Source organism: Peromyscus eremicus, chromosome 16_21, assembly GCF_949786415.1.
Source record: "Peromyscus eremicus chromosome 16_21, PerEre_H2_v1, whole genome shotgun sequence".
NCBI classification, from domain to species: domain Eukaryota; kingdom Metazoa; phylum Chordata; class Mammalia; order Rodentia; family Cricetidae; genus Peromyscus; species Peromyscus eremicus.
In genome coordinates, this window is record NC_081432.1 from 9,452,070 (window position 1) to 9,522,236 (window position 70,167).

General features: G+C 50.8%; 3 protein-coding genes across 3 annotated transcripts in view; 2 read left to right on the forward strand and 1 right to left on the reverse strand.

The window, feature by feature from the left end:
- Positions 1–6,947: 6,947 nt before the first annotated feature.
- On the reverse strand, positions 6,948–38,204 carry Itgb2 (integrin subunit beta 2). The gene is made up of 16 exons (XM_059281791.1): positions 38,030–38,204; positions 29,711–29,774; positions 29,303–29,391; positions 25,949–26,129; positions 23,857–24,027; positions 22,699–22,940; positions 21,560–21,715; positions 20,570–20,665; positions 16,406–16,495; positions 15,066–15,206; positions 14,400–14,587; positions 12,621–12,865; positions 11,936–12,155; positions 11,091–11,293; positions 7,978–8,144; positions 6,948–7,612 (listed from the first exon to the last, which is right to left on the reverse strand). The coding sequence occupies exons 2-16, from the start codon at positions 29,769–29,771 to the stop codon at positions 7,550–7,552; spliced, it is 2,313 nt and encodes a 770-aa protein (XP_059137774.1). The 5' UTR covers positions 29,772–29,774; positions 38,030–38,204; the 3' UTR covers positions 6,948–7,549.
- A 12,757-nt stretch (positions 38,205–50,961) lies between these two features.
- Positions 50,962–51,328, forward strand: LOC131926072 (protein BEX4-like). The gene has a single exon (XM_059281324.1). The coding sequence runs from the start codon at positions 50,969–50,971 to the stop codon at positions 51,326–51,328; it is 360 nt and encodes a 119-aa protein (XP_059137307.1). The 5' UTR covers positions 50,962–50,968.
- Positions 51,329–52,341: 1,013 nt separating this feature from the next.
- The window catches only part of Slx9 (SLX9 ribosome biogenesis factor), a 32,213-nt gene continuing 14,387 nt past the window's right edge, over positions 52,342–70,167 (forward strand). Inside the window, exons 1-3 of the mRNA XM_059282312.1 lie at positions 52,342–52,588; positions 56,193–56,301; positions 67,979–68,047. Of these exons, the coding sequence (XP_059138295.1) occupies positions 52,451–52,588; positions 56,193–56,301; positions 67,979–68,047 (316 nt within the window). The 5' untranslated portion in view covers positions 52,342–52,450. The remainder of the gene's footprint in view (positions 52,589–56,192; positions 56,302–67,978; positions 68,048–70,167) is intronic.

Genomic DNA, 70,167 nt, shown 5'->3' on the forward strand with positions numbered 1-70,167 from the left:
CTCTACTGTATCAAAAACTCAGGCTCAGGCTGGTGAGATGGCTCAGCGGTTAAAGAGCACTGGCTGCTCTTCCAGTGGTCCTGAGTTCAATTCCCAGCAACCACATGGTGGCTCACAACCATCTATAATAGACTCCGATGCCCTCTCCTGGCGTGCACATGTACATGCAGAGCACTCATGCATACAAATAAATAAATAGAATTAAAAACAAAACCTCAGGCTCTAGTGGGGTCATCCTGTCATGACCTGTGGAAGGTCTGCATCCTCAGGCGGTCCTGGCTCGTTACAGTGGCATTGACATTGTACTTTTCATCACTTTCCCCCACCTTGTGGGCTTTTTAACAGAAGGATCATGGGGAAAATACCCTAAAAGGAAGATCTGATCTGCCTTCATTTGAGAGGGAAAACAGCATCATCCACCCTATGAATATGCTACCACCCTCCTGAATATACAGAAACCTCCTGAGGAGTGACAAACCCAAGGTCCTTCACTGCTGCCGTTTCCCAGGTTAGCCAGCTCTGGCCATCTTTGAAGTATACTATTCAATTATTTGGCTAAAGACATCTGACTTTCCATGGTCCCATCTGCATTTGTTGATGAATTATTTCTTCACTGGATCAAGAACCTCCTGGATCCCTGAGTCTAGTAATAGCCCTTATCAGAGTAGTAATGGAAAACCAGACCCAAGGAGTATGGATTGCCCGTAGTCGTAAGTCCAGGAGGGCTCACAGGGGACTGGTATGAACTAAAATTCCTAGAAAAGAAACATAGCTATGCTGAAAGTTCTACAAGGTTACTTGATTGATTGGAATTCACAATCTTGGAGAATTGTAATGTTGCAGACTCAGAGCCAAATTTTCTTTGGCCTTTCTTTTAGTTTCCTTAATAGCCAACCATTGCCCACCTCTGTCTAATATCTTTTTGTTTTCTTTTGATTTTTTGAGATAGAGTTTCTCTGTGTAATAGCCCTGGATGTCCTGGAACTTACTTTATAGACCAGGCTGGCCTCGAACTCACAGAGATCCTGCCACCTCTGCCTCCCAAGTGCTGGGATTAAAGGTATGAGCCATCACTGCTTGGCTCTGACCTAATACCTTTTTTACTATCATATGCAATCTCTGGAATGCATTCTTAGCAGACCACTATCTTCCACCAAACCCAAATCTAGGAATGCCATAAACAGCATCTGGGACCTATAGCAGAGAACTTCTGCTTTGTCATAACCTACCTATCTGAAATTTCCTCTAATATTATATATTTGAAAAGTGCCTTGATTTGTGACTTTGTTTTGTTCTGTAACTATAAGAACTTTATTGAACTCTTTGCACATTTGGAGCATGTTATTCAGACAACCTGAGTCTATGTTCCTAAGCTATGGACACTCATATTGGGCTCAAGAAGAAACTGTCTTATTCCCTTTTGAGGTCTGCATTTTGAGTCACCCTGAAGCCAAGAGGAGTTCAATTCCCGGCCCCTCCCATTCCCACTGCCATGACCTCTACCAAAGTTTCAAAGCCCCAGTGAGCTTCAGTGGCCACAGCAAACACCAGAACAGGATCAGGTGCTCTGGGTCAGATGATTAGAGCCTCAGGTCAGTGTCCCAAACCTGAGCTCACTCAGTGTGCCTGGCACAGCATTGACAAGAAGTCTGTGCTTGACACATTTGCTCAAGGACAAGGTCATTGGTGTCTTGGCATGCTAGGGAACCTTTTAACAAAGCAGGTCTCACTTCCGTCTGGTGCAGCATAAAATCCCTTCAGTTGTATGCATCTGCAAGTGGGGCATCTACATGTTCCCAGGCAAGCAGCCCTCAGGGGATCTTCTTTATACACGCAGATGCTTGAAAACTCACTTGCAGAAACGGTAGTCGTGAGCTGGTATAAAATGCCTAGAGCAAGCATGCTCTTGTCCTCCCACCAAAGCATACAGCACTAATTCAACGTTTTGTTTTAATTTAAATTGTGTGTGTGTGTGTGTGTGTGTGTGTGTGTGTGTGATTTTTAGAGAGAATTTTTCTATATAGCCCTGGCTATCCTGAAATTCACTCTGAAGATCAGACTAGCCTCAAACTCAGAGATCTGCCTGCCTCTGCCTCCTGAGTGCTAGGATTAAAGACGTGCACCGCCATGCCCAGCTTAAAAATACTTGTTTTTTAAGAAGCCCAGCCTGAGGGCTAGGGAGATGGCTGAATGGGTGAGACTGCTTGCTGGGCAAGCATGGAGATCTGAGTTCAAATCCCCAGACCCATGCTTATCAAGCCAGCTGTGCAAAGTGCCAGCACCTGGGGGAGGGTGGGCAGAAACACAAAGCACATACCACACACACACACACACACACACACACACACACACACACACACACGTACAGCCCATATCCCTGCTTTTGCCACCTGGCAGTCAAGAGGGAGAAGGGCACCTGATATAACCACACATCTGACCTACCTACCTCTTCAGCTGTTCAAGAGCTTCTGTCTCAGGAGTGACTCACACAGCACGTGGTCCAGAAGGCACAAGCCGTAAGGGTGGTTGAGAGAAACAATGATCCTGGGAGTCACGGGGCACTTGCTTTTCCAAGGAAATGGTTAGAGAATTCAGCGGACACAGAATGGCATCAGTCCGAGCAGGTGTGTCCGTTACACCCAAGAGTCACAGAAAAGCCACTCACAACCCAGACCAGCCCCACGGTGTGGTGCCACAGCCCAGTAGTTACGGGAGTTCCAGAGCCACACTTCAGAATTTCTGATACCTGAGTCACCTGCTGGGGATTTTCAGTTTTATTTGGTAGTATCTGTGTGACCGGTTTTTCATCCATGTGAGGGCATTCCTCAGTTAGCCACAGAATTCCACCCAGACAGTGTGAAAAGTGTGGAAGCTTCCTCCTGGGTCACAGCACATTTTGTCTCCAGGTGCTTCACAGGGAGAGGACAAATCTGCATGCTTGGAGGGTTGGGACTTTGAACTCCTGGAGGGGAGATGGCAAAAGGGTGGGCCTGGGGTCTGTGGGAGATAGAGGTCAGCAGAGCTCTGGGCCAAGGGAAGGGCAGTGCCTGGGGACAAAGCCCGTTTTCCATGGTTGGATTAAGCAAGGATGAAGAACCTGTTACTCTGGAATGCGGGAAGGCCCTGATGGGACTATGAGAGGTTGTGTGCTCCACTGGTTTGAGACCTGGTTCGTGCTATGTGGGGCCTGTCAGGCTCCAGAATTCAGAAAAGCAGTCTTCCAGCCCGGATGAACAGCCAATCTCTCCCAGTCCTTCAGTGATCCCCACACCCATGTATTTTTAAATATTGACTTTGACTTTATTTTTTTATATGTGTGTGAGCTTTGTGAATGTGTGCAGAGTGTGGGGATGATGGCAGGGGTCAGGAGAGGGGGATAGATTCCTTCCCGACTGCAGCTGGAGTGTTGGGAGCCTCCTGATGTGAGTGCTGGTCCTCTGGAAGAGCAAGAGGTACCCTCAGCCACTGAACCATCTATCTGGCCCTCTGTACCTCTATTTTCAACAAGATGGCAGATGCCACTTGTTCAAGGTAACATAGTAAAGACACACTGCTGGACAGTGTCCTAAACAGAAGGACTTTGGCTGGGTAAACAGAAGCCTAGATGTGGGTGTCTGTTTACCAGACACCTCCTTTAATCCAGCTCCCAAAGATTAACTAAATTGGGCAAGTTCATCTAGTTCCTGATCAGTTCTACAGCCTGTATCAGCTCGAGAATCCCCACCCTGTGGTTATATAAAATATGCTTGTTTTTCTGCCGTTTTGCTTTTCTCTGCCCTGTTGCGGGATATTTGAGGGCACTGTGAAACTCTGACACTGTGTTAATAAATTTAACCTTGGGGGCTGGAGAGATGGCTCAGAGGTTAAGAGCACTGGCTGCTCTTCCGGAGGTCCTGAGTTCAATTCCCAGCAACCACATGGTGGCTCACAACCATCTGTAATGAGATCTGGCGCCCTCTTCTGGCCTGCAGGGATACATGCAGGCAGAACACTGTATACATAATAAATAAATCTTTAAAAAATAAATAAATAAATAAATAAATAAATAAATAAATAAATAAATAAATAAATAAATTTAACCTTGGATCAGGGGCAGGGGCCATAGAAAGGACAGAGGAGCCAAGAATATGGATAGAGAGACATACAGGAAGGAGTAAGGAGGAACTTAGAGATTTGTGGTCTTTTTGGTTTGGGATGAGTGGAAAGATGCTCCTCTTGCCAAGTCTCTGGCCAAAAAGGAAGGTCAGCTGGTTGCTTCTCAGCTTCTTTGATCTAGCAGGTTTTCACCCCAACATCTGACTCCCAGTTCTTTATTGGTAACTAGAACAATAGAGACTTAGTTAAAAACCTACATTTTGTGGCTATGGGCCAAGCCAGTGCCTATGGGACTGGAAATCTGGCCAAGCCATGGTCTGAGCAGTGGGGTGCTGACTGTGGGCCAGAAGGTAGTTAAAATGTCAGTCGATTCAGGTGTGGCCACTAAGCCAACAGAAAAAACAACACTGCCCCATCCTCCAAGACACCCTTGGTGATTTGGTCCCCAATAAACCTTTCTTTCTACTCATGGAGTGGTCCGGTTTGGTAGTTTCACTGCACCCTTGCTTATAACCTCCTCCCCATGACTTAGCCTACTACTATTATGCTGTGTACATGCTGGGAACCTAACCCAGTCCTCTGCAAGGGCAACAGGCATTCTTAACTACTGAGCCATCTCTCCAGACCCTATTTAATTTCCTCTTAATAGTTCACATAAATAAGATAAAGCCAGATTCTTTTCCTGATCGTGGAAGGCCATGGCTTCATGAATGAGGGTAAAAAGTTAATCTTAGCTGGTCGGCAGTAGTGCACACCTTTAATCCCAGCACTTGGAAGGCAAAGCCAGGTAGATTTCTGTGAGTTCAAGGCCAGCCTGGTCTACAGAGCGAGATCCAGGACAGGCAACAAAACTACACAGAGAAACCCTATCTCGAAAAAACAACAACAACAGTAACAATAATAATAATAATAATAATAATAATAAATCTTTAGTGACTATTTCAAATACACTTACTTATATGTAAAGCATATCTCAGTCTACTTCTTTTGCTCTAACAAAATACCTGAGGTTGGGCAATTTATATGTGATACAAACCCATTGCTCACAATTCTAGAGGTTGAGAAACAAGGCACCAGCAGATTTGATGACTGCTAAGGATTAGCTCTGCTTGCAAGACAGCTCTTTGTCTCTCACAAGCTCCCTCATGTCTGATTCCCTGCTGAGGTCCTTCTACCTCTCAAAGGCCCTACTTCCCTACCGATACTGTCTTTGGAATAAGTTCCAACACATGAAGTAGGGCGAGACATCAACATTCGCACAGAACCATAGGGTGAGTCTCAAGCAAGAAGTGATGCTCAAAGGTGGCCAGAATGGTGGGGTCCTCCAGGGAGAATGGAGGAGGCAAAGACTGGCCACCCACCCAGGCACACTCACAACATGGTGGGAAACAAGAAGGCATCAGGCCCCAAAGAGGAGGATTGGTGCCTCGGCTGAGGTTGAACTCACGAAGGAGTGGTCATTGCCCAGGAAATGTTCCAAGGCCTCTTGGAGCAAATGCCCAGGCTGACTGCTGCTGCCAGGAAAGCTCCCACGGGACTGGCAAGGGACAGACGTCCTCCGGCCATGGCACAAACGTTTCCACGGGACAGTAGACAGTAGAAAGCACCGCCAGCAGGTGGCGCTAGAACAGGGGGCCCAGCAGCTGTGCCTTGATGCTGGCTCTAATAATCTGCAACTCAGGCTTCTCCAGGCTGAGTTGGAGGAATCTCCTTCAGGTCAGAGGAGAGCCACTGTGTCACCCATTCTGCCTGAAATGCAGCATTTGCTTTTTGACTGAATGGGATGTTTCATCAACAGTTTCTGGACTTTGAACAATTATATTCTTGTGAAAAGATAAGGGCAAAGTATCATTTGAAAATACATTTCGCTGGGCTGGAGGGATGACTCAGCCATTAAAGACTAGGCTCACAACCAAAAATATAAGAAAATGCATACATACCTGACACTCAGTCCTGCACACTTCACTCATGTGTGAATAACCAGAATTGAACAAGAATGAGTACTTCTGTCTAAAGATGAGAACTCTTGAGGGGTTCTCTGGCCACACCTAGCCCTTCCTATTCTAAGACTTGGGCACACAACACAAGGGTCCAACATTTACATGGCTGGGTGAAATGCTTTGGATATGAAGTGTCCCTACAAAAGCTCCTGTGTCGGGGTCTTGGTGCTTAGCTAGCGGCACTATTTTGGAAGGTTCTGGGAACTTTAGAAGGTAGAGCTTTAGCTGGAAGAAATAGGTCCTTGGTAGTCAGTCCTTGGGGTAGCTTGTCACTGGCCACGTCCTGTCTTTCTGCTTCCTGGTTGCCTTGTGAGCAGTGTGGACAGCATACTCCCATGACAGGATGCTCTGCTGAGCAGGTGGGGCTAAGCAAGGGAACCACCTGAGACCACAAGGCAAAACAAATATTTCCAGAAAAACTGCCTAGTACGTTGCCTCATCACTCTCAGAGACCCAAGAACACGATAATCACTGACGACAACATGGCTTCATTCACTCATTTAGAACATGAGTCAGCAGTGATTTCCAGGTTGCCCCCAAAAACAGCTCACGAGAAAGGAACTTCTTAGCCAAGCCCTGGTTTGTGTTCTGGCCACCCCCCTATCCTCCTGTACCAAACTTGACGGAAGTTGGGAGCTGGAGAGGGGAGGGTGCAGCCACACAAGATTTAGCACTGGATCTCCATATATACAGGTTCGCAGGCAGGGAAAAAGAGACTAGATCTCCCACTCCAAGGCCCAGAGCCCACCTGAACCCTCAGGATGTGAATGAACAATTGGCAGGTGGGACAAAACACCCTGGGGCTCAGCCACCTTGCCCCAGAGGACCCCACAAAGCCCACCTTCTGTGGACAGCATGGATGGAAGCTTTATTATTTTTACATACATGATTACAATATAATACGTGGGATATAGTTTTATGCCCATATATAATACAATGGATGGGATGTTAACAATATAATAAATGGGTTATAGGCCAGGCGGTGGTGGCGCACGCCTTTAATCCCAGCACTTGGGAGGCAGAGGCAAGTGAATCTTGATGAGTTTGAGGCCAGTTTGGTCTACAGAGTGAGTTCCAGGACAGGCTCCAAAACTACACAGAGAAACCCTGTCTTGAAAAACAAAAAAACAAAAAAAGAAATGGGATGTAGTTTTGTACCCTGGCAAGTTTAAATATAAATAAGTCGGTGCCACCTTTACTGAGACTGCTGTCTTCCTATTTACAAGAAAATGTGTGCGGAACCTTGGGACATTCTTAAGGCTCTGTGACAAGATGGGGCAGGTCAGAAGATGAGTCCGTGGAAAACCTGGCAGCCTTGACATAAAGGCAGGAAGAAACAGAGTGGGCCTTTGGGTCCTTAGCAGTACTGTGGTGAGATGTAAGCCACATCATGGTTGCAGAGGGAAGGAGGCGTGGTCTCGGGGTCTCATCTGGTTGATCCTGAGAACTGTGCCCTAGCTTTCAGCGAACTTAGGGTTCATGACCGTTGTGGTGGCACTCTTGAAGAGGGGGTTGTCCTAGGGAGGAACCAAACATGCTCTTGTCAGTTCGGGGAGTGGGTCAAGACTCTAAGAAGCCACCAGATCAGTAGAGGTCACTCTGAGGAACCCACCAAGACAGAAAGCCCCCCCCAGGGCCTGAGGCTCAGGCTAAGCCTGCACACCACAGCACACTCCGGGAGCTCGCAGGCTAAGCTGCTGGGGTAAGGGATGTGTCCTTACTCCAGGACAGCCGTTGTGAGAAGTAACAGGGGTGGGGAAGACACTCTGTGTGGGTCTCCCAAGCACGGCTGGGATAGAGTGTACCAGTTGCTCCCTGTGAGAGGCCAAGGAGGAAAGGAAGCATGCATGTGCTGTGTGGGTCCCCAAGAGAGGCCACTCACATTATTCCACTGAGACTTGAGCTTCTCCTTCTCAAAGCGCCTGTACTCCCTGAGGTCAGTCAGGTGGGTCAGGGCCTTCCAGATGACCAGGAGGAGGACACCGATCAGCACAACACTTACCACTGTGCCCCCTACGATAGCAGCCACGTTGGGGCCTTCCACACACTCTGAGGAGGAAACACACAACCACACGTCAGCCCCTCCCTACAGTAGCCAACGTTCCCCAGCTACACCTGCCACAGGAAGCCGGTTCACTCTGTGTCACATCTCACAAGTAGATGATGGAATCTGGCCTCATCCCTACCAGGACTGAGACCAGGCCCTGTGCTTCCAAATGACACATTAAGGCCGCTTGGCCTGGCCCTTGTTCACAGAGAAGGGGAGGCCAGGTCAGTGGCCAACCTGAGGTAAGCCTGGATGAAGTGTCAGCATCCCTGGTCACCACCTGCTGGTGTATTCAGACCAGGGTTGTGTTCGAGCCATCCCTGGCTATCTCATTGTGCAGGATGGGGGTGGGATCAGGTAGTAAGGTCTGAGTTGGCATATCCAGATGAAGGGATTCTATGGTGACCAATGCCAGGAACCAGAGGCCTGTGTTCGGCAGCTGAGGTAGCCATGTGATGAACAGGACAGTATCCCAAGGTTCAGTGCTGAGCTGGCCTCTCCTGGGTGTGGGCCCTGGGATGCAGTAGGCTACACAGCAGACCCTGACTGTGGGACGGAGGTACTATCAGTATGGACCTCTCTCTGCTGGGTCCCCAACAACATTGTCATAGACTCTCGCCTGTCATCGTGGCCTTTTCAGGGAGGCCAGTTGTCTTCACATAGGTTGAATAACTTAGCCAAGGGTGCACAAAACCAGACACAATCCCAAACATGCCCATCAGAGTAACCTGGAAGAGCTCTTGCCCTGGCAGGCTGGAGCCAGCAGCCCCCAACCAGGAGGATAGGTCCTGAGCTCCAGGTACTTTATGGAGTCTGCATCCTACCTGCCTTTTTTGGGGTCCTGACTTGAAGAGAGGCTTGGGCTCAGGGGCTCCAGGGCTCAGTCCTTATGAGCCTGGTACGCTACTGGCCTGAGCTTCCAATGGTCACCTGAGTAGCCTCCTCAGCAGCCCCCTCAGCTCTCCGAATCTGTGTGAGGTGGGTAGCTGGAATCCCAAGGCTCCTTGTTTAAGACTATAAGGTACCCTGTCATATCTTTTTGTCCAAATCTATCATGCCCACCATTTTTCCTCATTGTTGTTCAATATACTTCCAAGTTGTTCAACCTCCGACTTCCTACTTCCTCTATTGGGTATCCCAGGACCCCAGGACCTATTTCTCTCAGCTCTACTCCTCTGCACTTCATTCAAAGAGAGACTCTCTCAATAATCCGGCCCACCCTTCCCACTCATATCCACTCTGTTAGGTCCAAGCAGCATTTTTGTTAGTGTCTACTGCAGCCCAGATATGATGCGTCTACTTGGCCAATGACAGGACAGCAGCCATCTTTTTTTTTTTTTTTTTTTTTTTTTTTTTTTTTTTTTGGAGACAGGGTTTCTCTGTGTAGCTTTAGAGCCTGATCTGGATCTCACTTTGTAGACCAGGCTGGACTCGAACTCACAGAGATTTGCCTGGCTCTGCCTCCCGAGTGCTGGGATTAAAGGCGTGCGCCAACACCGCCCGGCGACAGCAGCCATCTTATACAATAACAAGACCATATATACCCTGTCTTTTGATAAAACTAATTTTACCTGGCTCCTGACAAGATCGTGTTCATTAGTTCCTAAAGGGACTGGGTTTACCTGGCCCCTCATAAGACCATGTCCACCTTGTTCCCAGGCAGGACTGTGACCACTTGGTTCCTGACAGGACAGTGTCCACACTATCCAACAACAGGGCAATACCCACCTTACACCCCGCCAAGAGAGCTGTTAGTTGGACTTTTAAAAACACAGTTTGGCTCCGGGCAGTGGTGGCGCACGCCTTTAATCCCAGCACTCGGGAGGCAGAGCCAGGCGGATCTCTGTGAGTTCGAGGCCAGCCTGGGCTACCAAGTGAGTTCCAGGAGAGGCGCAAAGCTACACGGAGAAACCCTGTCTCGAAAAACCAAAAAAAAAAAAACAAACAAACAAACAAACAAACAAACAAAACACAGTTTGGGGGCCAGTGGGATGGATCAGCTGGTAAAGGTGTTTGCTGTGCGGACTTGGTGACCTGAGTTTGATTCTATGATTAAAAAGGGTGAACAAACTCCCGAGGGCTGTCCTCTGATCTGCACACACGCACTCATGTATGTGCACACTAATAATAATAAAGAGCTAGCAATTACAGGAAAAAAACAAACCATAGCTGAGTATGGCCACTTTCTTTATGAAAACTTCTCATGGTTTCTGGGATGTTCAGGAACAGGCCTGGATGCCTCCAGGACTCCATGAGGCATCATGGGGTGCTGACTGCTCCAACCACAGACACTCTGCTTCCCCTTGTCCCATGGTCTCATCTTCCTCTCTAGGTGAACCTCTCACTGACGGCTGCAGCCTCACACTGTGTTGGGTATATCTGGAGTCTAGCCAGGTGCCTCCCTTCCCTTAAATGTGGACCTAGAGACCAGGTCAGAATCTTCTAAGCTCACAGGTGTTACTGGGCCTGGCAAAGACCAGTAGACAGTGCTTGGGGGTGGAATCACCCCCACTTTCCTGAAGCTTTCCATGGGGGCTTCTGGGGAAGCAAGAGACACCATCACTCAGGATCCCCCATCAAATGGGAGATGCTCTGGCTGGACAGTGTGGCACCAAAATGGCATCATACTCAGTACGGAGTTACCATCAGGAAATGCCATCTGCTGTTCATCTCCTCATGCAGGGCCAGGTAAAGAGAGCAGAGTGAAAGAGAGAGCCATGGGACAGGGAAAGCGGATGGCTGCCAGCCTGTCCTGCAATGCTGCCCTGCCCAGGTATCCTGGATGGCTCTCGTCCTGCTGATGGGTCTGTCTTGCCCCATAGAAGAGAGATGTTCTCCTCTGCAGTCCTCTACTGAAAAGGTCTGCAAAGACCTCATGGTCAGAGTGCTTGTCACCATGTTCAACCTATGCCAGATCATGTTACGTCCCAGGCACCACTCAGCCTCACCTCGGCTGTCCTCCACATGCATGTAGTAAGTGTCTCTCCCGTCCTTCTGCTGCAGGGTGTAGGTCATCCAGCAGCCCTCTGAGTCCCGCTCCTTGCAGGGTGTTCTCTTCAAAGGGGTGAGCTGCAGCGTCACGTGGGCGCATGCCACACTACAGTTCTTCTCAAAAAGGCCCTTATTGAATTTCAGGCACTCGGCACAATGGCTGCAGAGGAGTGGGGTGGAGTGGGTGTTGAGAGGGTGTTAGGGCATGAGGTGTGAAATGGCATGAGGATGTACAAGGGCGCACAGGTCTGTCAGGGTGCACAGGTGTGTAGAGATACATGGATGTGGAAGGGTGCACTAGTGTGTCAAGGTCTGTGAATTCGAAAATACACGGGTGTGTCAGGATGTCCAGGTGTGTGGGGGTACACTGGTATGTGAGGAAGCCTGGCTGGACCAGGCTGTAGAGCTATGCAAGGTGGCATGGATGATTCAGGAAATGCAGGTGTGTCTGGTGCATGGTATGAAAGGAGTATGGGCATCTGCATACCAGGTAGTCCCAGGTATCGGGTCTGGGGAGCTCCTAGGACTTAGCGCAATGATGGGAGTGATGGGGCATGCAAATTGTGTTCCTAAGAGGATCTGGAAGGCAGAATCAGTGTTAATGGAAACCCGGTTCAAGGGCTGAAGGGTCATAGGTCCAGACCCCCTGTGAAACCAGGACTCCTGCAGGCATGCAAGGAGGTAGATGGCGGCAGGGACACAGCACCTGCTGCATCCTGCTGAGAACTATGGTGCAGTTGTGTCCCTGGGGGCTCCCGGGTTGTCCAGCAGTGAGACCAGTATGGGCAGTGGGAACACTCACATGTACTGGGTGCAGGGCACGGGGCAGCCAGGACATTCCTCACACAGCGGTGGCTGGTAGCCTCTGTCACACTTGCATCTGTTGCAGTGACACCGGCCCCGGCCACTGCACTCCACCAGCCGGGTATTCAGACAGCCCTCGGTGGACCTCAGGCACTGGCAGGCGGAGCCCTCGAAGCCCTCCTTACAATTGCATTGGCCGCAGGAGCAGGAGCCCCTCACTGGAAAACAACAGAGATCACCAGGACTCGCTTCCCTGCAGGCGGCTAGGGACAGGGAGCACTCCTCCGGCCATCCTGTTCCCTAGCCTGATATTGCCTTGCAAGGAGGACTGTTCTTACAGCCTCCTCTGCTTCTACTTATCCTTCCTCATACGGCTTCAGAACACCATGGAAAAGACAGCTGGGCAAAAACACGGGGACCAGGAATGCCTTCCTGCCCTGCACCTCTAGCAACATGGCTACCATTTAGCCAGATGGGGACCTCCATGTGGTATCTGAAAAGCTCTTGGATCAGGACAAGACCGTCACCTCCATTGCCTTCCCAGGACAAGGCTGACCCTCACGCTGAAACAGATTGGGCAGGGAAGCCTTGCTAGTCTGTCCGTCTGTCTGTGCCCAATGTCCCACTTAATGGTACAAACGGACAAGAAGGTTCCCCGGCTACCCATGGCCCCTGACACTTACTTAGACCACCGCAGACTTGGCCATTGTATCTTTCGCAGTTGAAGTTGTCACACTCGCAGTACTGCCCGAAGATCACTTTGTTGGGGCTGTCACTGGTGTGGCACACACACTGCCCACAGATGCAGTCCCCCAGCCCTGAACACACGATGGAGCTGTTGTCCTTCCGGCAGCGCCCTTCCAGTTCCTGGCTGCTCCGGCCCTGTGTCTGGCACTCACAGTTCTTCCCGATGTAGCCAGGGTCACACCTGGTGTGATGGGAGAGGGGTTTGTGCGATTAGGTCCTCCCTTGGGATGGAGACACCTCCTGTCCTTCCTGGCCCCGAACTCATCCAAACACCTGCTTCCAAAGGTCTCCTGAGCATGTGCCATGTACCAGTCAAGGATGTCCCTGGGAGCATACAGGTGACTGTCCTATAAGCATGGCACCTGTGGTGGTCTGAAAGAAAATGGCCCCCCAAAGGGAGTGGCACTCTTAGGAGGTATGGCCTTGTTGGAGGAAGTGTGTCACTGTGGAGGCGGGCTTTGAGGTCTCCTATATGCTCGAGCCACACCCAGTGAGACATACCCCTTCCTGTTGCCTGTGGGTCAAGAGGTAGAACTCTCAGCTCCTTCTCCAGCACCATGTCTGCCTGCGCGCCACCATATCCCACCACAGTGATAATGGACCAAACCTCGGAAACCATAAGCCACCCTGATTAAATGTGTTCCTTTGTAAGAGTTGCCGTGGTCATGGTGTCTCCTCACAGCAACAGAAACCCTAACTAGGAGAACATCTCTGGCAGGCTCATCTGGGAGCTTCCTGAGAGTTGTGTTAATGGACAGTCCTAAGAAGCCAGTATCTGACCTTGCTGACCTAGTCCTGGAAGGAGGTCTGGTGGGGATACGGCAGCACGACCTCATCACGGAACAGAAGGATGTGAGGACGCCATCCATAGCTTAGTGAGACAAGAAGGTCAGTAGCCAACCCTGACACATCCTGCAGCTTCCTCCTGCAGGAGGAAGCTGAAGAATTCACTGACCGGTGGTCCAATCCTCCAGCCAAGTTAGCTCAGCTTTTTTTTTTTTTTTTTTTTTTTTTTTTTTTGGTTTTTCAAGACAGAGTTTCTCTGTGTAGCTTTGCGCCTTTCCTGGAACTTACTTAGTAGCCCAGGCTGGCCTCGAACTCACAGAGATCCACCTGCCTCTGCCTCCCGAGTGCTGGGATTAAAGGCGTGCGCCACCACCTCCCAGCTAGCTCAGCTTTGTAGAGAGGCCACCTAGGACACGCTGAGGACCAGAGCAAGGTACTACTGACCAGGGAGCAGCTACCAAAACCACCACTGTTTATAGAGTGTCTGGGAGGAGGAGTACAGTCCGTGTGAAACTGGGGAAGCAGTTGAGAGAGGATATCTGGCATCCAGGCTACCAACTACAGCCTCTCTGCTGGGCGTACTTCACCTTTCCTTCTCCTCGGAATATCCCAGCCCAATTGCATCCTGAACTGAGGACTGTGCACATATGTTCACAGGGTGGCTTTAGGGTCCAGGCTGCCAGGAGTGGTCACCTGTCCCAGTGGTACTCTAGCGGCATGCTGCCAGCCTTATTGCTCAGAGTCTCTGAGGTCAGAGAACTAGGATATGGGAGTACTTGCAGCCCATCTACCTCCCGAATGAGCTGGCCATACCCACCTGCAGACACCTGCTTCACGGGCTGGCATGCTGTGGGATGGCCACGCCCATCTCATCTACAGACACCTTCCCTAGGGACTGATGTGCCATGGGCTACTTGTACCCTCCTCACCTGCAGATGCCACACTCCATGGCACCCTTGCCTCCGCAGAGACCCTGCTCCTGACTCTGGTCCCGGCACCGGCATTCGCACTGGGGGAGGACCCGCACAGTCACTGTGTCAGTGAAGCCCAGGGCCCGGATGACAAAGGACTGCTCCTGGATGCACTCTGAAGCTGTGACCTTTACTTGGAAGGTGACCTATAAGAGAATGGTGGGGTTCAGTTTAGGACTGTGGGTGGCCAGGGTAACAGCCCTGCTCTTGTCCCCTTGCTGAACCTCTCAGGTATCCCAACCAGACACTTGTCCAGCTGTGCATGTCCAGCAGTTGCCCCCAGAGGGTGCTACCATTCCATGCCCATCAGTCTACCAAGGGCCACTCTAGAGATTTGCAGGTATTCATTGTGTTGATAGGTGTGAACCTGCAACTGAGACCACATCTGGCACCCTCCCTGTACCCTTTCCCTTTTCCCTGATGTCTCATCTGGCCTCTTCACAGATGTTTAAAGGGAAAAGATGTCTCATCTGGCTGCTGGTCACTAGTGGGTTCTTCCCTTGCTTATCCCTGTCATCTTCCTTTTTCTCCTAGCTGTGACCGGGAGTGGGTCACCAAGATTTCCCCAGGTCCCTCCAACATGCTGATGTGGGTACCCCGGGTCTCTCAGCAGGCCAGGCTCACCGGGTTGTTGATCTGCACACCATCACAGTCCCCTCGAGATTTGCCTATACTTGATGCTCCGTTACTGCAGAAGGAGTCGTAGGTGACTTTCAGGGTTTCGGGGAGAGTGCTGTGGTCCAGAAAGACCCTAGAGGAGAGTTTCTGCGGGTAGAGAGCAGCCATGTTCAGGGGTGACAGGTCCGGCCATCCCTGCCCCCTTCTGGCCATCTCACTTCTCATACCCCTCTTGCACACCAGTCGATGACACAAACATCGACCGGGAGCTCAGTGATGGTTACAGAATGGGACAGCAGGCTGACACCACAGGCGTGCTCTGAGACAGGCTACTGGCAAGTGACCAGCATAGACGCAGGCCATGAGCCCTGTGAGGACTATCTCCTCACTGTTGAACCCCAGGGTTAGCAGAGGAGGGATGATCATAGGTTGCTGAAGTGATGTGAGAGATGAGAAAGATGGAAGAAGGCGAACAGGTGGCATCCAGTGAGTGGGCAATGATGGCGTCACCCGAGTCATCACTGTAAAGACAGAGCTAGACATGACTGGGCAGTGGTCAGGCATGGAGCCTGCTTGGGGCACCTAGGGCTCACAAGGCTAGAGAAGAAAACAGGATTTCCCACCCTGGCCCCAGGCTTTCACTCTGGTCGGCAACAGTGGTGTTGAAGGGTCTTGCACACAGTGTGTGCTGCCAGCCTTCAAGACGTTCAGCAACCGGGATGCAGGCCAGAACGTTTGGGATACCCGTCACTGGGAGTAGATATCTGTTATTGGTTGGAGTCTGGATGGTGTCTGAGCCCTGATCAGTGTTTGGTGCACATTGGTGTTCACCAGGACACTGAGCCTCTGAGGGAAGCGAATCTGGTGTACTTGGACAGAATGTCCATCATGAAGGAGGATGATGGCTGAGGGGTCTTGGAGGGTTCACCCAGAATAAGGTTGGGGGCTGGCATACAAGAGGCGCTCTACCTTAGGGAGTCTTCACAAGGCCCAAGGCCACTGTGATGATTTCTGGGGTCTCCCCATCATCAGAGGCATCCTTCTGCCTTCGCCAGCCATCCATTCCCCACTATTCCATGTCGGCCAGCAGGGAAGAGCCTCAGTAACAAGGGCCTGCCATTGGTGTTTCAGGGTCTGGTACAGGTGAGCCATGCCACAAAGGACACAAAGACGTGGGAAGGGGCTGGCACATCTGTCCTTACCCTCCTTCTTTCTCCCTGCCATGCCTGTCCAGAAGCTAGGACGATCCCAGCAGAAACCCCAACCTGACAAGGTGTTCTACCCTGCCACTCATCTGTTGATCCTTGGGGGCTTTGCCAGCCCACCCAGCTCTGCTGGAGACTCACGTAATAGGCGTTCTTGATGAGCTGCACCACGTTGCTGGAATCATCAGACAGTTCCCCCACTGCTGACTTGGGGATGATCTCTGTGAGTTTCTGTTGATGAGAAGATCAAGCTGGCATGAGATGCTACAGGCCCCTCCACAGCCACGAGGCTTGTGATGGATGCCCAGGGCTTCCCATTCTCATGAGATGGCTCACATGGCATTGTTATCAAGTCAGTGATACACTGTTGAATGCCAATAACAGATCCTTGGAGCAAACAGATCCTGAGGAGCCAGGCCTGGTGCGGCAGCCGGCTGTCACAATCTCTCATCCTAGCTGAAGAGCAGCAAGCCCTTAGGAGCTGGGTCTGGTGTCCCAGGCCTCTTATCCCAGATGTTTGGGAGTCTGAGGCAGGGGGAATGACAAGTTCAGGGCCTGCCTGGGTTACGCAGCCAGACTATCTCAGGAAAAAGTGAAAAGAGGACTGAGGGTGTGGGCCAGTGGCAGAGCACTTGCCTAGCACAGATTCAGTCTCAAATTCTGATTAAGAAGGGGAGGGAAGCCAGGCCGTGGTGGCGCGCACCTTTAATCCCAGCACTCAGGCAGAGGCAGGTGGATGTCTGTGAGTTCAATGATAGCCTGGTCTACAGAGTGAGTTCCAGAATAGCCAGGGCTACACAGAGAAACCCTGTCTCAGAGAGAGAGAGAGAGAGAGAGAGAGAGAGAGAGAGAGAGAGAGAGAGAGAGAGAGAGAGAGAGAGAAGGGAGAGAGAGAGAAGGGCAACAAGGAAGGAGAGAGGGAGGGAGGGAGGGAGGGAGGGAGGGAGGGAGGGAGGGAGGGAGGGAGAGAGGGAGACCAGCTCTAAAGCCCTGAGTGGAGGTTACACTCCTGGGTGTGAATGTCCCCAGCGAACATTTCAATCTGGTAGCATCTCCGATTGGGAACACATGCCTGGCTCACCATGGCACGGTGTTCCTACCACATCAGCATGATACACAGATAACAGTGAAATGTGGTAAAATCACAGGAAGCGGTAAGCCTTGACCATTTCAATGGGTTTCAGAGTTCTAATTTAATAGCGACTGTTATATAACTCTGTGACAAGCAGCGGGCGGTGGCAGGCAGAGGAGGTGGGTCAGACAGAGCCTTCGAATGACAGACATCCTGCATTTTCCTCACCTCTTCCCTAGTGTTACTCAGGACCATGTCAGATTTCATGAACAGACACTGGTCATTCACCTCCTACACCCCACCCCACCCCACATAACTGATGACGAAGCCACTCAGGCTCAGCACCCTTCCTTGAGTCTCTGGAATGAAGTCTGTCCCTTCCATGAGTCTATCATAGCCCAGTCACCAACCGCCTCTGGGCTCTGCCACCCACTTCATTTGCCCGGGTACAGGGACCAGCCTCTGCCAGGAGAGCTGTGCTCTTGTATGTCCAGGCTGTGGAGCCTACTCTCTACTTGATCTGAAGGGAGGAGGGTCTGGTGTGTGTCCTCACATATTCCCTGTGTTCTTGACCATCTCCCAAGGAACAGGGCATGGGGAGGGCCTGTGAGCCCTGCTGTGGTTATCCCCCATTGTCAACTGGATTAAACCTGGAGCCAGCTAAGACACGCCTCTAGACAAGCCTGCGAGAATGTTTCCAGGCAGGATTAACTGAAGGAGGAAGACCCGCCTGCAGAGTGGGTAGCACCCTCCGCCTGCAGCTGCATTGTCTGCTTGCTTCTGGCTAGCGGGTGCATCTACTCTGTTACACTGTTGCTGTCCTTCACCGACATCACAGCACAGCTCCTTCTTCCATTGTGGACCAAAGAGCAACAACTTTCCAGGAATCCTTCAGTCCTTCAGTACCAGGCTGGGGCTGCTGGGGCCATCCAGTTCTGTTGACCGGGCAACCACCAAGCTCTCAGCCTTCTGAGAATGCCGCCAGCTCTTGTGGCACTATGCAGCTTTTGTGGGTTGCAAGGCATTCTAAGGGATCACCATGTACAATATGTATTCATTCAGTTCAGTTCCTCCAGAAAGCCCCGCCTACTTCAGCCATCAGAGCATAGCCTTGCTGGGCTCGGGACTCAAGTCTCCTGTTGTCAGATTTCTCCCATCACCCTGCTGTCTTCTGCAACGCAACTCATGCCAGTCACAGTAAGAGTTGGGACCTGCTACAACTCTGTGAGGAGAGGACAATCCATAGCCCAATCACAGACAAGGACATGGGCGGTGGTGGGGGGTGGGGGAGCAGGTGTGAATGTTCTGACCATAAAGTAGCCTCCTGTTTCCAGTGTTCACCCTGGCCGTCATTCCTGTGTTGAGATAAACCACCGTGGACGCTCACATCACCCACCCAGAGGATCCCCAGCCTGCCCCTCCTTCTCCCTAATGTCTCTTTCAAGCTGCTGAGCACTTTTTGGAGCCTGGGAACCTGGACGTAGGACTGTTCGTGTGGCCGACAGCCCAGCCATCGTGACTTGTCTAAGACCTTCGCTGGGACCCGATTCCCAGTCCTCATTCAGCAGCGCATATTCCACAAAGTCACCTCCCCAGGCACTGTGTGCTTTCCCCCCAGTCTGCACACTCTTGCTCAGCCCAACCCTGTCCCCCGCCTGTTTGAAGTAGCATGGCTGCACCGAGCTGCGATACAAGCTGTGATTGCTTTTAGTCAATCCCCGATGCCTCACTGCCCAGTAGAGGTCAGTCCACAGGCTGGGCTGCCTATGACCTGCACATTCCAAAGGAAGGTGGCCCTGGGAAGTAGCTCCTGGAAGGCCAGGAAGGATCCACTCATTCTCAGGAGGGGCTGGAGATCCTGGTCCTCGGAGAGATTAGCGCTGGAAGGCGAGGGGCCCCGGAAGCTTGAGCCCCATCTCTCTCCTAGACTTTACCCTTTTCCCCTTCTTATCTCTACTGACTTTACCCCGACACTGTGGCAAATCGACCACGGGTCTAGTGGCTTTGCTTCACTCTGTAGGCCTGTCCACCAAGTCACTAAGCCAGGGAGAAGGTTTGGGAGCCTAATAACACCTGAGAATCTTGCCTGTGTGAACACATCCTTGAAGGATTTTACCTCACCTCCTCAGCTGCCAGTCACAGTAAGAGTTTGGACCTGCTACAACTCTGTGAGGAGAGGACAATCCATAGCCCAATCACAGACAAGGATTTCTTGCCTTTTCTTTCTTTCTTTCTTTCTTTCTTTCTTTTTTTTTTTTTTTTTTTTTTTAGACAGGGTTTCTAGACCAGTCTGGCCTCGAACTCACAGAGATCCTCCTGCCCCTACCTCCCAAGCGCTGGGATTAAAGGCGTGCGCCACCACTGCTCAGCTGCCTTTTCAAAGCAGGACACACACACACAGAAATAACAACCGAAGCAGAAACACAGGATGAGCCTCAAGTAGCATTTTGAGGGTCTACAGGGAAACACCCCGACCATCAGAAATACTGTCTAGCTCAGCAGCCGCTTCCTGCTCTGACACCACTGGATCCAATTACTTCCACTTCCAATGGATGGAAGTGGCATTCCTGCTGTATGAACTGAGGGTCCAAGGATCTCTTGATGACAAGAGTGGGGCTTGGCCTTCCTCTAGGGGCCACCAGAGAGGGTTCTCTGGATGCAAAGCCTTGGAGTCATCAGGCCTGACTGGACAAGGAGCAAGGGTGACTGGCTTCCTCCCCAGGAGAATGGACAACTGTTTTAAAGCCAATGCCAAACACAAGATCCTGTTTGCTTTGGTTTGGGCTTCTGCTTGTTGAGGTATTTTAGGGAGGCTTGTCGCTAACCAACACGGGAAGGAAGGAGGTGTCCCCTGTGGGCAGAACAGAGGTCTCCTCGGGTGGTAGCAACATGTGAATTTGGCTCCATCGGAATGCTCGTGACTCAAAGGGGCTTCTCCTTGAATTAAAGAAGGGAGAGGGGAGTAAAGAGAAGCAGTTCCAGACTGCTCTGTTTCAGAAGAAACAAAATTTTGAGCAAGCAGCACTGTGAATTTCAAGACGTGGACACTGGGTAGCCCAGTGGCACCCTCAACTTCCTCCACCAGGATGCTCACACCCAGAAAACTGTGGCCAGCGGCCAGGCTGGCCACCCACAGGCCAGCCTGAAAAGCAGAACTGAGGCAATATTGGGCAGGGCCTGGCTTGTCACATCTGAGGTGGCCTGTCGCTCCCATTGCACAAGGCTCTGCTTACCTCATAGGTTTTCACCATCTTCTTCGTCACCGCAAAGATAGGCTGGATGTTGCTCTCGGCAAGCTTGTGGGCCAGCTGGCCCACCGATGGGTAGTCCTGGAGAAAGGGGACATCTTGTCAAACAAGCCTTCCAGGACACCTTGGGGAAGCAAGCGTCCATGCTGACCAGGCATGGACGCTTGCTCAGGGCGGGCCTCACTTGGCGTAGGTTTTACACGCATGTGACAAGATCGACAGGAAACCACCTACTGTGAAATACGTGAAGAGAACACTGACAATCGTGTTGGTTCTCTTGGCCAATGGCAGGTAAAGAAAGTTACTGTGAGTTACTACTCTGGGTGCTAAGCCAGCCAGAGTGCAAGCAGCAGCCTGAGGAGCTGGTGTATAGGCACCAAGAAAGTGCCTGGGGTTCCACTAGGGCTAGACTTTAGACTCCACCTCTCCCCACCATGATGTTATAGCAAATGGGCATGACAGTCAACATTTGGGGGTGGCAAATGGACATGAGATACCCCTGCTCCTGCTCGGGGTCAGGACCCTCAGATTCTATCGGCCAACAACTCCAGATCAGTGGTTTTCAGGTGGTCCCTGCAATATGGGGCCTCAAAAATCCTTCGTGGTTCCTTTGGAAAGGCAATGAGTGTTCAAGGATGGGACCTGGAGCTCCAACGGGGTCATTACAGGCAGAGCAGGCATGCATAGAGGCAGTGAGATGAATTAGGTGGGTGGGTGGGGCTGTGTCAGGGCCTCTGCCATGGAGACCAGGGCCAGGACTCCCTTGCAGGCAGAGGTGGGTGTCAGGAATCTTACGTTATTACCAGGGCCTCCGGGAACTCCTCTGCGATTTGTTATTGTGTTAAGAGGAGTCTGGGTTCTATTGGGGTGACCTAGGCATGTGACCCTGCTCTCATCCTGTCCTCTTGCCATTCCTGAGTGGCCTTTAACCAGTCTTGGTACCGGGATGTGCCGAGGCAGGCAGAGAGTACTCACAAACTCATTGCTCCTCTTGTACAAGTTATCTTCCAGGTGGCAGTGGCCATCATTGGGCGTCAGGATGGCACCAAGCTTTCCATCACCAGCAAAGTGGAAGCCATCATCTGTGGCAAACACCAGCAGCCTCGTGACATTGCGCCAGCCAATTTCCTCCTGGGAAGAACGCAGCCAGAGGTTACCTGCCTTGGTTTCCCTGCTGGGCCTGAGAGAGAGAGAGAGAGAGAGAGAGAGAGAGAGAGAGAGAGAGAGAGAGAGAGAGAGAGAGAGAGACAGAGAGAGAGAGAGAGAGAGAGAGAGAGAGAGAGAGAGAGAGAGAGAAAGAGAGACAGAGACAGAGACAGAGAGACAGAGAGACAGAGACAGAGAGAGAGAGCCCACCCAGTGCCCAGGAAGTGCCTAAGCCAACAGCTCCCAGCACGCCCTGCAGGAGTGTGAGGTGAGAACTGAAACACATCTGAATCTAAAGAGATAAATCTGTAATCTTCTTCAGACCTGGAACTAGATTCCAATGACAATTGTGAAGGAGAAAAAGTATGCAGCAGTATCCACTAAAATGCAGACACCTCCCAACCACTAAAGAGGGGACCAGGGGATGTCCACAGGGGAGGTAAGTGCCTGGAACAATTGAAGGAGCACACACTTGAAGCACCCAGGTTTTGTGCCACGGTCCAACACACGTGTAGAATGTGTGTGCCCACAATGTGAGCCCAACAAAGCTGAGGAACTGAGAGCCAGACTCAGGTGGGACTGGCTTGCTGCGATGATGACATTATAAATGCAGTCTGGAACTGACAGCAGGGATGTGGATGAGGGGACATAAGAGAGCTAAGGACAGTCCTCACACTGGAGACCCGCTGCCGGGCAGCCTGGCTCACAGGAGAGCTATGAGGCTTTTCAGCGAATGCTGAGATGAGTTTTTCAGTTATGTTACCGCTCTTCCTTTGCTCTCTGATCTGGGAGGCTGGGAGGGGCCTGGGCCATGGAGGCTGTTCTTCCAAGACCCAGGGTGATAGCATGGGGCCGGATGGGGTGAGTCCCTGAACAGGCCCACCAACCAGAGCAAGTGGCCCCACAGCACTGCTGGAGCTCCTGAGTGTGAGGAAACTGGGAGATCTGAAGAGGGACAGTGGCCTCACCGGGCATGCAGCAACTTGCATTATGGCATCCAGTCCACCCTCAGGGGCATCCAGGTTTCCGGAAATCAGTTGTTTGCCGACCTCTGTCTGAAACTGGTTGGAGTTGTCGGTTAGCTTGAGCACATGCCGGAAGGCGAACGGGGGCTGGCAGGCCTTCTCCTTGTTGGGACATGGGTTCTTCAGCTTCTCAGGATGTGTGTTGACAAAAGGCAGCACGGTCTTGTCCACGAAGGACCCAAAGCCTGAGGGGTACATGGCATGAGGCAGGGGGACAGGGGACAGAGGCAGAAAGCAGGACTCCATACAGGACAATGCACCTCGCCAAACCTCAGTTTCCCAAATAAGGAAGAAAGCAAGATGATGGTTGTGAGAGCATGTGTGGATGAGCATGTGGTACAAGCACGTGTGTAGTCATGTGCAGGTGAGTATACGTGAGCTCATGTACAAACATGAGTGTGTGTGACAGAGAATGTATAGGTGTGCGGTCATGTACATGTGTGATCATGAGTGTTTGCATGTGAGTACATGTATGTATGTATGTGTGTGTGGTCTTGTGTATGCAGGCATATAGGCACACATGTGTGACGAGGCATGGACACAAGCATGCAAGTGTGTTTGTGTATGGGATCCCGGACATGTGTGAGCATGAGCGTATGAACACACAAAACTATATGAGCTTGCATCCTGTGTTCAAGTGTGCACGTGGGCATCCTCACAGAGAGACAATGAGGCAAAGTGCTGTTCAGGCATGAGTAGGGTGCCTTGATCCCTTGTCCCATGTGCTTGGTGAACATGCCGGTGCTGGTCACTGCTTCAACCTTCACCCTGTGACCCTTGCCCTGCGATTTGCTCCCACAACTCTATTAATGGTATTTGGTTACTGTAAGATAGATACACTTTTTAGTAATAGCACTGCAGGATTGTTGTCTCTTAAACATCAAAATATAAAGAAGAGGGAGAGAAAGGTTGGAGGAGTCCACAGGTCTTAGCAGCCCGAGGCCAGGTGTGGCCCGTGGTAGCGATGCAGGGCTGACTCTGGCCCCATAAACACTGCACATGCGGCTCCCCAGCCTCTGCTTCTGAGGGGCTGCGTGGATGGAGGTGTGTGGTGGCAGGGAGTTCCAAGGTTGGCATGCATGAATGCACTGCGGTCCTCACCGATGCGGCCGGACTCAGTGATCTCATTGAGGGCCTGCAGCAGGTCACCGCCCAGCTTCTTGACATTGTTGAGGTCGTCCAGCATGGAGTAGGAGAGGTCCATGAGGTAGTACAGATCAATGGGATAGCCCTTGGCCCGCCGGAAAGTCACGTTGAATGCAGCTGCCTGCCCTGTCAGAGGAGAGCAGGGGACACTTTGAGCCTGGCTGCAGTCTGTCAGCCCTCACCCAGTCCCCAAATTCCTAGTGCCTCCCTGTTTCCTATGGCCTGGCAGGACACAGGACAGGCAGATTTGGATTCAGGTAAGTGGTTCACTCCAAGTATAAGAATGCCGCATGGTGGGGAGTGTATGTGCCATGCAGATTCATGAGCTGGAAGCCCAACCATCCAGACTGTGATGCTAGAAGCAAGTAGTCAGGCCAGAAGGGTGGAACCCAACCAACCCAAGGGATTAACATTTTCACAGAGGGCCCAGAGAATCACCCCGGTCTTCCCACTAGGAGGGACTGTACCTGTGCCAGCTTGGACTTCCTGGCTCAGGTAAGCCAGCATGCCAGAACTGCCCTCCAGGGGTCAACAGGACCAGGTCAGGGGCAGAGGTCCCAGAGCAGAAGGGCTTGTGTCAGCTCACAGGACATGAAGGGACAAGCTCTGTCCTCTGCTGTCCCCAGGACAAGCTTTCAGATCCACCCCTCTGCCTCCCTCCGTTCATGCTGTCCTTTCTTCTCTGTCCTGACAACCTGCCCCTCACATACCAACTAGACCCTGGCACTGCTTAGTCTGGGCACAAAGGAAAACCACCTGGGAAGAGTCCCACTGAGGGACTGTGTAGATGAGATTGGCCCATGGGCACATCTGTGGGGAATTGTGTTGGACTGACTATATTGATGTGAGAAGACCCAGCGTGAGAGTGGGCGGCAAAATTCCCCGCATCGGGGCCCTGGTCTGGTTAAAAGTAGAGGAAGTGAGCCAAGTACTAAGCATTCAGTCATTTCTCTCCGCTCTTGGCTGTGGATGTGATGTGAGCAGCTGCTTCAAGTTCCTGCCGCCTAGACTTCTCTGAAATGATAAACTGTAACCTGAAATTGTGAGCTGAAAACAACCCTTTTTCCCACTAAGCTGCTTTGAGTCAGGGTATTTTATCACAGCCACAGAAAGGAAACCAGTATGATCCTCCAGGGTTCCGCTCTGCCCACTCAGCTGCTTGCAGGGTTAGTGGCTGGTCCCCCTCCTAGCTGTGGCTACAGCTACATGGAGCCTGCCCACAGCATGTCTGTTTTCCCTCATTGCATCCGACCCAGTGGAGCATGCCTGGGGCAAGCCTGCTTTAAAGAGTTATGCATCCTAGGCTACAGGGCTTGCCAGGGTGCTCACGCTGCCAAGAGTGCCTGAGTCTTCTGAGAGTGGAAATGAACGGTGATTTCTAAACAGTTTGCTTCCCCTTTTCAACAAGGCACAGCATGCACTGCTAAGAGAGTCCAGCCAGACAGCCAGTGCAGACAGTGGGGTTGACGGAATCCACCCAGGGCCGAGCTCAGACTTCGAAGTAACTTTTTAAAAAATTACAGTTATCTGGTTTTGGGGTTTTTGTTTGTTTGTTTGTTTTTTGTTTTTGTTTTTGTTTTTCCGAGACAGGGTTTCTCTGTGTAGTTTTGGTGCCTGTCCTGGATCTCGCGTTGTAGACCAGGCTGGCCTCGAATTCACAGAGATCCACCTGGCTCTGCCTCCCGAGTGCTGGGACTAAGGGCGTGCGCCACTGTCACCCACACAGTTATGTGTTTGTTTATGGGAGGGTGGCTTGTACACACCATATCATGCACGTGGAGGTCAGATAACTACTTTGTAGCTGCTGGTTTTCTCTTTTCACCCTTTGGGTCCTAGGGAACTGACCTCGGGTCACCAGGCTCGGTGGCAAGCACTTCCTTTCACTAGTCCCGGAGCTCAGACTTGGGTGATGAGAAATTCATCACCCGGCCCAGTTCACTATCCAACCCAGAGACACACACTCTCTGTTAGCCCTGATCGGCAGCCCAGGCTGAGTGTTCCTAGACGCATTGTGTACCCGGGCCCTTCCAGCTGAGTCCAAACCTACCTGGTCGCAAGTAAAGCGTCACTTTCTGTGGAGATAGCTGCTTCCGTGTCTCTGGCTGGTCATACTGAGGTTCAGCAAGGCTGCTGGGTTCCATTATGTCATCGGCCGGACAACCCCTCAGCAGCAGCTGTGCCCGCGTGTCGCAGCGTAGGGAGTCAGGCTCCCCTCGCTCGGTGAAGTTCTAGAGGAGGGGTCGGGCAGGAGGCACAGTGCTGAGGCAGTGCGATCCAGCCCTGTCTCCTCCTTACCTGCCCTTGAAACTTCAGTTAGATACCCCTGTGGGACGGGGCAGTCATCTACGGAAAACCAGACTCCCAGACAGCCTAGGTCTCCCTGACAGCTCCAAGTCTCCCTGAGAGCTCCGGGTCACTAGAAGCATAGACTATTGACTTTTCTCTATCTTTGGGGCATTAACTCCATCAGCAAAGATGTGGGGTTCTCTACCCCCCCAGCCAAAATGCTGATCAGCAGCCTCAAGCTCAAATGCCGGCCAGAACCCTCCAGCCCTTCCTCAGCAGGACCTTTGCCCAGGGAGCTGCTGTCTCCCAAGGGAATGCAGGTGGTCTCTTTGAACCAATGGGACAGCCCTTGCTGAGACTCAGCGCAGAGCTCAGGGTCAAGTTTCTCCCAGTTCATAGGGAAATGAGTTGGTGAGGGGAGTGGAGAGCCTGGGGACCCTTCATCTTGAGCAATGTGTCCCTTCAAAAGCCCCCTGGATTGACACGGAAGTATTTGGTTGTTCTTGGGCCTGAACTGGAGCCTGCTGTATCCAAAGTAGGTCTGGCTCAGCTGCAAAGTACCAAAAAGTGCAGGGACTGTCTGTTTACCCACAGACAGTAAAGTCAGAAGAACAGCTCAGAAATGCAGTAGACACCACCTCCTGAGGGCCTCTGCTCTGTCTTGTTTTCAGAGCCACATCTTAAGTCCTCAAGAAACACAGACCATCAGCAGGACTAGAGAGAAGAGAAGCCAACGTGTGATCCACGTAGGACAAGCGGCCTGACCGTTCATTTCAGATGAGTAAATGGCTCAAGAGGAAGAGTGGAAAGCCAGTCGATCCGAGAATGGCTTGTCCAGGGCTGGTACCACAGCCCTCAGTCACAAGATAGTGGCTATAACATCAGGCCTCTCTGTTCTGGAGCTTTGCCTGTGACAGATTGCTGGAGACAGAAGTCAAAAGCCTTGTGGGATGGAGAAGGTGAGGGAAGTTGCAGGGAATGCTGGGAGCCACTTCTCATGAAGGCCCAGGAGTCTTGGGCCAGGGGAGAGGAGGCCTGCTGGGGATGCTGTGAATGTGTTGCTCTGATTGATTGATAAATAAAACGTTGATTGGCCAGTAGCCAGGCAGGAAGTATAGTGTGAGCGGGATAAGGAGAGAGGGGAATTCTGGGAGGTGGAAGGCTGAGTCAGGAGACGCTGCCAGCTGCCGCTGCCATGAGTAGCAAGAATGTAAGGCACCGGTAAGCCACGAGCCATGTGGCAAGGTATAGATTTATAGAAATGGGTTAATTTAAGATATAAGAACTAGACAGCAAGAAGCCTGAGCCATTAGGCCAAACAGTTTAAATAATATAAGTGTCTGTGTGTTTATTTGGGTCTGAGTGGCTGCGGGTCTGAGCGAGATTGGAGAAAACTCCAGCTACAGGAGGCCAGAGTAAAGTTAGCACAGCATCTCAGTCCAGAGTATGAAAGTTCGCAGAACAAGACAAAAATGACAACAACAACAAAAAAAGTCACACAAATGACACCCAGAGAAGCTTAGAGGGGCCCAGTGGCCTGACACAGACAAGTTGAACATCAAACTGGGAAAATAATAGTCATAAACTACGAACAGAATAAAGATCTGCAGATCCATCAGTGGGTCGGGGCTGGGGAGAGAGAGAAGAGAGAACTGTTTTTACAGCCACTACACTGGTGATGGAGCTTGCCTGTGTCTCCAGTGGACAGACTGCAAGGTCACCGACTTAGTTGAGCGGGGACGGAATCCTAGCAACCTGATAGCACCTCGCAGATGAGCCCATCACTTACTGTGAGGGGACACAGGAAGTGAGAAGGAACCTGGCAGGTGCCATCTCAGCAAACATCATTAGTGCAGGGACGTAGGGCCACACTTGTGAGGGCACCACGTGTGCCTCATGCAGGGCACAAAGGAGGAATCACTGTCTGGTGTTCCCCGGTGTACACTGGAGGCGCCAAGGGACACTCTACACTGGTGGCTCCACTCATCCTAAAATAACAAGGATGTGAAGATGGAGAAAGCTGGGAATGTTCTGGATATAAGGGAAGCAAAATGGCACCCTGTGTGTCCTCAGGTTACAACAGCCAGGAAAAATGTGAAAATTTGGCAAGATTTGCCTACGGTCTGCCCATGGGGTTGACAGTAAATCCCCTGAGTTTGACAACAGGATCAAATATGGACGTGCACATTGATGGTTAGTGTTGATTATCCACCTGACAGGATCTGGAATCTCCCAACAGGCAGGGCTCCAGGCACACTGTGAGGGGCTGTGTTGACTAGGTTCTTAGAAGTGGGAAGACCTGCCCAGTGTGGGTGGCACTATTCCGTGGGTTTGGGTCCTGGACCGAAGAGAAATGAGGAAGGGAGGTGAACATGGACATTCATCACTCTGCTTCCTGACTGGATGTGATGTGACTAGCGGCCCCACACCCACACCCCCGCCCCACACGCCATGACTTCCCCACCATGGCAGACTGTAATCTCTACCTGTGAGCTAAAACAAAGCCTTCCTTTCTGAAGTGGCTTTTGTCAGGGTGTTTTGTTTTTGTTTTTTGTTTTTTTGACAGAAGAGTAACTAAGACAGTCCATTTTTATAAAAACACTCAGTGATTTGGATCCACGAGTCACCTCATTCTTAAAGACCTGTGAAGGAAGAAGGGGCTGCCTCTGTAGCTTCCACCAGACAGGATCAGGCGACTGAGGAGAAAGAGTAATGTTTGCATTTCCCTGTGGGGTCAGCAGCTTAGGGGCCCGGGAGAAGGGTATGATAAAGGGTTAGTCCCATGGGAAGAGCGCTGTATAGGAGGGGGCCCGCTGTACTGAGGGACTGTCATTCAAGGATGAGAAGTGTCCGCCATGCCTGACTGTGGGCCTTCACCTCCTCCTGCTCTTGATTCGTATTGTGAAGCTGGACTGTCCCCCCCCCATGTACCTGGGGTCAGCTTGGGTTTCCATGGTACATTCATCGCCCTTCTAGAGGCTTCTCTACTGAGCCGTTCCCGCTATGTCCTAAGGAGATCATCCTAGTGTCTTTGGCTTCAGAGAAGTAGAGATCCCTACCCAGGAAGATGGAAAAGGCAGCCTAGACTCTGTCAGGTGACCCACGCAGCTCTTACCAGCTTCTGGCACCACGCGCAGCCAGGCCCCGACTGGATACAGTCCCGGCAATTGCTGACTTTGTACTTGGTGCACTCCTGGGACGTGGCTGTGGAGACAGACAGGCTGGATGAGGGCCCAGCACCCATGCTGGCTGCCCTCAAGAGTAAGTGGGGGCGGGCAAAGGTAGACGAGGCTCTGGGGAGGGTGCAGGCTAGTGTCTACAGCCTTATGTGGTCTGGGAAGGGCTCTGAGTCACCCCAATGGGATTCAGAGCAGCACTCTGGAGGACCCAAACCGTCCATGCCTGAGACCTACTCCTAGAGGATGGTCCTTCCTCAGCCACTTGGAAATGTATGCCCAAGGGGACATGAGGTGGGCCTGCTGCGTGGGAATGTCATGTGTAGGGACAACTCCACAGAACTCACCAGATCCCAGGAAGAGCAGCCCAGCTAGAGTAAGCAGCAGTGAGTGTGGTGGGCCCAGCATGTCCTGTGGAGAGAAAGGATAGGTGACTTCAGGCTGATCACCCGAGGACTTCCTTCTACTGGTCTCCTGTTCTGCTGCCACAGGGTATGAGAACCAGGCAGGGTCAGCACAGCTATCACTCAAAGTCCACAGGGGAAGAGGCCACTCAGCCACTGCTGGGGTGGAGGTGGGGGGCCTGAATATTGGCTCAGGTGGCCAGATACCTAGAAGAGCAGCCAGCCAGCCAGCCTCTGTGGGGATACCACAGGCATGCATGCACATGTGTGTGTACATAAGTACCTGTGTGCGTGTGTGCGTGTGCACACAGGTACACACACACACACACACACACACACACACACACACACACAGTGTTCAACTTGGTTATAGGACCAACCCACAGACCACACTGCCCCTGCCCTGACCTTGGACACAGGAAGTGGGTGGTGGCCAGGGCAGCCACCTCCTGTTCTTTGTTCCGGGTGCAGAACTGAGAGCTATAGAGAGGAGCCATCTCCACCTGAGTCCCTGATGCCTCACAGAGAACTCCAGACAACGGCAGTGGTGTGAGCTTGGAAGGTAGCCGGATGAAGGCCAAGCTCTGGGAGGTGAGCAGAGCCTGGGACTGGGCTCCTGCCTGCCTCTGTGTGGGTATCAGCACAGGGTATCAGCTAGCCCTGCCTGGCTAGCTCACTGGTCTTTAGTGAGACCAGCATCTTAGAAACCTGAAAGAGCAAAGCCTGTCTAGTTCTTTCTGCCTCCTTTTCCTTTGTAGAACTGGGGCAGATCATGGGTGTTGAGGGCTAGGCCTGTCCAAGGCTTTCCCTGAAGCCCTGATGTACGGAGAAGGAACACAGCTCCCTGTTAAAACCTAGACTATGTGTAGCAAGGCTGGTAATGGCCTGGGGCCAGGGCCTGGAGGGAGCTGCAGCTTCATTCCAAGAACTCAACTGTCCCACCTCCTAAGGGGCTTTGGTTATCATTCCCAAGGCCATCTGTGTGCTCAGTCTCGGACATCCTGGAAATAGTCCATGTTCCCCTTGGGTGGCTTGCTTGATTAGCTTCTCATGACTTAGTCCCATTATACGATAGTTCATTTTATTGGCTGACACTGTCCCTCTTCTCCCCTAAAAATTGTATATAAGACGCTGTACTTCTTTTTTTTTTTTTTTTTTTGGTTTTTCGAGACAGGGTTTCTCTGTGTAGCTTTGCGCCTTTTCCTGGAACTCACTTGGTAGCCCAGGCTGGCCTCGAACTCACAGAGATCCACCTGGCTCTGCCTCCCAAGTGCTGGGATTAAAGGCGTGCACCACCACCGCCGGGCATACGCTGTACTTCTTAATAAACTTACTTGGCATAAGTCATCAGCTTGTGCAAGACCTCCTGATCCCAGCTTTCCTCCCTTCCTTATCTTCTCATCCCCTAGGCCTCCCTTCTCAGGACCCTGTCACTGAAGAGCAATCAGCTGGCCCAGGTCATGTGGGGCCTGCCCTTGGATAGACATGTTTGAACATTGATTCTCAGTGTGTGATACTTTTAGTGCCTAGCACGGCTGGTCCCTCCACTCAATCTGGCAGCCAGCAAATGGGGAGGCCCCGGTCACTGCAGCTGCCAGCCCCCTGGCACTGTACCACCAGTCCAGGCAGGACAAGAGTAAGAGTGCCTGGAGATGGAAGACCTCCCCAGGGTTAGCTAACAGCCCTGTGGAGGTCTCTTCCAGCACCTGAGCTTCATGGGAGCGTCTTAGATCTTCGTGAAGTCATGAGGTGCAACCTTATGCAGAGGCCTCCTGAGAAAGCCCTACCCCATTTAGCTGTGAGAACTCTGCATCAGAGCCACCCTCGATCTCCACCCTCTGCTAGGCAAGTGCTAGACCAGCCCAGGAAGTGGTGAAGATCGGCAGGCCCCTCACACTGTGAGGCCTGGGGTGTCCTTCCCTGAAGATCCCCTTGGGGACGATGGGATCACAGGAAGGAGGGACTAAAGTCCTTGCTTCAAGGTGTTTGCACCTGGGTCCTGGGATAGGAAAGGATCCCCATGAAGAATGAAATGTAGCAAAAGAGGAAACAAGAAACAAAAGGCAATTTGGGCAGGGTGTGGTGACCTGTAACTGTAATCCTAGCACTCGGGAGGGAAAGACAAGAGGACCAGGAGTTCAAAGTCATCCTCAGCTATATAGTGAGTTTAAGGACAACTGGAGGTGCATGAAACCCTGTCAAAAAAAAAAAAAAAAAAAAAAAAAAGAGTGGGAGGTGATGTAAGAGAGCCAGTGGGGGGTGAGTCTTACACGAGGCTAGTGGTGGGTGGCTTCCTGTCCTGAGTCAGAGCACATGAGGCACCTGACTGCGAGCAATGTGGGGAATCAAACAGGCGAAGACTGGCAGAGCCCCAGGGTAGTTTGGAGGGAGAGTAGATGGAGTCCCAGGACTGCCCCCATCTGAGGAAAACAAAAATAAAGGTGTGTGATGATCAGAGATGATCACAGCCCAGCCTTGAACTTTGTCATCCAAGCCCAGTGTCAAGATGGAGTCACTTCTGCCTTTACGTACTCCCAAAAGAAGCAGGGGCAGATGGGCTCAGGGTTCTGGGATCCCAGAGCTCTGGGCAGAGGACAAGGGATGAGTGGAAACAGAGGGAGCAGCTGGCTTGAGGACAGTGGTCTAGGACTCAGAGTTCTGAGCAAACGCAGGGAACAAGGGGTGTTCTCGATCTCTTTTTGTTCCTGTGATAAAACACTTTGACCACAGGCAAGTTAGGGGAGGAAAGGGTTTTTCTCAGCTTGTAAGTCACAGTCGCCAATGAGGGAAGTCAGGGCAGGAACTCAAGCAGGAACTTGAAGCAGAAACGACTGGGGGAACCGTTTAGTGGCTCGCCCTCCCACAGGCTTCCACTTGGCTAGCTTTCTACACAGCCCAGGACCACCTGCACAGAGAATGGTGCTGCCCACGGTGGTCTGGGCCCTCCTACATCGATTAATCATCAAGACATTTCTCCACAAACATACCCACAGGACAATCTGGTCCAGGAAGTTCCTCAATTGACTTAATGCTATGTAAAAGTGACAAAGCTAATTAGGACAGAGGACCCACAGGAACAGATGGACCCACAGGTTCCAGAATACTGCATCCGGCCGGGGTCTTAGAGCTCCAGGCAGCCTTGGAACCAAAGGCCAAAGGGTCAGAGGGAGCACTGATTGTGGAGGATACTGATCCTACAGACTCTCAGAAAACCCCCAGAACCTGCAAAGGAAATTTCGTAAGTGACTGAGAGACACAGTCACATGATGTTTACGACTGATGGAGTCCAGAGATACCGAGAGCTGCAGACTGACCAGCTAGGATTAAATCAGACTCACTTCTAAAGCCATTTAAGAACACTACAATAAGCTGGGCATAGTGGAACAAGCTTTTAATTCCAGCATTTAGGGGGCAGAGGTAGGTGGATCTCTGCAAGTTCCAGACCACCCTGATCTACATACTGAGTTCCAGGACAGCCAGAGCTACATAGTGAGACCCTATCTCAAATAAATAAATAATATAAATAAATAAATAATATGAATGAATGGATAAATAAATAAATAACACTTCAATGAAAGTTCCCAAGTCAGAGGGAAACTCCAAGCATCCTTACAGGCATGTTAGCACAGGAGAAGCCTCCTGCTGTAAAGTTTCCTCTCTAACAGAATCTGAGAATTTAATGATAAAAGGTGAGCATCTTCGAGGAGCATGGACCACAAACAGGTCATGAACAGGCAGAACGCAGACACCGAGGAGCATGGGATACCCATCCAAGCATGGGCATTTCTGGAGTCGCTTTCCAGTGGAAGATGGCTTTACCATTTTAACACTCATGTCTCCCGCCCTGTGGAATCTGACACAGCAGCATCATGATTTGGACAGCTGCTGGGGCAACTCATTCTCATAGTGAAAGTGAACAGATGGGAAAAAGGGAAAGCCATGGACCAAAATGTCCTGTGGGTAGCATCACACCACTGTCTTCAGATTCCTCCATAGTCTGTCTATATTTTCCAACTTTATATAGTAATTGTGCACAGTGACATCCCAAAAGCTCTGGCAGACGTACTATGTGAAATTGCTTCTCAAGTTCCCAAATGCTGTCGGTCTTTCTGTCCCTACTGGCAACCTTCCTGAGGAGAGTTCTATTGTGACAGTGGGAAGAATGAAAAATGATGACCTCACACTGGTGTGGGAACCTGCTCATCAATGCTTCCTTTTCCATTGCCTCACTCACTCATTTACTCAGTCACTCATCCGGCAAGTAAGATTTGCTATTCTCTTCTGGGACATGAACTGGGGCATCTGGGCTGTTCTTGGACTTCGTCTTCCCTGTATCTTACAGTACCTGCCCTGCCCCACAACCTCTACCTAGTGTCTGAATGTTACAGAGCTCCCACCACTCCAAACGGCACCACAGGACACAGTTGATGCCTTTCCCTGGGGTGGAGCCTGAGCATCCTTAGACCCTGAAAGTCAGAGATATCCCTGCCCACTGCGCAGACAAGAGGTCTCTGTTTCCAGAAGCTTCCAAAGTAGCAGCATTGGGGGGGCCTCAAGGTCCCTGCATTTCTCACTGGCCAGATTTGAGCATCACAGAGACCTGGCATGCCCATGTCCACACCTCTTGCCCACAGGCCATGACCTGTTGCAATGAATCACTGGTAGGGACAGGGCTATGGAAGGCCCACTGGGGTCAGGGCCAGCTCCTGGAAGTGGACAGTTGTCCTCTAGAAACAGTAATGGATGTCACATCACTCACAGAATCCCCACTGGCAGGTGGGTTAGCCTTTGTCTCTGTTAGCCTATGCCTGGCCTCAGTCTGCAGGTTTGCTTTGAGAGTCTCACACACCTAGGGCACACAGCTGGGCACAGCTGCAGGTAGAGAGCACATCAGCCCCACCCCAGAGCATCCTAGACATAGGCCTAACTGCACAGGGCCACAGACAGGCCACTCCATCTCCTCCCTTCTTGATGAAAGCAAAGGATCCTGCAAGGGTGACCCTCAAGTGTCTATGTGGCTGAGCCACAACCCTGGTTCCAACACAGAGCTGGTGTTGCTGGGAAGGTGTAGTGGGTAGCTGTTCCAGCTTTGACCTTGAAACACAGCCCCTAGAGTGATGGCAGGTAACTGCCACACCTGCCTATGACCTGCCCCTGGGGCGTGGCCAAGAGGGAGCCCCTTAAGACTTGAGGTGCATTTGTGCTTGGTCTCTTCTGGATACCTCGTGGTCCTGGAATCTGGATGGGAGGCCAAGCCTGAGTTCTCCACTGGATGGTACCTCATCTCTCCTGGATCCTATAACCAGTCCCTATTGGCTGTAAGTTATCCCAGAAATAAATCTCTCTCGATTACCAGATAAATTATGTGGAATTGCCTCATTAAATACAGCAATAGGAAGGCATTTTTCCGAGATTAACCTCTATGTCAATAGACTCAGCAAAGTAGATTTTCCTCCACAGGGCAGTGGGCCTCATCCTGTCAGCTGAAGGGCCTGCCTCCTTTTGGTTCCTATCTGTGGAGAACCCTGAGTCCTCTAGACCCTGAATTCAAGCACAGCTTTCAGGGAGCTCCTGGGATGATGCTGTAAAACAGCATTGTGGCCAGGCAGTGGTGGCACACGCCTTTAATCCCAGCACTTAGGAGGCAGAGGCAGGTGGATTTCTGTGAGTTCGAGGCCAGTCTGGTTTACAAAGTGAGTTCCAGGACAGCCAGGATTGTTACACAGAGAAACCCTGTCTCAGGAAACAAAACAAAACAAACAAACAAAAAACAGCATTGTGAGGCTGAGCTGTGGCTTCCTGCTTGGCTTCTGTACCTCTCTCTTCCCCTTCATCACCAAGTAGTGGTGGGTCCCAACCTACACAGACCATCTCAGGACTGGCTGCCCTTGGATGTCAGTGTTCACAGGGATCCAGGGGAGACCCAGCAGAAGGCCTCTTGGCTCCTTACTCCAGTCCTAGCTACCTTGATGCCAGGAGGGTGAGGAGCCCAGATGCCGTTTTCCAGGGAGGGAGGAGGCTGTCAGTGCACACACCCAGCACGATCCAGGACCTGATCTAACCTCTGCATATCACCTCTTAGGGGCCAACTCTTTACCTAGGAACCAGTTGCTGGATGATGATGGGGGACCTGACCCCAGTTTCATGTAAGGACTCTGGCTGTGCCACCAGCCTGCTCTGCTCTAGGGGAAGGTCCTGAAGAAAGGACTGGAAGGCTTTGCCTGCTTGGAGCTCAGAGTGACTTTGCCTTCATCTGTTGCTCATCCAAGGCTTCAAGCAAGTCGTGTCAGACCAGCTATGTGCGAGACCCACGTGCAGAGGCAAGGCCTGAACTCCAGCCAGCAGAGATACCTGCTTCATAGAGACAGCAGGGCTCAGCAGCCATCCAGCCACTTGGCACACCTGGGCCACCTGTCTCAGCTTGGCCGCCGGCTCCCCATGCTGAAGTGTCACAGAGAGCCCTCCACGGGGCCTGGGGTTCACTCAGGCACATGGGATCTGGGAACTAGCTCTGCCATTTGAGGTCCTGTTGATGCAAAAGAGAGTGGAGACTGGACACAGCCGGCACTGGGCTGCCTGGCCGAGGGCATCTCCTGAACATCACCCAAGGGTGCCCAGCATCCAGGCAGAGGGCATCCTGAACTGGGTTTTCTCAGAGGCTTGAGCTGTAACCTCTGGGTGACTGAGTACCCTCGGGAGCCTCACAGCTTCAGGCGTGACTGAGACTCATGGCCCAAGGGGGAGGAGGGGTGTGAAGGTAGGGGCCGACCCAGGACCTGCTCCTCCCCACAGAGCCACCCCACCCACACAATTAGCCCCTCCCTACAGCCCTGCCACCTGCAGAGAGCCTCCTGTGCCTGAGGGACAAAGTGGGAGCCAGCGGGAGCCCCAGTTGTCCCCACCACTCCGTCCTCAGGGGAGGGAGTGAATTTTGAGTCATTGTTGGTCGCGGACAGTAGGAGTTTGCAGAGCCTGGCAGCCAGCCAGCTCTCTCACTTCACAGAGCCCAGCACCCTGCTCAGCCCACACTCTTTCTACACGGAGAGCTTAGTGAGTCCTCCCAAGCCCTGTATGGAAGATAGCCCTTATGCAGAACTTCCTGCAGCGGACGATTGTATGGCTCCTCCACCCCCACAACCCCAGAGTGACTACAATTCCCCCCAGCAAAACGCACACCTTTGGCAAGACTGTACCCACATATTTCAACACAGAAAAACAGAACTATTGGAGAAGGGTGGAGATACAAAATTTGGGGCTTTCCGGCCCCATCTAACCCTCATTTTACTGTTCATGTTACTCCTGCTTTGGGAGAGGTCCCCGGGCCTGACTCATGCTTATAGCAGATATCAATAATCACTTAACTGCTCATTCACTGCTGGGTATAGAAAGGGTGTCTGCCGCCTGAGATCTAACTTCATGGAATCCACCTCACAGAGCCAGCCAGGCCCTCAGCAGCTATAACAGCCCCCTCCCCCACCTCCCCACCATATCCCCACCCCTACCCCATCTCCCAGAAGCCAGTCTCACAGGGCTGGGCCCCACAGCCATCCATCCTGCCCCTGACTGGGGTGTGGCCCTGTGGTCCTTAGCCCCAGGCCTGGTCACTACTGTGTGTTGGATTGTTGGGCAGAGGACTTCCTCATTGGTTAATATGCTGTGGGCTAAGCTGGGCGTGTATAGCCCAATTCCCAGAGACTGGCAGGGCAGCCTGAGAAGTCCTCTCCTAAAACACAAAGATCTCAAGTCCCTTCATTGTAAGGCAGATGTCGACAGCAGACATCTTAGCAGCTTTCTCCTGCTTGTTGCCTTCAATCTGACAATCCACCTCCACGACCACAGGCATCTACTTCCATCTCTGGTGGGTGGGTGACGACAGCACATGTCCCCTTACTGCCCACAGCTTGCATCCCTCCTGTCACTGCTGCCCTTCCTCGGCCCCAGGCATCCAGGCACCGTCACAGAGAGAGGATCAACACCGTCCTCTGCCTGCTGACCCACACCCAGTTACAGAAGTTACCAGGACTTCTGTGACTCCAACCGAGGGTGGCACCACACCTCCCTTCAATGGACATCAGTCAGGAGGGTCTGGAGACCCAGGCGCCACACGTAAAAGGTCTTGAGACCCTTTTCCTGCTAGATAGCCCACGCGAGGGACCTGGAAAGGTTCTAAGGCTGGAGAAACAAAGAGAAATTCCATGGCAAGAGCCCAGCTCTGAGGGGTTTCCTGTAAAAGCTACCTGAACACAGGGGCCCTGCACTCACCCCTCTTGGTTCCCGGAGGCCTCCACTCAGAGAATCCGGCTGACTGGCGATGTCTTTGCCTGCTCCTTGCCAGCTGGCTCTGTGGTGGTGTCTAGAGAACACAGCCACTGAGGCCCCAGCCTGATGCTTCCTGTTGTATGTCAGCACCGAGGAGGAAGTAGAGCGACACCCGGCTCCTTGGCCCACATGTGGGTTTCACCCCAGAGCCTTTGCATGTGGGATGTTAGAGAAGAGACAGCGAGAGAGGGTGGGACCTGCAGGTGATGGCAAGTGTTTGCAGCAAGAGAGGAGGGGCCGCTGTTGGAGGCGGCAGTCATCGGTGGCGTGGAGGGGCTGGCTCTCTAGCATATCATGAAGAGGTAGGGATTCAGGGTCCAGCGAGCAGAGGCTGATCGCATGGGTTCTCATTCTGAGGGAGGGACCCAGCCCCAAGTGAACAGGCTGAGGCGGTAGGCCCCTGAAGGAAGCAGGTGAGCGGGAGGAAGGAGGCTGGGGAAAGGTTCCTAGGCAGAAAAATGGGGCACAGAGGGATGTGTAGAGACTCAATCACAAAGTCCAGGGTGGGCAAAACCCCACATGACAACTTGCAAGACTAGAGGGAGCAGAAACAGAGACATAGAGTGGGAACCTTTTAACCAAGATTTGATATGTCAGCCATGTTGAGAAATCATTAAGTTTTTCAGGGATAGTGTTTTGTGGTTACTTCTCACTGCCTCTGTCTTTAGAGTCACAAGCTGAAATGTTTGCAGATGGCGTGACACAATGTTTCAGATTTTCTTCCTTGTAATCTGGGTAGGGGTTGGAGATAAGTGTGCACACCAGACTGGCCCTCAGTTGACCACAGTGAAGGGGTGGCGGCTGAGGACTTAGGCGCTCATATACTACTTTTTCTGCCTATGATATGTTTGGTAGAAATTTTAAAGATGTATTTACAAGAGGATGAAGCTGTTGAATGGGGACAGTTTCAGCTTTGCAGGATGTCCTGGGGATGATGGCGGTGAGGGTTACAAGATGAAGTTGACACCCCTGAACTTGAATGTTTTCTCACAGCTGAAAAGATGTGCGAAAGACGCTATCAGATGAACTGTTGAAAGAACAGCGTTGGAAAGCAGGTGTCGCGGTTCACACTCGTAGTACCAGCATTTAGGAGGCTGAGGCCGGATTGCTGTGAACTCAAGACAAGTCAGGCAATACTGTGAGATCTTATCTCAAAAAGGATTGAAGACTAAAAATAAAGAGAGGAAGATCTACATATACTTATAGAAAATACTAACAAACACCACCCAGAAGTATCAGAAAGGCCTAATCCAGAGGTCAGAGAGACAGTCAGAGGGTAGAGCTTGTGGCACAAGGATGAAGACCTGAGTTCGGATCCCCAGAAGCCACGTGTAAAGCTGGGTGTGGCTGTGTGCATCTCTAACTCTAGAGCTGGGGATGTAAACAATAGGATCTTTTTTGTTTTGCTTTGTTTTGTGTTTTTGAGACAGGGTTTCTCTGTGGGATTGTCCTGGCTGTCCTGGAACTTGCTTTGCAGACCAATCTGGTCTCGAACTCACTGAGATCCACCTGCCTCTGCCTCCCAAGTGCTGGTTTTAAAGGAGTGGGCCACCACCGCCCGGCCAACAACAGAGAGCCATTGAAGAGGACTCCAGATACTGACCTCTGGCTTCCACAGGAGTGTGCATATGTGAGCATGCTCTTTCACAAACATACAGACTTGGACACGCTTCACACCACACACAGAGGGACACCACGATCTTAGAGCTTTCGAAATGCACAACACAAAAGCTGACGCATGAGCAAAGGGATGCAGCCACAGACCTGCCAGCCTCCTCAGCGTGGTGTCAGTGGGCCATTCTCATCACCGGAACCAAACACCTGACAAGGAGAAACAGAAGGGAGGGAGGAAGGCTCATTCTGACTCACAGGGGATACAGCCATCCTGATGGGGAAGGCCTGGGGCCAGGACAGGCTCCTGTCTGCGGTGTGTGTGGGGGATGAGGGCAGAGCGCTTGTTCTCATCTGGGGAGATCAGAAAGTGAAGGGGAATGCGGTGCTCATTAGGAGCTCAACTTTCCCTTGCTTAAAAAAGAGGGGGGAGGGCTTATTTTTATTTTAATTTTATCTTAAGATTAAAATTTATTTTATTTTATTTTAAATTGCATTTATTTATTTATTTATTTATTTATTTACTTACTTACTTACTTACTTACTTACTTACTTACTTACTTTGCTGTTGTTTTGAGACAAGATCTATCTATTTAGCCCTGACTGTCCTGGAACTCTCTGTGTAGACCAGGCTGGCCCCAAACTCACAGAGATCCCCCAGCCTCCACCTCCAGAACGCTGGGATTAAAGGTGTGCTCCACCATTCCCAGCCTTTTTTTTTTTTTTTTTTTTAATGTGCTTGTGGGGATGTCTGTGTGTGAGTGTACCTGGCGGTCAGAAGAAGGTGTTGGATCCTACCCCAGCCCATGGGATGGTACTGCCCACCTTCAAGACAGGTTTTCAGTTAATCCTTTCTAGAAATATCTTGACAGAAATACCCAAAGGACTGTCTCACTAATTCTCCAGGCATTTCTTAATCCTATCTAGACGATACCAAAATTAACCATCGTAAGTGTGACTCAGAAACAGACAGGTCAAATAGAATGGCAGTTGTCCAGTGACATGTCTGAAGGGATATTCTCTCTAACTTGCTCACAATAATGTTAAAATGTTTGGAATCACTTACTGAGCCACAAAGCAAATCTCAATGTAGTCCAAGACACAGAACTATCAAGGAGGTCAAAGTTAACTACCAAGGGAGAACAGGAAAGGAGAAGCCCAGAACCCTGCCAAGCTGGAGAGAAATCCAACAGAGTGAGAAACACAACACACCTACAGGATGGACTAATAATGGATTACCACACTGGTCACATGGTGCATCCCAAAACTGTAAGGGGCCAGGGAGAGGACTCAGCGGTTAAGAGCTCTGTCTCTTGCAGAGGACTGGAGTTTGATTCTCAACACCCACACCAGGCAGCTCACAAACAGGGGATCTAAGGACTTTCTCTGGCTTCCTGGAGCACATGCACACTTGTGTACCTATGCATACACAAGACTCAGAAAAATAAATCTTTTCCAAAAAAGCACAATGATGAGAATCTTCTCAAAGGCAAGTTTCACAGCAAATAGAAGAAATACACCCACTTTAACTCTATGCAAATGACCTGATCATGTTACTTGAAAGGAAGTGTACAAATAGCCAACAAATAGGGAAATATATTAAACATCCCTAGATACTGGGGGAAATGCAAATTAAAGTCGTAAGAGAGGTCCTCTCTCCCCAGAAGAGAGACAAAGAATGGCAGATGCTGTGAAGGTTTGGAAGAGGGAGGACTCCTATGAATTTCTGGTAAGGATGACGATTAGCATGTCCATTATGGAGAACCAGATGGGACTTCCTAGAAAACCCACAAATAGAACTACCATATGAGCTGATATTCAGTGGGTAGGTATCTCAATGATAGGAAATCAATGTGCAGAGGAGACATCTGCACTATTAACGATAGCTAAAAAGCAGAGTCAAACTTGGAGTCCATTGGATAAAAAAATATGGCATATACATGATCGAATATTACTCAGACACAAAAAGAATAGGATCCTGCTATTTATAATAACATCAATGAGGATAGGGATCATTATGTTAAGTGAAATAAATCAGAGAACACACACACACACACATACACATACACACACACATAGAGCACTTCTTGCTTCTTAATTATACAGGGAAGCTAAAAGTTGACCTCAAAGAAGTAGAGAGCAAAACTGGGCATAGGGACTTAAGACTACAGTCCTAGCACTTGAGGGGCTAAGGCAGGAGGATTGCCAGCCTAGGCTGCATAGTGAGTTCCAGGCCTGCTGCAGCATGAGACCCTGTCTCAAACAAACAAACAAACAAAACAAAAAGGGAAGTCAAGGGTAGAAGATTGATTCGCACAGGCTGGGGTGGTGTGCGTGGGTGGAGAGCGGATGATTATTACAGAGCTGGACTGATTCTCAGTATCTTGGGGGAGGAGGGTGTCTCTGTATCTCATTTGAAGTGGTAAAATATCCCTGTTAAGTAGACAACAAAATGTTTAGTGTGTGGATTGTAATCCCCTAGAGCAGCCATTGACTGAACCTTTCTGTGTTCTGATAAAATGCCCAACAAAAAGCTGTGTAAGGAGGAAGGGTTTGTTTGGGTTTACTGTTTAAGAAGGGACACAGTCCATCATGACAAGGAAGGCACAGTGGCAGGAGTGTGAGCAGCTTCCACAGTCAGGAGGCAGAGATGAATGCTGGTTCTCAGCTCACCTTCTCCTTTTTATTCAGTCCAGGACTCCAGCTCATGGGCTGGTGCCTCTTACATTCAGGGTGGGTCTTCTGTCCTCAGGTATCTTAGTCTGAAACGTCACTCACACACATGCTGCGGTGATTTGAGTGAAATTGTCCACCTGTCACCCATAGGCTCACATATGTGAACAGTTGGTCCCTGGCTGGTGGCACTGTTTTGGAAGGTTATGGAGGTGGAGCTCTGCTTGAGGAACTGCATTACTGGGGCGGAGTTTGAGGGATTTTAGCCTTGACCATTTCCAGTTCACTCTCTCTGCTCTGTGTTTGCAGGTGAGATATCTTCTGTCAGCTTCCTGTTCCAGCCCCTCCCTCCCAGGCTTCCCCAACATTATGGACACTCTCTCTCTAGAACCATAATCCCAAATAAAATCTTTCCTTCTCCAAGTTGCCTTGGTCATGGTGTTTTATCACAGGAACAAAAGTAACTCATCTACCCCTAAGTCTGTCTCCAAGGGGATTTTAAATCCTGACAATAAACATTAGCCATCACATCTATACAAAAATTGTCAAGAGACAATTCATGAACAAAAATGTAGCAGTATAAATATTCACACTGAAGAGGGTGGAAAGGGGAGAAAAAAGAAAAATGGGAGGGACCAATGGAGAATAGAATTCTAAGCCACAGAGCTCAGGCCAACCACCTCAATAATCGCACAATGTGCCAAGGGCTCATAGTACCCACTTCAAGGCAGATATGGGCAAGTGGGACTTCAAGGCATAGCCTGACTCTTTACTTCCGATGTGAAGCCAGCTCTAAATGTGGCGATGCAGGTAGACCAAGAAGGAGAGGGAGGAGAGGGTTCACTCACGGAGCAAGGGGAAACGAGACTGGCATGCTGAACCACACAGAGTTGAGGGCAAGGAGGGTGGGCATGGGTAGGGGACTGGAAGGGACTGAAACAATCCAAGCTTCTGACTGATAAGGAGAGCTTAAAGAATGGGGAAGCCTGTAGTGGCGATAGAGTCGGGGGAGGGAAGCCATTGAGGCAAAGCTGGGGACCTGCAGCTCAAGAGAGCTCAACTTGACCTTGAGAACCTAGTATGGGTGGCTCGGGAGGATTGTAGGCAGGATTGTAGGGAGGAGTCTGGGAGGAGCACAGCTAGGGCTGGGAGAAGATTCTGACGGCACAGCAGGGGAGACAAGCTCAGTTGTTGTGTTGTGCGTGCGTGCGTGCGTGCGTGCGTGCGTGCGTGCGTGTGTGTGTGTGTGTGTGTGTGTGCATGCACGTGCTTCCTCCTTTCTCCTTCCCCTTCCTTCCCTCACCCTCCCTTTGTCTTCCCACAGAGCTTCAGTGCAGGGATACATGAGGGCAGGCCAGGACCCGGCGACCCTGTGTTGTCTGACTTTCCTCCCATAGACCCTTGCACAAAACTTATCTGTATATTTGACGTGCAACCTGCCCTCCAAGCTGGAAATCAAAGCCCATTTGCACTTTTCTATGTGTAAGTCTGGCAAGTACAGGGAGCAGTGTTCCTCTAAACCACCGGACATGCCCATGCCTAGAGGAAAGCACGGTGTGGGAGGACCAGGACGCTACCAGCCTCTCACTTTCGCAATGAGAAAATAGAGGCCAGAGATGGCCAGTTGAGTACCGGGCTCAAGCAGCGAGTGGGCGAGCCACTGGGCTCTTTGGTTGTATTTGGTCCAAGTTGGGAGGGCGATGTGGTCCCAGAGAGCAAAACTATGTTACCGTTTTTTTTGTTTGTTTGTTTTTGTTTTTGGTGACAGGGTTTCTCTGTGTAGTTTTGGCGCCTGTCCTGGATCTCGCTCTGTAGTCTAGGCTGGCCTCGAACTCACAGAGATCCGCCTGGCTCTGCCTCCTGAGTGCTGGGATTAAAGGCGTGCACCACTGTCGCCCAGCTCCATGCTTCTGTTTCACAGAGGTACCGAGAGGCAACACTGTGTCTTTACCATTCCTGAACTACTCCCTGAGGCTGGAGGGGTGGGCAGGGCTGGAGTTAGATTCTGGGAGCAGGCTTCCCCTTTTGTAGGCCCAGAAGTCCCATCTATACCCCTTTCACCCACACCTGTGGGAGACTAAGCTCATTGGGGTGGATGAGGGCTCTTCCTGGTACAGAGGGCAAGCCCTGGGCCCTGTAGACTACTGAGTTGTGTTAAGAGACAAGCAGGTGGCCGTGACACAGTGCTTGGGAACCCAGAGTACAATCCAGGCCTGGTGGGCATGAGTTAGCAGGCAGCAAGGAAGAGTGATGGGTTATAGATCGGTGGGTGGAGTGCTTGCCTAGCATCCACGAAGCTTTAGAGTCACCCCCAGCATTACCCCAGGAGTGGTGCTACGTGTCTGTAATCCAGTACTTGGAAGATGAAGGCAGGAAGGTCAGAAGTTCAAGACTATCTTTAGCTATAGCAGATCCCTATTTAAAAAAAAAAAAAAAAAAAAGAGCCTGGTGGTGGTGGAGCACGCCTTTAATCCCAGCACTCTGGTGGATCTCTGTGAGTCTGAGGTCAGCCTGGTCTACAGAGTGAGTTCCAGGACAGCCCTGGCTACAAAGAGAAACCCCCGTCTCGAAACAAACAAGGCAGAAAGAAGAGGATGTGAGGACTCAGAAGTCAGGGAGTGTGCTATGTCCCATTCTTTTCTCTGCTCCTCCGAGCACTCCCCTGTGCTCCCTAGCTCAGTTCGATCAGTTACCACTGTGAAGGTGGCAGCTGTTGGTGAAAGTAGGATTCTGGGGAGTAGTGTTGCACTTGGCATTGAGGGGATGCTGGAGCATCAACCTGATAGGTCAGGGAGGGATGGGAGCTGCAAGTCAGCACCAGGAGGGCCAGCCTGCTCACACTGGGGCCCAGAGTCAGCAGAGAGAGAAGGGAGGAGGAACTGAGGCAGGATGCACTTTGTCCTTTGAACACACACTGGGAGTGTGCTCGGAAGCTGCTCACAGACCGTCCCCAGCCTTGGGCCTCCCTGCCCCTCCCTCCTGACCTGTTCAAATTCCCTCGGGCCCAACTCTGGCCTTTGGATGCCCTGCCCCCATCTTGGCCTCTTCTTTTCTGACTCCTTCCCCTGAAAGACTTCCTTTTGCAGCATAGATTTAGTTCTGGCCACCTCTGTGGTGAACCAGGGGCGGGAGGCGGAGCTGGAGGAGGAGGAGGAGGAGGAGGAGGAGAGAGGACAAGGAGGCAGGCAAGAGCTGCTGTGGGAAAGATCCACCGGAAACCTGCAGGCTATAGGCAGTGCCCCTGGGCTCTTTCTTACTTGGTCCTTTGGAACCACACAAACAGGCACAAGGGGGATCCCAGCCCTCCCAGGGTAGGGTAGCCAGGTATGAGCTCAGGAAAGTGGAAAGAGGCAGGGCTGTTCCCATGCCCTCCCGGTCCTGACCACAGTGGCTCCTCACCCAACCACTTCCCCCAAGACAGTCTCTCCTTTGTCTTCCTCTTTGGGGGAAGGAGCTGAAGAGGCCAAATTCTTGCTTCCTTGACTCACCAAAAGATGTCACAGTTTTCAAGAGGGGCAGGACACTGGCCCTTATAGGACTGCTAGACTCAAATTCACTAGACCCTCGCCCTCCTCAGACAGACTGATCTACAGGCTGGACTGTGTGAACATTATTCTAAGAATCATTTCACAGACCTTCCTGGGGGTGAGGAAATGTGGCTTTCAGTCAGAAGAGGTTGAGCAAGGAAAAAAAGTTAAGCAAGTATCAACTCTAAAGGAAAACCAAAAAGTTGTATACAAAAATATAATTACAATTTAGTTCAGTATTGAATGACATTTCTGTGATCAGAACAACAAAGGGGTTAAGAATTCATTAAAGCTGGGCATGGTGGCACATGCCTGTAGTCCCAGCACTCAGGAAGCAGAGGCAGGCAGAGCAACTAGGTTGTAGGCCATCCTGGTCTACAAAGTGAGTTCCAGGACATTGGGGCTACCTGTCTCAAAACCTTGTCTCAAAAAAAACAATAAAATAAAATAAAAAGTAAAAAATAAAAAAGAATTGATAAAAACTGTAATACATGACTATGTGGGATAGAAGGAACAGGGAGAGACTAATATTTTCATTACCAAAATATGAAGGCAAAAATACCTTCCTACTAGTCCAATCCCCTCTACTCCAAAGGCCATTTGTCTATGGGACTGCCGGAGGTTCATAGGTCAGATGGGAGGCACCTTGCCCCAACCCAGGCCCCACCTAGGGTAGACCTCGTTCTGCCCTGAACCACTTCTCTTTCCAGTTTTTACCAAACCACCATTTCCTACTGGGTGTGTGGTGTCCACTAACGCTGGAACAAAGCTCCTCGACATCCTCAGGAGAGTGCCAGCAGAAGGTCTGGGCTGCATTCATCAAAGCAAACCAGTTCTCACCCTGCTTTTTGCATTCATGTTCCTCCGGGTCCTTTCTCTGCTCTTCTCGTCTGTTTGAAAGTCACACTGGCTGAGGGAGCAACAGAGCACAGCACAGCCTGCAAGCTGTGGTCAGACCCTCAATATTCCCCGTGCCTTTCCTTCTCTAAGCCTCAGTTTCCCTTAACTGCCAGTGTGTGAGGACAACTGGGGGCACGTGACAGGGTCCTGCAAAAGGCCTGGCTCACAGCAGATGCTCAGTACATGTGAGGATGTAAGTAATCAAAACAGGGGATGAGGAGCAGCTCGGGGGTAGAGTATGCACTTAGGGATGCAAGAGATCCCGGGTTCCATCCCTCACTCTATGTATGTGTATGGATGAAATTCGGCCCTGGTGATCAGTGATTGTGGAGTCCGATGAAATTACCTTTGGTTTTTGTTTGTGGAGTGGAAAGTCTTCATCTGAGCTTTAAAAAATTATTATTTTGTATGCAATGTATTTTAAATTAAAATACAATTACATCTTTTCCTTCCTCCAATCCCTGCCGTGTCATCCCCCATTTCCTCTCAAATTGATAGCCTCTTTTTCTGTATTATTGTTATATATATGCACAGATGCATACATATGTACACACACATACACACACATGTATATGAACATTCTTTGATGAAGGTGAGAGCTACACTTATTTGTGGGTATAAGGATAAGTTTTAGAATGTAGGAAGAAATTATGTTGGTCTAGTAGATTCCCTTCTAATCCTCACTAGCCCCCTGGGTAGTTCGTTAGGTTTCATTTGAACTTATACAGACATTTCTTCCTAATTTTTCTGAATCTGTGTGAGCCTCTTTAACTGTGATGGAAGGAATCAAATTATTCTACCCTCGTTTCCGGGGATGTGGAGTGACCAGATCTTGGCCTTTTCCGAGAGAAAAGGGCAAGAGGGCAATGTGGAGGGAAACCTGGAGTCTAGAGGCCTTGGTCAGGGAAGCATCTCCTCTCATCTCCTCTCTCTGCCCCCAAAGAAGGGGCAGCTTGAGAGTCAGAGCAATGAACACCACAGAGAGTCTGTTTCTCACATCATCCCTGCTCTGCACACCAGGAAGGCCTACAGAATATAGTCCATATTCTCATCACACCCAACTCTGGGCTTCTGTTAAATCATGTCACTTCCCATGTCTTTGAATACACTGGTATTATCTCTGAACCCATCCCCTGCCCACCCACACCTTTCATCACTGAAAGGTCCAACCCAATTCCCCCCCTACTTTCATGTGTTTTCCTTCATCCCTCTGGGTAGTGTTAGGCAGGAAGTTATCTCTGAGAGGGACTAACCAACAGGCCCACCTGTAATTGGAAGTGAAGTTTTTCTGTCCTGACCACCCGGTCCCAAATAAACACATAAAAGCTTATATTAATTACAAAATGCTCGGCCATTAGCTCAGGCTTATTACTAACTAACTCTTACATTTAAATTAACTCATTTCTATTAATCTATATATTGCCATGTGGTCTGTGGCTTTACTGGTCCTCTGGCATCTTGCTTCTTGGGAGACTCTATCCTTTTTCATCCCAGTCCTCAGTTTGATTGCCCCCCCAACTTCCTGCCTGGCTATTGGCCAATCAGTGTTTCAGTAAACCAATTTGAGTGACGAATCTTTACAGTGTACAAGAGGGTTATTCCACAGCACCCCCTGAAATAGGGTATAAAGAACAGTAGTGATCTGGGTGTGGTGGTACATGCCTTTAATACCAGCATTCAGGAGGTAGAGACAGGTGGATCTCTGAGTTCAAGGCCAGCCTGGTGTTAGGATCCTGCCCTCACTCTTGCACATGGGCAGCTTGGGATCTTGCATCTTACGTCATTAGGGGACGTTGGTGTGGTCACGCAATCTGCTCCTTAAAAAAGCTGGACGCGGACCCACCTTCTCTCTGTTCCTTGCTCTGCTTCCCCCTACCTCCCCATCTTTCTGTCTTTCCAGGCCTGGCTCCTTTTTCCCCCTCCCCCACCCTTTCCCAACACCTGGTCCATATAGTGTGCTCTAGGGCTATATAGAGAGACTGTCTTAAACAACAAAACAAGTAAACAAACTGGTGGTAGTGGTGGCTGGGCCAGTTTAGGGCTCAGAAACAGAATAAGGGCAATGGCAGTGTTGACTGGTTGTCAAGATCTAAAGACAGCAAGAGTGGTGGCCGTAGTTGACTCTGGGTGGGCACCCAGACCCTGGAGGAGCCAGCCGGGGTTGCTTGAAGGATTGCCACATTGTAGTTTATAGGGTCCAAGAAATGTCAACTTTTTAGCTGACTCTTTACTTTTCAATCTGTTTAGGATAACTGTGTATTCATTTTATAGTAAGTAAGGGGGTTATTATAAATCAACTTTACTAAGTACTCAAGCCCTGTCAACCAGCTTTACCTACTCAGCAGGCTGACTCAATGGAAAGAGAGAGGGTTGAAAGGATGAGATCAGTTCTAAAATTGACCCCTGAGGGCAAGGGCTGTCTGCTGAGGAGACTCTCAGGTCTCCTGTGTCCTCAGCACTCAGCACTTTATTGAAATTGTGACATGGGTCTTTCCCCTGATTCACTTCCTCTGAACCACCCTGGGTGCCACTGCATGGTTTCCCACAGGATGGGCAGGGACACACACCCTGGTCCAGCTGCCAGCCCTCGTTCCCCTGGAGTGTAGACGTGCGCGGGGCTGCCTCAGTTTCAGGAGCCAAGTGTGAGGGAAGGATGTTTATTGCAAGAACATCTCAGCTATGGAGGTAATAAACCCAGCCATCAACAAAACCAGAAGTTAAAGGTCACTAGGGCAGAAGTACTACCAGGCCCTCTCCTAATTAGCCTGGGCCCACAGAATCAGTGGCATCAATCCACCAGTGGGAGGTAACAGCATGACACAAGGACACCCAAGCCCGCCCTTTCTCAGCTCTCTGAGCACCACACTTCAGGGGAACCGCTGGGAAGTAGCTCTGTGTCCTTTTTTTTTTTTTTTTTTTTTTTTTTTTTGGTTTTTCGAGACAGGGTTTCTCTGTGTAGCTTTGCGCCTTTCCTGGAACTCGCTTTGGAGACCAGGCTGGCCTCGAACTCACAGAGATCCGCCTGGCTCTGCCTCCCGAGTGCTGGGATTAAAGGCGTGCGCCACCACCGCCCGGCAGCTCTGTGTCCTTTACAGGTTGAACAAAGTCGGTGGTGGGACTTAGTCCTTGGTGGTCTGCAAGCCCTCCCTCCCCAGGATGTTGTGAAGGAGAAGGGACTGCTTCCCTGCCCCATCGCCTAGAGCAGCTGGCCAAGCCCGCAGGATCTGAGCCAGGCTCAGGACTCTGCATTGCAAGTTCAGTCACAGAAAGGTCCTGGGCTTCAGAAGTGCCGGGTGTTTCTGTGCTAGCCCTGGGCTTGGGTGTGCTTGCTTGCTCTTCCCGTGGCAAACACCCTATTGGGCCACAGGCCTCTTTTCTGCCCAGCCCTGAGAATCTATGAACTCCAGCTACAAGCTGCCAGCAGGTCCTCCCTCTTGCTTTACCCTCAGTTCTTTAACACCCTATCCTATCCCACCCCCTCATTGTAGAAACAGGGAAACTGAGGCTTGGGAAGCTCAGGCCTTGACCAAGTCACCTGAGGCAAAAGCAGACCCCACGAACCTGGCCACCTCCCTGGGAGGCTCAAGGGAACCCTTCTCCCTGAGGCCAGCCAGGCAGAGGTGACTTGGATTCAGGCAAGGGGGCTGGGGATGGACTGGAGGCTGATCTGGCCCAGGGCTACTCCGGTGATTGCCGCTGGCTAGGCAGCTGTGTGACCCAGGCAGATGCTATGGTACAATGTTCCCCCAGCAGCCATACCAGTGGACGTGCCTGCAGGCGGCGGTTCACACCCACACCCAGCCTCCAGGCTTAAAAGATAGTAGGGTGAACCTGGAGCTTGGTCCTGGTACAGGCCTGAAGGGCCGGGCTAGCCAGAGACAACAGTGCAGTCCTTTCGACTCAGAAACCCAGTTTGGCAGGAGCCAGGCCAGCGGGACCCACGCTCTCTCAAGCGACGACAGGAAAAGGAGTAGAGGCGTCCAAAGAATTAACTAGCGACTCCCTCCGGCCGCCATCCCTGGCTGAGGCGCCTGTTCGTGGTGGCGCAGAGCGCGCGGCCCGGGCAGCGTGGAGAGCAGGAGCAGAGCAGGTCCCAGGAGTGGGGCTTCTCAGCGCACCCGGTGGTGAGCATCGCCCAGAGTGGGAGAAGGCGAGGACAGGCCCAGGAGTAATGGCGTCCAAAGAGCAACAAGCCATAAAAGATCTCGCAGTGCAGAATGAAGAAAAAGAAAACAAAAAAGGGAAGGCCTCCAAGCAAAGTGAAGAAGAATCCCACCAGCTGGAAGAAGTTGAAAACAAGAAGCCTGGGGAAAATGTCAGAAGGGGACTAGTCAGGCGACTTGTGCCTAATTTTCGATGGGCCATACCAAATAGACATGTTGATCGCAACGAAGGGGGAGGGGATGTTGGGAAATTTGTAGGGCAGGTGATGGAAGGCAAGAAAATGACTAGGGAGCAACAGATGAGGCCTTACGGGCGTTTCCAGACACCAGAACCCGACAATCACTATAACCTTTGCCTCATACCTTAAAAACTGAAGGTTTTCTCTGAGCTCATAAAGTGGCTACTCTTTTACAAGCTTGTATTTAGTGAAGTACTTTTTCTGTAAACTTTTGGTGTTTCCACTTAACAGTTTCTACTTAAAGATTGTTTTACTGTTGCATTCAATTCTAAACATTCCTATCAGCATGGCAGTTTAATCCATTTTAGAAAGAAATCTTTTTTCATGATTTGAAATTAATAAAGCAATTTAAAAGGCAAGAAAAGAAAGAAAGAAAGAAAGAAAGAAAGAAAGAAAGAAAGAAAGAAAGAAAGAAAGAAAGAAAAGGAATTAACTAGCGCCCCCTTGTAGTGTTGTGCACTCCTTGGGATAAGAGCCCTAAGCAGCTCATCCTCCACGGTGGCACCTGGGGCCCGATGGACAGACAGCCCAGGACGCCCTCTACCGTAGAAGAAAGGAAAAGGGCGAAAGCCACTCCCTGGCTGCGCCTGGGTCCAGCTTTCCTGTGTGGCCCCAACCGTAGCCCGCTTTGTTAAGGTGTCATTTAGGTGAACAGTGGGACTCAGCTCTCACTCTTGCCCTGCTTTCCCTAGGCAATACTGTGCTGGGTGCACAGGGGCTGTTGGGGGCGGAGCCGACTGTGCAGGAAGGGAGGAAGAGGCCGCCGAGTCATTTGCCGCTTGGCTCCCATTGAAGTGGACGAGTAAAGTCCCAACTCCCAGGACCTGTTTTGAGGACGAAACGCAATACTGCACAAACAGAAACCCGCTTAAGTCATACAGGCCACTTGGCCAAGGCCCGGGCGTGAACCTGTCTCCCTACTCAGCCCCAGGCTCGCCCCATAGAAACACGCCGTTTCTTATAATATGCACCCGAGGCTTCTGTCGTTTTTATTTCCCTGGCTTTTTGCAAGACCAAGGGTCCTATAGCAGCCACGTTGGCGCACTTCCGACGTGCGAGCAGCAGCACTCGGACGTCAGCACCGCGACCGCCCACAGGACGGGAGGCACTTCCGGGGACCGGCCGAACGAACGCAGATCTTCGCCGCCCAGGCGTCTAGTTCCGCCCCCGCAGTGAGCACTTCCGGGAGGCGTTCCCGCTAGTGCTAGGCGTTTCCGCGGCGCTGAGACCTAGTGGAGACCTCCTCTGAAGATGGGCAAAGTGAGGACGCTGCGGGCACGTGTGCACCAGGCGGCCGTGAGGCCCGGCGGGGAGGCTGCACCCCGTCCCGTGCCCCGCGTCCTGGAGCCGGCTCCCCCACAGGCCTCGGCGGGCGGAGCGGGGGCAAAGGTGAGGTGCGGAGCGCGGGTCGGGCCCGGGCCAGGTCTCCGCTGAGCCGGATCAACTTCTCAGACTTGGAGTCTCCGCAGAGCAGGGCCCCTGCGTGGCTGGGGTCTCCGCAGAGCAGGGCCCGGCTTCCACCTGGCCGGGATGCCGCCTCCACTGTGTGGGTTCTGGCCGCTCTAGTTAGGGTCTTGACCCGATCCCACCTTTAGCCATTGTGCCTTCATCGTGTGCCCTCCCGGTTGAAGTGTGGGGCTCCAGAAGCTCTCCATCTGCTGGAGGAGAGTATCCCACCACATTCTGGAAATGCCGCGAGATGCTAGCTAGCTCTTTAAAATCGCACCGGGCTTTGAGTAAAAGGGAGGAGGTTCCTGAAGTTAGGTGACCTGAAAAGAAGCCCTGTTCTCTTTACATTCATCCATGGCCTCATCCACCCATGCCTGCAGCCAGGACCTCTGCTGTGGACCGTCTGTGTGACTGGAGGGAGATTGTAATCTCCTGTGTTGGGTTCTTTCACAAAGCATGATATGGTCAGAGTTCGTCAGCGTTGCGCAATATATCCACATGTTCTTTGACCCGGACTCCTCCTTCAGCTGCCTCGGCAATGTTTTCTGGTTTGCATAGGAGGAGCAGAGGGAACATCGTTGGACCACTGGGCCAGTGACTTGGCATCAGTAATGCTAAAGCATGTTTGTCAAGCATATACTGTGTGCTGTGTGTCACACACCTGTAAAGCTGACACAATCTCATTTGTGATTGTGACAGATGAGTTTTTTTTTAATCTTTTATTTTATGCATGTGTTTTGAGTGCATGTATGCATATAGCACATGTGTGTCTGGAGAGTGTTCCACCATGGGTGTGCTGGGAACCAAACATAGGTCCTCTGCAAGTACAGCAAATGCTCTTAATCACTGAGCCATCCTTTTCTGTAGCCCCCAATTGAGATTTCTTTCTCTTTCTTTTCTTTTTCTGTCTGTCTTTCTTTTTTTTTTTTTCTGATAGGCTCTCTCTGTAGTTCTGGCTGCCCTGGAACTCTCTATGTAGACCAGGCTGGCCTTGAACTCACAAGAGAATCAGTCTGCCTCTGCCCCCTAACCCAATGCTGGAGTTAAAGAAATGCACCACCATTCCCAGCTAAATATGATTTCTTTCTTTCCTTCCTTCCTTCCTTCCTTCCTTCCTTCATTCTTTCCTTCCTTCCTTTCTTCCTTTCTTTCTTCTTCCTCTCCTCCTCCTCCTCCTCCTCTTCCTCCTCCTCCTCCTTGTTCTTCTCCTAATTGCTGGCATTATAAGCATATGCTACCATGTCTGGCTTAGTATTTTATTATTTAACTAATTAATTTATACTTATTTATTTATCTATCTATTTATTTATTTTCAAGACAAGATTTCTCTGTGTAACAGTCCTGGCTGTCCTGGAACTTGCTCTGTAGACCAGGCTGGCCTCAAACTCACAGAGATCAGCCTGCCTCTGCCTCCCAAGTTCTGGGATTAAAGGCATTTGTCACCACTGGCTGGCAATATTTTATTTTATTTTATTTTATTTTATTTTATTTTATTTTATTTTATTTATTTATTTATTTTTTTGGTTTTTCAAGACAGGGTTTCTCTGTGTAGCTTTGCGCCTTTCCTGGATCTCACTTGGTAGCCCAGGCTGGCCTCGAACTCACAGAGATCCGCCTGGCTCTGCCTCCCGAGTGCTGGGATTAAAGGCGTGCGCCACCACCGCCCGGCGATTTTATTATTTTTAATGCTGTTGCAAATGGATATTTTTCCTGAATTTTGGGGCAGAGTATTCACCACTGCTGTATAGAAACACTGTTGAATTGGGGACAGAGTATTCATCACTAGTGTACAGAAGTACTGTTGAATTGGGGACAGAGTATTCATCACTAGTGTACAGAAGTACTGTTGAATTGGGGACAGAGTATTCATCACTAGTGTACAGAAGTACTGTTGAATTGGGGACAGAGTATTCATCACTAGTGTACAGAAGTACTGTTGAATTGGGGGCAGAGTATTCATCACTAGTGTACAGAAGTACTGTTGAATTGGGGGCAGAGTATTCATCACTAGTGTACAGAAGTACTGTTGGATTGGGGACAGAGTATTCATCACTAGTGTACAGAAGTACCATTGTATTTTTCATATTGACATTTCTTCTTCCAGAGTTTATTATTATTAATTGTTTTGGTAGGAAACAGGTTAGTATTGTAGCAATCACTGATACTGTTTGATTGGATGTCTTGTTTATTTTTTAAGGTAGTATGTTGTTTTTCTGTTCTAGGAGTTGAACCTAGGTAATTGTTTTACCGATGACCTGTGTCTACCATTGCTCTGTAACACAAATTGCTAAACAGTTTTATTAATTAAAAAAAAAAAAAAGCCTGGAGCCAGATATTGGGGTGGAAACTGAGAGATCAGAGGAATAGAACAAGTCAAGCCACAAATTCTTACTGCTAGGAAATCCTCAGCCTAAGAGAGAGCTACTTCCCGTATACTCACGCCTTTATACCCTTCTGTGCCCTGCCATCTTACTTCCTCTCTCCTTCCAGCTACATCACTTCCTCTTTCCTTCCAGTTCTATCACTTCCTGTCTGTCTGTACAGACCTCCAGGCCTCTATGGTTAACTAGTGCTGAGATTAAAGGCATGTGCCATCACATCTAGCTCTGTTCCCAGTGTGGCCTTGAACTCACAGAGATCTGGATGAATCTGCCTCCCGAGTGCTAGGATTAAAGGGGTGTGCTACCACTGCCTGACCTCTATGTTTAATATAGTGGCTGGCTTTTTCCTCTGATCTCCAGGCAAGCTTTATTTGTTAGAGCACAAATAAAATATCACCATAATTGCTCATTTGTAGCTTTGGATTTTCTATTTTATCTGTTTTCATTTTATTTTATTTCATTGTTTTATGTTTTGTTTTGGTTTTGAGACAAAGTTTCACTATAGCTCAGGCAGGCTTGTCACTCTCTGTGCCCAGGCTGTAGCTTACTGTGCCCAGCTTTTATTTGAGTGTGGCTAAACTATTTGAGAATTATTCCCATCTCTCTTTACATCCTCCCGTTGCTGTGCAGCATCTGATGTCTTAGTTTCACCATGTTTCTTTTAATTTGGTAACTTGGCTCAAGCTTAAGCCACGTATTGACAGAGATTGTTCTAAGCCCCTTGGCCAGTCAGATCTTTGCCTCACTGCTGGAAGGCTATGTGGTTGGTATTCCTGTTTTGACCCTCAGAGGTGGCGGAGGACTTAGAAGCTTCCCTCTGCTCACTCCTGGGAGGGCTTATGCATACAGTTGCAGTGATGCCCTTCCACAGAGCTGCTCCTGGATCTACATGTGTTTGCATGGAGGCCATGTTCAGTCCCTGTGCTAGCGGAGCTCCACTCTACTTTCTAGGAGACCCAGCTGCTCTGATTGCTCCAAGTCTGATCGGGGCAGGAAGGAGCATCCTAGGTACAGGCCTGATCTGGGAATAGGGACACGGCTACTTTCCCAGGGCCTCCCTGGCTGAGAAGTAGAGATTTTTGTCTTGGTATCTTGTCACTATGTGATCTGAAACTAAAGGTCAAGTTGATGTTGTCCTCTCTCTTCTCTTGTTGGGACTGCAGGACTGGACATTGGTTCACAATGACATCTTTGCCAGGACAAAGATAGACCCTAGTGCCTTGGTGCAGAGGCTGGAGCTGGACCAGAAGAGTGTGGTGTCCCTAAAGAGAGGTGAGTTCCTGCCTTCGGAGAGGTGAGAGGACAGCCTGACTGTTGCCTGTGGGCTGGCCTTTGCTTTTAAAAAGATGTTAGGCCAGATGTGGTGTCGAATACTGTTAATCCCAGCATTTGAGAGGCAGAGGCAGGCAGATCTCTGCATTCGAAGCCAACGTGGTCTACATACTGAGTTCCAGGACAGACAGGGCTATGTAGAAAAACCCAGTCTCAAAACAAAACAAAAAGAGATGTTACTTTTATGGAAAAGAATTTAAAATACACCAAAGTAGAAAGAAGTTCCATGTGCCAAATGCCTGCCCTTGGTTCTCATTCACTGAGTACTTTTGAAGTGAGTACCAGACTGCTTGGCATTTCATTCATAAATTCTTCAGCATGCATCCCTAAACACTCTTGCAGTAGAGAAACTTACCTACCAAATTGATGCTATGCCTGTATATTGACAGGGAGGCAGAAAACAGGTGGGCTTTGTCAATGCTAGGTAGTCAGCCCTAATTGTTTTGCTGACGAGTGTTGTGACCAAAGGCATTCTTTTTTTTCCCAAGATAGGGTTTCTCTGCATAGACCTGGCTGTCTTGGAACCCGTGTCCAGCCCCACTGTTTGGCCTGGACACACCTACCAACTCCATTATACCGCCAGAACACACACTGCTTCTTTAAAGTGACATCTCTCAACACTTGGTGGCTTTTGGATATGCATACCCTTGATGGCCTAGGCAGTTTCATGGGTGTTTTTAAAGTGAACACAAAGATTTGAACCTCTTGATTTGCATGATTTTGTAGGGTTTTCTTGGTTAAGAAAGTAGAGAACCATCTTCACAGGTCACTTTAGGCCGCTCACAGAAAGAGGAGACATTTCACATTCTTAACTGTCAGTTTTGGTGTATAAAATGGTGACAGACCCACCTCATAGAGACTGAGGTTACTATGTCCAGAAGGTCCAGGCATTCAGCAAACACTGGTTCCTTGCTCCTTATTCCCGAGGCGGGCCCAGCAAGGTGACCAGCTAGACAACTCCAGAAGAGTTGGTACGTCCTTCTTCGGGACAGTGGGATGCTCTTCGGCTTCAGCTGAGCCGTGGGCCCCTTCCTGCCAGCTGGACCCTGCAGGACTCGGTGGCCACCTTCAATGGCAGTGCCTCCTCCAGCCTTGTCTTGTCCTTTTCCTGCTAACATTTCTGTCAAGCCTTGTTGTTGGGGTGGTCCTGGGGCTGCCTGTCACCCTCTCGCCTGCCTCCACTTGGTAGCAATGCTTTCTCAAAAGGATTAACTTAACAATTAGTTAGAATTTGAAAACTGTAGCTGATTGAGTCCTTCAGATAATGATGTCTTAAAAATCTGTATACCCGCCAGGTGGTGGTGGCGCACGCCTTTAATCCCAGCACTCGGGAGGCAGAGGCAGGTGGATCTCTGTGAGTTTGAGTCAGCCTGGTCTACAGAGCGAGTTCCAGGACAGCCAGGGATATACAGAGAAACCTTGTCTAAAGAAAAAATAAAACCTTAAATAAGGGATGAATCACATCTGAGTTCTCACTTTCTAGAGTTGCCATTGGCCTCCTTAATTGTACGTATTTTCCATGTCTGCCCCTTTGAGAGGGTCATAGGGTCTAGAGTTTTAGTGTGAGGCAGAGATGGGTTTTAGGGTTATGGGAGGGCCCCTCAGCCTGGATCATGTATAGCTTTGGCCGAGAGTAGCCTTGGTTCTCTGTGCCCATGATTCTTGCCTCTGTGCATGTGTTTGGGGCACAGGATGTCCTAGAAGAAGGTGCTCCGGAATGAAGAACTCATCCAGTCTACACCAGCCTTAGTCCCTGGAGACCAAGGGTGGTCTCTGAGACACCTCTAGGGACGCTCCTTTGCAGTTTCCCTGGTGTCTGTGTGTGTCACCTGTCCTCTAATCAGCCCCCCCTTCTTGGGGGCCCCTCTGACTGGCTGTGTCTCCAGTTGCATATCTGTCCTCAGTTAACTTTAGGCTAGACATAGGTGACTGTTAGACCTCACAGAGTCCTTGGGAATCAGGGCAGACTTGGCTCTTTCTCTGCCCTGTGGCACTAAAGATCAGCAGCTTGTTGGACACAGCAATGCCTGCAGATCCTTTGGGGACAGCCCCATGTGTAGGGAGGGACTTGTGTTTGGAAAACCCTAGTCCTTTATCTCATTCCCACCTGGCTGAGGCATTCAAAGCTTGAGTCTCCCGAGTTCCAGGTCTGCATCTCAGACCCCTCTCCCATGGTTCTTCTGGTTGCCTGGTACCTTTTCTGTTCTTGGTGCTGGCCACTTCTGTTCCTGCTGAGCCAGGCAGGTGGAGGGGGCCCTAACTTGTGTCCAAGTGGGCATGGGTCATGGAGGGAGCTGAGTCCATGACTCAGTCTCCTGCTGTGTTCTGCCTGTCTTGGTCCTGAAACTGTGACTGGGGCAATGCAGGAGTGAGGAAAGGACAGACACACCCCAGGAGAGCTGGGGTAGGGAGGCCTCGGGCGGGCTGTGCTTGCTCTGATGGAGGGCACCTAGGCAATCTGGGAACTCAGGGATGTCTTACGGTTCCTATTGCTGTGATGAAACACCATGTCTAAACAACTTGGGGAGGAAAGGGTTTATTTGGCTTAAAAATCGCAGTCCATTGAGGGAAGCCAAGCAGGAACTCACACAGGGCAGGATCCTGGAGGCAGGAGCTAATGCAGAGGCCATGGAGGACTGCTGCTCACTGGCTTATCCTCATGGCTTGCTCAGTCTGCTCTCTTAGAGAACCCCAGACCACCAGCCCAGGGATGGCACCACCCACAATGGGCTGGGCTGTTCCCTGTCAATCACTAATTAAGAAAATGCTCTACAGGCTTGCCTACAGCCCGATCTTATGGAGGCATTTTCTCAGTTGAGGCTCCCTCTTCTCTGATGACTCTGGCTTGTGTCAAGCACCAAACTAGCCAGCACAGGGGTCTCTGTAGGGGCGCAGTCTCAATTGTAGTCATCTGGGAGGAGGAAGCTGTAGTTGGTAGTGTTTGCACCCTGGTCAATGGTAAACACTGTGCTTGGACCAGAGGAAGGCTTTGCTGTTTCCGTATGTCTGAGGCCTTGGGGTCCTTGACATGGCTGTGCCTATGTCAACAATACACTTCACTCCGGACCTCATCTGCCCCCACAGTCTGCTCTGTGACCTGTTGATTTCAGAGGTACAAGCAATGCCTGTAGGTACTTTTCTGTCTGTGTCATGGCAACACCTCCTGCCCCATGCCTCATCCTTGCTCAGGACCATGTCAGAAATAATTCCACTGGACTGGTCTACTCTGGTGACTGGTCTAGCGAATAACCTAACTGTCATCATAGAGCCTTTGTCCAGTGACTGATGGAGGCAGATGCAGAGATCCACGGCCAGGCACCAGGCTGAGCTCCGAGAATCCAACCGATGAGAGAAAGGAGAAATTCTGCAGGCGGGGGACATCGAGATCATGATGGGAAGACATGCAGAGATGACCGGCCACACTAGTGGAAGCCCATGAACTATATAGACTAGTGGCTGTGAAGCCCCATGGGACTGGACTAGGCCCTCTGGATACGGAAGATGGTTGTTTGGCTCGAACTGTTTGCGGGGCACCCAGGCAGGAGGATCGGGATCTGTCCCTGGTGCATGGGCAGGCTTTTGGGAATCCGATGCCTGTGGTGTGACGCCTTGTGTAGCCTTGGTACAGTGGGAAGGGGCTTGGACCAGCCTAGGCTAAGTGTGCTGGGCTCTGCTGACTCCCCATGGGAGACTTTAATTTGGGGGATGTGGGGATGTGGGGTGGCTTGGGAGGGAGGGCTGAGGGATGGGAGGAGGGAGGAGGAGGAGGTGGGATCTGGGTGGTATGTAGAGTGAGTAGAAAATTTCTTAATAAAGAAAAATGGAAAAAAAATTCCACACTTCAGGTCCAGGAGCTGAGGTGGATACAGCTGGTATGGACCTAAGGAGGATAGACAGTTGCCATGATCCCCGTGTGCACACACAGGCTGTCCTACCACATTCAGGCTTGTAGCCCCAGGAGGTGGTAGCAGCTTTGTCTCTGTGCATGCTTTGTTAATGTCTCTATTGGTACCTCGAGCCAGCTCCCTTCCTGGTCTCCTGAGCTTGCTTTCCTGTGACAGGCAGGATCTCTACCTCCTGGGAGGTGCTGGGCTCTGCAGCTGTGCTGTGGGGCTCCTAACTTAGGTATCTTCACCTCCTGCCCTGGGAGGAGGGGTGAGGCTGGTCCAGAGATCTCCCCTAACCCCAGCAATAAACCCAGTTTTGTCCTGTGGGCTGGAGGGTCTTCGCTGTGGGGTCCTGAACCCCCATGTTGGGTAGTTTATGACTCCCCTGCCTGCTCTTTTGGCAGGGGTTGGAGGAGTTGTGGCAGACACTAGTGAGCACCCTTCCTCCTGCCCCATCCTGCACATGGTGTGTTACCTGGTCTGTAGTCAGCTTGAGCTGCTACAGTGAGCCTGGGCATGGCATTGCCTAGCAGATGGTCATGGTATGCTGTCTGGCATCTGCCTTTATTGACCTTGGGCATGAAGCTAAAAAAAGGGTGTTGTGCTGTATGGAGGAGACAGTCCACAAGCATATTTTTGAATTTTATTTCCAGTTCTCTTGTCTCTGCACGAGATTATAGAAAATAAGCTCAATCCATTTCCAGACTGTCTTCTGGACTCTAGCTCCAAGAGGTGGGCAGGATGAGGCAGGTCCTGCAGAAGAGAGCCAAGGTGGGGCTGGGACTCCTAGAAGGAAGGCTGTGAGGAGTGTGTGAACAGTACTGTCTGTGGCCCTTGGTCAGCATGCTGCTGGGTGCAAAGGCCACCAGGAGCTGTGGGGGAAACAGGTCATTAGGAGCCCTAGCCCTAGGCTGTGTGAAGTGCCTGCAGCTGTGATACAGGAAACCCACATGGTCACACATGCACACACATGGTCTTCTCAGGCATCATGACAGGTTCCAGAACTCAGGTGGCTGTACCTTTTTAGACCCTCAACCTCCGAGCAGGTGAGTGAATGTGACTTTGCAGGGTCCCCTTCAGTGGGTGCCAGTCCTTTGTGTACTCACATTCTGGTCAGCAGAGGGCAGCAAAGCTTCATTTCCTTCTTAGGTCCTGGAGTAGTGGACCCGCTGGAAGCCAGTTCCTGTGTGTACAGAACCCTAAGAGGATGAGAGTTCCTTTAGGAATTTGTTTAATAGAGGGCTGTGAAGTCAGGGCTGTGACAGAGTCCATAGGACACACTCCCCACTGTTTCTGCTCAGCTCCCAGGCTTAGCATGAGCACATACCAGTGAATTATGGGAACGAGCTCTACCCGCAAGTCACAGCATGAGCTGACCTTGCCTCAGCATGAACTGACCTTGCCTGCAGTGTCGTCTTGAGTGCTGGCTGCCGGGCTGGGGGAGAGCAGGGGGGCAGGCACTTGCTTCTGAAAGTACTCCCTGTGGGTTGCTAGGCTGACATTGGTACACACATCTTGTTGAGCTACCGAATCCGGACTGGCAGATATGGCCCAATGACTGTTTCTGTGTGTCCCTTCCAGTGACGTTCCTTGAGTCCTCTATTACCTAGTTGTGGAGTGTGATGTGCAGATGTTTGTGTGAGCCAGCAGGGAGCCAGCTAGGCCTGGGTTCTGAGCTACCCATTGCCACTTCCCTCCTGCAGCTTTGGTTTATATGGTGCCAGGACCTATCAGATTGTCTTTTCAGAGCCTGAGCGTAGAAGCTGGCCTAAGTTGGTAACAAAGCAAGACTGCACCTGTGATAGTGACCGGAACTTGTTCCAGATAGCGTGACAGGCCCCGCTTCCATCAGACTGAAGGTGCCTGGTGGGTTTGAGGCCTTATAACCAGTTTAAGCATACAGTAGCAGAACATGTAGTACAAGGTGGGTGTGGGCTCACCGGACAACCTCACCGCCTGTGTGTTTCCTGTGCTCTATGGTGGACCATGTTGAGTGCCCACCTCTACCCAGTAGGGATTGCCCATTTGTGATGATGTTGAAACTCAGGACTCTTGAGGGGCCTGTATCCCTAGGCCCCAGGAATCAGGATCTGTTGTATAGGGATCTTGGGGTGCTGGCATGCTCAGTCTTGAGAGACAAGGGAGGATAGTTGGACATGGCCCCTCCACCCTGTTCTGCTGGAGGCCCGGCTCTCTAAGTATGGAACCAGCCTTGTGGACTGTTGCTGCCCTGTGGCAGAGACTTGACCATCAGGGCTCAGCCTCTACCTGGAGTTGTATGAAAAGTGAGTCATAACCAGGAAACATCGAGAGAGACACCTGGGCCTGCCTTGAGGTGACCCGCTGAACCTGGTCCTGTGCACGTGGGGTGCTGTTTCTAAGCCCAGTACTGTGGACCAAGTGGCTGGGCTGTTCCGGGTTCTCGGCGTATTCCGGCTGTTTGCGCAGTTTGACCTGCGGTGCTCTGCTGAGGCTTTCTGCCCCTCACTCCCGTCTCCCATCCGCAGCTGGGCTAGAGGGCAGCTGTAGGTTTTGAGATAAACCTTCAGGGCGGACAGAAGTAGAAAGGCTTGTGTGTGCTGGGTGCAGATGTCACCCTGTGCTCAGCAGCTCCTGTCCCATTACCGGGCTCTGCCTGTGATCTGGCTGCCTCCCTGTGGATTCACTTGCCCTGTGTATTTCCCAAACTCCACACGGAGATGGCATCTTTTTAGGGCCTTGACAGCCCCAGTGACTTCGTAAGGTTTTCGTGGCCCATTGCTGCCCAGATGCCTCCTTGAGCCACTGCCTCTCCACAGTCAGGAAGCAGAGGGTCATGGATACCTTGTTCAATCCCTTTCTCCTTTCTGCAGTCTAGGCCTCCAGCCCATGGAACGGTACTGCCTGTATTTAGGGTAGTTCTTCCCGTCTCAGTTAGCCTCATTTAGATGATCCCTTGCAAATAGCCATGACACCTAGCCCTTCCTCCTTTTTAAAATTTCATTTAATTTATTATTACTATTCAGTGTGTGTGTGTGTGTGTGTGTACAGTGTGTGTGTGTGTACAGTGTGTGTACAGTGTGTGTGTGTGTACAGTGTGTGTGTGTGTGTACAGTGTGTGTGTGTGTGTGTACAGTGTGTGTGTGTGTACAGTGTGTGTGTGTGTGTGTGTACAGTGTGTGTGTGTGTGTACAGTGTGTGTGTGTGTGTGTACAGTGTGTGTGTGTGTACAGTGTGTGTATACAGTGTGTGTCTACAGTGTGTGTGTGTGTACAGTGTGTGTGTACAGTGTGTGTGTGTGTGTGTGTGTGTGTGCGCGCACATGTGCAAGCACATGAACCACCTCGTGTGTTTGGAGGTCATACGACCACTTGAGGGAGTTGACTGTGGCTGTCTACTGGGGGATCCAGGGTTTGAACTCAGATCGTCAGCTTGGTCAGGCTTGCAGAGCAAGCACGTTTGCCGCCTGAGCTATCCAGCCACTTCCTTTTTAAACAAACAAACAAAATGTTAAAGTCTCACTCTAGTCCACGCTGACCTTGAACTCACAGCGGTCTTCTTGCCTCAGCCTCTTCAGTGTGCTTATCTCAGCTGTTTGGTCGCAGTAATAAAAAGCTGACCAGTGTGGAGTACTTGTCCCTCTCCCTGGGTGCTGTGGGTACTGAGCAGCCCAGGAGCACCAGGCGGCGACACCTCCGTCTCTCGTGCTCTGAAGATACTGGTATGGAGCTGACGTTACTGCTGCTCGGGCCCTTCCTGCCTGTCCGGTCCTCCTGCTTTCAGCCTGGCCAGTGGTGATTGGTTTAGGTCTCAACTGTGTCGCAAGTTTCATTCTAGACATTTTGCTCATCCTCGAGGGGTCACGGTTCTGCAGTTGGGCCCAGCCTGCTCTGTAATCCTGGCACCTATTCCAAGTTCCGGTCCTCTGGTAAAGAAGCTCGGGGGGGGGGGGGGGGGGGGGTGTTGTATGGTGATGTCCTGCCCCAGTGTGGCTGTCACTACTGTCACTCCTCAGAAATGCTTGCTGGGCCCTGTCTCCTTCCTTCATAGTGTGAGGGCTACAGCTCACACTGTGACAAGTGGTGGTCAGGGAGGAGCCTGGAAGCAGCCACATTTCAAAGCCCCGTTGTCCCGGCCACAGCCAAGGCTGAGCTGCTGTTTCTGTCACAGTGGCTCCCGGATAGCTCTCCGTTAGGGCAGCAGCAACAGCTCATTCTGTTTTACTCTAACCAGCATGGCCCTGACATCACACACATCCCCTTGTCCTCATCATGGAGGCTGCCCATATGTGTCTGGTTGCTGCCGGTTTCTGGGCCTGTCTTTGTGCCCACAGGGAGTAACCATTAGGCTGTGCAGAGTCCAATGAAGCAAGGGCAGACATCAGTGCCAAGTGCCGCGGGACCCCAGGGCTGTGTCAGAGCTTCAGCTTCTGCATGACCTCAGCATTCCAAACCCTTTGCATCCGCAAGAACAGCCTGTTCGCTTCTGTTTCTCTGGAGCCGTGGAGGGCTAAGAGGGTCACATTCTAGCTAGGATTCTCGGTAGCCTGTTCCAGCATCCTTTGTTCTGTGTGGTGCTAGGCATGTTACTGCTTGGGCCAGTCTCCACTGACCTTGGGTGTTATTTTTTACTTTGGAGTAACTGCAAAATTACAGAAAGTTGAAAGAATCATCTAGAGAGAATTACTTCCGGCCCCCTGGGATGTCTTACCATTGGGCACATTGTCCCTCTCTCTTGGTGCTGTCTTGGCTGGGCTAGGCCCATTTTTCTTACAAGCTTCCCCGCACCCCAGATAACCCCCAAGCCCTACCCTAGCCTGACATGCCACATTTAGGCCTCGTCACCTCCCTTGTGGTTTGGCATTGCACCTACATGTGGCAGCTGTATGGTGCTAGGGCACACTGAAGTCAGTGTAGTGCATTGGATGCTCCATCCGACCAACGGGAGGAACAGTTACAGAGCCCTGGGCCCCCTTACCCCCATCTCCCTCCATCGCCCCGTCTCAGACCAAGGTATGCAATCCCAGCCCTTTCTTCTGGTGGGAGATGAGTAATTAGGGGTGGAGAGCAGGAGGGCAGCTCAGCTCCAGGCTGGAAGCACGGACGGACACAAGACTCCAGCAGTCTGGCTGTAACTGGGAAGGAACTGAGTCACCAGCTGCTGAGGCGTTGTGCCTGATCCCCTAACAAAGGCTGGGATAGCTTAACAGGATCTCCAGCTTCTCGAGACAGGACTTGCCTCCTGTTTATCCTTAAACATGGCAGGTTCTCTATTGTACCGTCCAGGAACATCCACATGCTTAAGATGCAGGAGACCGTGTTTCCTTCTCTTGTTCTTAGGAGCGTGTGTCTGTGGCTAAAACCATGTCATCTCTGGGAAAGTCAGATAAGGCCAAGGACACGGACCATCATTGTGTTGAGACCAGTGAACTCTACTCCCGCCCCACCCCCCTCTCCCCAGGCCTGGTGTTTCCTTCAAGTGGGGTTCCAGGTTTATTTCATAGACTTACACATCCTACCAAGAGGCCATGCCACCGAGTTTCCTGAGGATGTGGGGCTCTGGAAGCTTGGTAACCAGTGAAGCGTTCTTTTTTTTTTTTTTTTTTTTTTTGCCTTGTAATGACTAGGTTCCGTGCTCAGTCCTACTTACTCACTATAGGCAGGAGGTGCTACACTGGCTGGGCGGTGACCCTTGCTGCCTCCAGCTGTCCCTACGAGTGGGCTGTGATTACTCTCAGAGAAGAAGCCCTGCTGGCATTGTCCAGGCTCCTCAGACCAGCCCCTCCGTGTTCTCAATGCTTTCTGCTCACACAGCCTGTTTGTCTGTTTTCCACAATCAGCCAACTTCTGGTAATTGGGACAGGTCTAACTGATGTTTCCACAGAGCATACAATGTGAGCCGTGGTTTCTCGTTTGAAAAAAATGGGGCCATGTCATCTGGTTCCTGGTAGAGAGATAGCCAGTGTTCTTAAATGTCCCCAGGCAAGTGAACATTCGGCCACAGAGAGGCCCTCTGCCTGCAGCGGTGACTAGCAGGGACTGGGGACTTCTGCAAGTCCTCTGCCTGACTGGTTGCTCTTCATCATTTCTGAGAAGATGGGCTTGTCTCGCAGTACCACAGATCCAGTGGCTTAAATGTGTGTTGTCTTAGTGGTTTTGGAGGCTAGAACTGTGAAACCCAGTTGTGACAGGGAGGACTTGGTTCTGCTGGTCCTCCGTGGCTGGCAGATGGTGTCTTCTCTCTGTGTGGCCTTCTCTTTGAGTGCACCTGTCTCGTGGACCTTATAAGAATACCAGTCAGTAAGATCAGGGCCATGACCTCATTTGTAAAGGGGACCTCATGTTCCCTAAATCATTTCTGTAAAGAGGACCTCATTTTATTTAAACCACCTTTGTGTGTGGCCCCTGTGCCTTTAAAAAATGATTTTGTTTTTGTTTTATTTGTATTAGTATTTAGCCTGCGTGTATGTAAGCATACCATGTGCATGCAGTGCCTGCGGAGGTCAGAAGAGGGCGTCAGATCTCCTAAAACTGGAGTTACAAATGGTTGTGAACTGCCCTGTGGGTGCTGAGAACTGAACCTGGCTTCTTTCTCTGCGAGAGCAGTAAACGTTCTTAACCTCTGAGCCACCTCCCGAGCCCCAAGACCTGCGTCTTGGTTCTGTTTCCTGTAGCTGTGCTAAAACCCGACAACCCAGGGGAGGAGTGGTTTCTTGGGCTCATAGTTCCAGGTTCCAGTCCCATCAATCTGGGGACAGAAAGGCAACAGGAACTCCAGCAGCTGCTCACTTTATACCTGCAGTCAGGAGCAGAGAGCATGCAGCAATGCAGGCCTGCAGTGCTGAGCTTGCCCTCTGCTTTTCGTTCCATCTGGCGCTTAGCCCATGCAGTGGTGCCACCTGTATTCAAGGTGGACCTTCCTGCCCCAGTCCAATGAAGAAATCCCTTCTAGGCCAACGTAATCTAGACGATTTCTCATTGTGACTACCTTCCCGTCATGTCCAGTTGACGTTCAGAACTAACCATCACTCCCTGTCTCCAAAGATAGAAGTATTACTTTTCCTTTTGGAAAAAATGTTTTAAGACAAGGTCTCACTTTGTAGCTGAAATTTACGTTCTAGCCCAGGCTGGCCTCAAATTCATGGCAGTTCTCCTCCCTCAGCCTCCTGAGTGCTAGGATTATAACAGGCATGAGTCTCCATGCCTGGCTGCCTGGCATTCTATTCTGAAGAACCAAGAGTTAGCGCTGCAGCGCATTGTTTTGGAATACAGTTCAGCCCTTACAGTAGGGGTGTGCCAACACTCATAGAGGGTTATCTGAGGCCAGGAGCACAAGAAAGAGGACACAACCAGGCAGGTGAAGCTGCCGCGGTAAAGATAGGGTGGAGAGCCAGAGATGAGAGGCTGTAGGCTGGTGTTCCAGTGATGGGAGCTCTCCTGGGGATTTTGTTCTCAGGCTTTGTGTCCTAATGCCGGCAAGCAAGGTGGAGGTATGTCATGGCCAGGACCTGGGGTTGGCGCCGAGGCAACCTCACATTACCCCGAATACACTGGGGGCCCAGCCGAGCTTGGAGACCAACCCAGGGAGCCACTGCTGTGTGGAGCCTTGAGGCTGAGGGTCTAGGACTGTTCATCACCTGAGCAGTCACAGCCTGCCTCGTCCCTGGCCTTAGCCTCTGCAGGGGTGGAGGGACCTGGGCTGAACAGACACTGTCTGACCGCACTACTCACTCATGTGTCCTCTCTCCTCAGGTACAGAGCCAAAGACCATTTTGCCCAAGAAGGAAAAACTGAGGCTTCGCCATGAGCGATGGCTGCAGAGTAAGTTCATGTCCTTACCTGTGAGTTAGCCACACTCGCCTCATCTCATTCAGACCCCTGTGCCCATGGCCCGACTGTAGGATGCTGGTCCTGTTCTTGTCCTCACAGGCCCTGATGGGGTCCAGGAGGAGCTCACTGGGAAGCATTAGAGGCAGCACTCAGTGGCTGGCTTCACTTGGCCACATAGAGGGGGTCAGCAGCAGGACAGACAACATGAGGTAGTTTGTCCCCAGAGTGGGCGTAGGCCGGTGTGAGCCTCCTGCAGCCCCCTTGCTTCCTCTTCTGTAGAAAACCATCCTGAGATCTGTTCTCTGTCCCTTTGGGTCCAGAGTCTGTTTGGGGCTCCATGATGCAAGCTTTAGCTACAGAGGTGACTCCACAGAGGTCAGGCCTGTCTGTAGATCTTTCCAGGTCTGCCTGAGGTTGGTTGGTGGTGTTTTGTGATGGTCTTCTACTGCCCAGGCTAGCTGAGCTCCCTGGGTAGCCAAGCCTGACCCTGAACTCCTGATCTCTATGCCCCTGTCCCGCAGCTGTAGGGGTAAGGCAGCCCTCCTGGCATGGCTGAGGTTGGCTTTGGTCTTGGTCTCCAGTCAGGTGTCTGGAGCAGATGGAGCAGCTCTCCCTCACTCCCTTCCTGCCCATGGTAGTTGGTTTTTTCCATAATGCTGATTATGTGCGACTTTTCCTAAGTGCTTTCTTGTGTTTACTTGAAAATTGCATAGATTGCTTTGTAATTTTTTTTCCTTAGCTGCTATCTTCTTAGTGTGATTCTGCCAACCTTGGGAGTTAATTTGGAACATTTTCATCTTTATGTTCTTGCATGTTTAAGTATGATTTACCTTATCTTTTTCTTGAAAACTGTAAATAAAAGGGTGTTTTTTGGAAGCAGTATTTATAGAAATTGGTCAGTTTCCTCAATGATTACTACTTTTATATTTTGTTACTTTTTGGATGTTATTTTTAAAGAAATTGGCTGCTCTCTTTACTTTCTCACAATTCCTAGCAAGTGTGGTGTGTTCTCTGTGGAGCAGGAAACGCCAAGGCTTCAGCTGTGGGACCTGACCATGTCTGAGGTGTCGTTCTTTGATGTGGGACTTATTGTTTCCGGTGGTTGAATTGATTGAGTCAATTTTAATTGTTCATGATTTCTCCTAAAACAGTCTAATCTCATCGTATCTCGGACATTATTAGCAAAAGGCTGTGTGTTGCTTCTCCCCTCCCTCTGTCCCCTCCATCCCACCCTCCTCCAGTACTACGGATTGAACCTAGGGTCTTTCTCATGCTAGACAAGAGTTCTGCCACTGAGCTGCATCTCCAGCCCTGCTTTCTCATTAGAGACTATTTTATGTGTGTGAGTGTTTGGCCCACATGCCTGCCGAGGTCAAAAGAAGGCATTAGATCTCTTGTAACTAGGATTATAACCAGTTGTGGGCCACATGGTGGTTGCTGGGAACTGAACCTGGGTCCTCAGGAAGAGCTGTTGACTGCTGACTTTGTCTTGTTATTTTTATCTGTGTTCTGTGTAGCTAGAGTTTTCCTGCCTGGCCCACAGTCAGGACAAATCTCTCTCACCTGCCAGTCCCACAGCCACTCAAACCCGACCAAGTAAACACAGAGACTTATATTGGTTACAAACTGTATGGCCATGGCAGGCTTCTTGCTAACTTTTCTTACAGCTTAAATTAATCCATTTCCATTAATCTATACATTGCCACATGGCTCGTGGCTTACCGGCATCTTCACATGCTGTTTGTCATCGTGGCAGCTGGCAGTGTCTCTCTGACTCAGCCTTCCACTTCCCAGCTTTATTCTCCTCCTTGTCCCGCCTATACTTCCTGCCTAGCCAACGGCCAATCAGTGTTTTATTGACCAATCAGCAACACATTTGCCATACAGAACATCCCACAGCAGTTCTGCTATTTCTGGTTAGATTCCTTAAGAAGCTTCATCTCTCTAGTCCAAGAATTCTGGCTATGAATTCCTAGTCCTGCCGTCTTCTTCTTGAACTGGTAGCTTCTGTCTGACTGACTCCCTAGCCTCCGAGTACAGCATTAGCTGCGTCTTCAGTTAGCACTGTACTGCTCTATCTCACAGCCATTCATTGGTTCATCCCTGTCCAC

Coding starts and splice junctions, on each gene's coding strand:
- LOC131926072 (XM_059281324.1), top strand. CDS start 50,969: ATGGCGTCCAAAGAGCAACAAGCCATAAAAGATCTCGCAGTGCAGAAT.
- Itgb2 (XM_059281791.1), bottom strand. CDS start 29,771: ATGCTGGGCCCACCACACTCACTGCTGCTTACTCTAGCTGGGCTGCTC. Junction 12,156..12,620: donor CCAAGTCTGCGGTGGTCTAA/GTAAGTGTCAGG, acceptor GTTGTTTTCCAG/TGAGGGGCTCCTGCTCCTGC. Junction 11,294..11,935: donor GTGCCCTGCACCCAGTACAT/GTGAGTGTTCCC, acceptor ACTCCTCTGCAG/CCATTGTGCCGAGTGCCTGA.